The following is a 72,089-nucleotide window of genomic DNA, read 5'->3' as shown; positions in this document are numbered from 1 at the left end:
CAAGAATAGAAGCAGGAAAAAAGCAAAGAAACAAAACAAAACAAAAAGCAGCTCTTTCTTTCATGGGCTTCCTTTAGTTTCCCTGTCTTGAGAGCTTCAGAAGTTGCCAACCTAATTCCTAGAGTCAGCATTCCTCCAACACTAGAAGATGCTACAGAAAGCTTTCCCTGAGAAATGCTACACAGGAAAGCCTGGGTGGCTCAGTTGGTTAAGCATCTGCCTTCAGCTCAGGTCATGATCCCATTGTGCTGGGATCAATCTTGCATCAGGCTCCCTGCTCAGTGGGGAGCCTGCTTCTCTCTCTGCCTGCAGCTCTCTGTGCTTGTGAGCTCTCTCTCTCTTTCTCTCTCTCTCTCTCATTCTCTGACAAATAAATAAATAAAACCTTAAAGAAGGAGAAGAAGAAGGAGGGAAAGGAGGAAGTAGAGGAGGAAGAGAAGGAGGCAGAGGAGCAGATGAAGAAGTGCTACATAAGTGCTACACTCAGAAGTTGTCATCATCTTCTCTTTGGCTTCCAGGCTGACTAGGGTTAAATCCCTGGAAAACTCAGACATAGATTTTCAGGGAAGGAGGAAACTATATACCAAAGGAACTGCAATGATTACATAAAGATTCCTCATAGGAGCTAAAAGAGTATCCCTGAGACTTATCTAGAGCATACTGGATTACCTAACCTAGGATGTAAAACTTGATAAGCAAGAAATTATTGATTTGGAGGCACTATCTCAGGTTACCAGACTTCATACTGAAATAAGAACCCCACACCTTGGGGCCAACTCTCTGTTGTAAAGGCTCTTGAAGTGTGGGAAAAGTGATGGTCAACACTGATTGAAGTATAAACCCTTGACCTTCGGCAGGTGGTAGAGTAATAAAAAGCTGAGAGTAGTAGACATGCTGGGATGGAAATATATGTGAGTCCAGAAGATTCACAGAAGACAACACTCCACAGGTAAGCCTATAGGACATAGTAATTATTCAGTAAGACTATGAGAATGCACTGATTAATGGAGCGCTGGCATCACAAAGAAGTTCAATGGTGACTCTTCTTTGCAGGTTAACCCTGAGTTTGGTGATATTGATGAGCCTGGTTTGATGATATTGTTAGGGGTAATATAGACTTAGAATAATAGAAACCAAGTGGCAAAAGTGACAGTGCTAAACAATCGAAAGCCAGGATACTCTATCTACTCTAACTATGGCAGAGTGGAGGGACATTCAAAGTGCTTGACACACAGTAAGTTGTGAAAATAATATAGAGAGTGTGGTGGCAGGTGGGGTGAAATGGATGGGTGGTGTTTGACATCTACAACTGGGAAAAGATGAAAATAGATCAGGGGGATGAAGGTAGCTTTCTCGATGAAAAGTCATAATCCCTTACTCAATACTTTGACCAAACCTAACTTTTGCATCCAGAACTCTGACTGGAGAAGTATCTGAGTCCCTTGGAAGAAAGGTCCTGCAACACAACCGCAATGTGTACTATGATAATTTCTCTAGTCTACTGCAAAGTGACGCATGGTCATTTGGACAGGTGTTTACAGTGGGAACAAGAGAATATCCAGGCATTACAAACACTGAGTGAAAAAAGGATTGATGTTAGTAACATCTCAAGACCCAAAGAATCAAATCAACCTCCTTTTAGAATAGCATGCCAGTTACATTTTTGCTCACAGGAAAAAAAACCAGTAATTTTTGAGAACCTGATTTGTTAGGCACCAATAACATCATTTAGTAACATTCATATATCTGTTTATTACATTACCATCATTATTAGAAGCACAGTTGGCAGACATCATGGTATGATATAAAAAGCATGGCCTTTTAGGCCCACTGCATGCATGGACTCACCCAGTGGTTATTTCTCCATTCTCTGGTGTGAATGGGAATTGATATTCCTTGGCAGTTGGAATAATTGCCACATTTGGTTCTTGGTCTATGGGGTAAAAGCTTTTGTGGTGGGAAAATCCCAAATGGGCATCTCCAAAACTACTCCTCTCACACACTGGCCAAAATATAAATCTAAATCAGTGAAGTGCCCTGGAAGGAGAAAGAGAAAATAGTAGATTTTAGTGCTATGATTAAAGATGGCAATGATGCAGAAATACTAATGCCTACCATATATGCATTTATTTTGCCATTTGGTATCTGTAGAAGATGGGAGGATCTGGAGAATAAATGTGGACTACTGCAATTTGTAGTATCTATAAAGAGCTGAAGGAAAGGAAAATGAGCAAAGTTGGTTTATAGATGGTTTAACTTTCCATGTGGTACAAGCTGAAAAAAAAGGTAGTTCCCTTGAAAGACAATGGAGAATTACCATCTTCTCAATAGTTATAATTGTAAGCATTCCATTACTCATTTACTTTATGTAGAAAGGGAAATGGTCCAAGGAGAGTGCATGATAGAGACACAGAGACAGAGACAGAGACTCTTAGGCAGTGGCCAATGGCTTGGTTATCTGATCAGGGTCTGGATGGGTCCATCAGTGGATGGACAGTAGGAATGGGCACAGAGAGTGAAAATTTTTGTATCATACATTAATGGCCATGAGTAACTACCCGGAAAACAATAGACATTGAACAACAATTTGGGCAAAATAACTTGGTCAATCAATACTAGTGAGTCATTACACTTGTATACTCTGGACTCGCATAATGGGCACATGAACAAAATGAACGTGGTGTCAGAAAATAAGGCTATAATGGAACACATTCTTTACTAGAAATACCAACAGTAAATACACAGAGGAATAGATAACTATTTTGTATATTGAATATCTTTCCTGCCCACAGATCCATAATCAGCAGCATTATTTGAAGTCTTAGGGAATTTGTATTCCATGAGGATGTAATGCACAAAACATAGTATCTAGTCATCTAATCTACTTTACAGTGAAGGAGATATGTGAGAGCAAACACGACCATGGGATCATAAAATGTGATATATATATCATAAAATATTGTGTCATCTAGAAGTAGTTGGCCTTATAGAGAACTGAAATGGCACAACTGAAGTGCCAATTCAGAGGCAACCCTCTGAAAGAATAAGATGACATCCTTAGGATACCGTATGTTGCATTAAATTAGAGACCTTTATATAAGGATGTATTCACAATGGACAAATATATGGGTCCACCAGGCAAGGAGTAGAAGCAGAACTAGCTTCATTTACCATCAGTCCTAATGAACCATGGAGTGGTTTCTGCTTCTTACCCACAGAGTTTACATGATTGAAAGTCCTGGCCCCCAAAGAAGTTTACTTTTGCCAGGGGACCAAGCAAGTGCTCCAGTATATTACAACCTATGGCTGTTGCTAAAGCACATTAGAGTCCTTGTGTCCAGGGACCAGCTGGTAAGAAGAGTTGATGTCATCACAAGGATAATAGACCTTGATCATAAGGAGGAGGTGTGACTGCTTTTATACAATGGGGACAGGGAAGAATAAGTATGAAACCCATGTGATATCTGCTGTTGCCTCCTGGTGTTCACTTATACTAAAAGGACATGCATAGCAAGTCTGGTTTGAGAATGCATGATTCTCATGGACTCAAACACTTTAGTAATGAAGGCTTGGGCCACAGGACTATATAAGCCATCAGAACCTGCCAAGGTGATACCTGAGGGTTAGAGTGAGAAGGATTTAGAATGGATAATAGAGGAAGGATAAATGAATACCAGTTGGGACCCTGCACACAATTGTAGCAAAGAGAGATTGTCTGTCCTATAAGACTTCTCCTTCACATTTTCCCCTTAGAAAGAGAAGTTCATGTGAAACATAGAGGGAAAAAAACAAAAGACAAACAAACAAACAAACAAAAACCTCCATCAACTTGTGAAGCAAATTATATCTACATTGCACAAGGCGGAGGGATAATGGCAGCCATGAAAATATGCAGTTCAAGCCCTCTTGTGGGTAACATGCTTGACTGATGTTCAAGCTACTGACTCTCTGGATTCACCATGTGTTTGTGCTGAGACCACATTTCTCATAGGCTTCTTGCACATATTGGCTTTTGAGTACTGTAGGGTATGGTACTGCAAGCTTACTCCTTTAACACATGGAATCCTTCACTGAGAAACTTTGGCTCCAGAACTACCACTACCCTGACTGACTATCCTCCAACTTTCTTGGAGTTGCACTGCAGTTAGATTCTTTCTGTTCAAATCTCTTGTCTTCCCTGTTCTTGCATATGTGTTAGACATCATCACAGTCTGAAGTCTCTCTCTGACTTCTTTTAATTTCACTCCCCTTATATCCTTAACCAATGTTTTCCTTCATAAATTTCTTGCAAATCATATTCCATGGTGGTGTCTATTTTCTGGAGATCTCTAACACAGTTTAGAATGGGCTGGACACATAAGACGTTCTCTGTCATGTTAGCAATAGTTTTATAATGTAAATGTCATCATCACCATCATGTCCATAAGAGATTGGTGCTCCAGAGGTCAACATATTTGTCCAGAAAAAGAGTCAGAAAACTATGGAGCAGTCTGCCTCAATCTAAGGCCAGTTCATTTTCCATGACACCTAGGAGTGATTTCTTCAACTTGAGCCCCAAGTTCAATTATTACCTAGTTCTTTGGGATCTAGTCATTTTCCTGTGGCAACCATTTCAATTTGGCCTAGGTTCCCAAATCCCTTTTGCTTTCTACCCTTCATCCACAGTGGTTTCTTCCAACTTTATAACATGCATGATATTTCCTTCTGCAATAGGGTCAAATAAAATCTCTCTCCCACCTTCTTTCTCTGGTTAGTTTCTCTTTACAAATTAGATCACATCAAATATTATTTCTTCTGCAAAGTATCTCTAGCTTCCATTCAACTAAAGTTAATATTGTGTGGTCATTTGATTAATTTTGACCCTTCCCTCACTCATATAATCCATATGAAACAGAAGTAACATCTGATTTCACCTTTGTTTTGCCAGAATCTCTCTCATCTGTTTTGCTAGAATCTACCACAGTGCACACTCACTAATATATTGTTGAAAGACTGAAGAAAAGATGAAATGAATACACCATGCTGCTTAACACTTGGCTTTTAGACCATACATTGTATTTGTTTCGAAATTCATTCTAGTTGCAAAAGATGATTAGAAATGGTTGACATAAATTTTGTGCTTTACTTGTCATCCTTGCCAATAAATTTCAGTCACCATGTAGTAACTACTAAATCATAAGTCAAGAGACTGAGAGCTCATCAAATGAGGGTGCTAAAATGGTGGCACCAATACATTTGTCAAACAGAAAATTATCACTGGAATGACTTTGAAAAGCACAAACTGTTCACTTTTTTTTTCTCTTTTTTTCTTCTAATAAGATCTCACAAATCCAATTGTAGAAAATGAGAAATGTATCATTTGTCAATGAGGAGAATAAAATTAATGATACTGACCATTATTCACTTTTCCTCCATATACAGAGAGGATCCAACCTTTCCAATCTTTTGAATTTGGATATAGCTTTCAAGTAAGTTATGGCCATAAAATGGATGTGAGGCATACTCAACTTCCCAGGTTTCCCTTCCCCTTCCCTATGGATATTTGAAGGATGAAATACCTGAAGGATTGAAATATGGATATTGGGATGTCAGAGCATTTCCACCAGGATCCAGGAGTGTCTAGTGCAGAATTCTGAGTCATGTGGCAAGAACAAGAAGAAAATATTTATTAAAAGCCACTGATACTTGCATGTTACTTTTCCACACATTAAAACATACTCTATCTTGACTCTTAAAATATGTTTAGGTATATTCCTGAAAACATGCAGGAGGGCATGTCTGCCTGAATATGTATTTTCAAATCCTTTGCTAGCTGAAATAGAGGACAAAGAACTATGAATGGAACAATGACTGAGCACACAATCTCCATAGCTATTTGGGTCTTAGATGCCACATTTTATTATATGTGAGTGATAACTACTAATTTAATGGTCACCAGGTCATGAATTACATTTATTAAGAAATATTTTTTAAAAATTTACTACATAATTTTTTTTCTTTTTTTGAAAACCTGAAAAGGTTATGGTTTGAAATGGTTATGAAAATTACCTGAGAAGTAATTAATAGAAGTCTTAGAACAAAGATGTTCTCCAAAATATGAAGCAAAAAATATGAGTTATTAACATTTTATGTTGTAAGCAATAGTCCACTAGAATATTTCAAAAACATGAAGCCTTTTGAAATATTTTTGTTTGGTTGGGTTATTTTTTATGTGTTTGTTTTTACTTTTCAGTAAAATAGGTAATAATATTTTCCAGTTGGAAAATGTACTATGCTTTGTATGTGCTATCTTATTCCTTTAAAGTATGGTTTTAATCTTAATGCTTTTTTTGCACAAAAAAGCAAAGTTTGTCAAAAAATTCAGTAAGATTTTAGAATATACCTGAAATATATATTTAGACATATATAATGTCCCATAATATAAGCATCATTAAATATCTTAGGACTTTAATTTGTTTTTTCAACTTCTCTTGAGTTCAAAGTGCAAAAGCAAGAAAATGTATTTCTATATTTTTATTTCATCTCTCTCATCTTGTTTTGATGGATTAGGTACTGTAAGGAGTGCTGCCTTCCAGCAATTGATAAGTAGATACCCTCACAGAGTGAGAAAAGAAAGTTTAAAAATGTTACTTCTTATAGTTTGTAAACTCTCTCACAACAGTTCTTAAGGAGAGAAAATCTTTTCAGTCTTTTTCTTGATTCTTGAGAAAATAATACATGATCTCTTATCCACAAAAATGCAGAGTTAATGTTTTTTAGTTGGCTTCCTAGTCACATAGTAGAACACTCAAGCCCATTAATAAATAACTGAATTAGCCATAATTTACTATGTATAATCACCATTGTTAGAATTAATTGTCTTAACATTGAAGTCTTTAAATTATTTATTTTACCAAAATCCAATTTAAACTTCACTGCACAAATACTTGTACAAGATAATTAAATGATCATAGCAGCATTTATCATAATAGCAAAAACAAAACAAAACAAAAAAATCCCACAATAATCCAAATGGTGAATGGATAAACACAATGTCATATGTCTATACAAGGAAATGTTACTTGCAGTAAAAATGAATAGAATATCGATTACATTTTGCTGTATGGAATAACCTCTGAGGTATTACAGCAAGTTAAAAAAGACACAAAATAGCACATACTGTATAATTCAATATATATGAAATGTTCAGAAAGGGCAATTTATAGAGACAAAGTAATTTAGTAGTTGCCTGGCTGTTCTAAAACCAAATGTTGGTGACTTGGTAAACTTACCAAAATAATTGTGCAATTGAAATGAATGAATTTATGCTATGTACTTATTATATCAATAAAATTATTTGAAATACCTGATTCAATATTATGAGAAAATTACATATGAAAAGCTGCTAAGGAAAACCAATCCTAATTACAATAAAAATTCTTAATGTTAAGAAGGAATATCTCTAAAAATATTTATAATTATGGTCCATACCTATTGAAATAGGTGATTTGAATTTTATTTCTGACATTTTTGACTGCATTTTATGCAATGACATTCTAAAGTAAAATAATTAAGATAAAAATTAATTCACATATAGCATTTTCATCATGTCTGAATTATATGTATGATTAGCAATTTGAAACCAGTAACAGGTACTCAAAACTTTCAAAACATAATGCTATTATAAAATTTATGTTCTCATGATTAGTGACAAAACAGAAAAAGAAATTGAAAATCCAACTCTGTAAATAATACTAACAAATAATAATAATAAAAAAGAAACAACTGAAATCTCAAAAAATAAAAAGTATCAACTGATAAAGACAGAGGACAAAACGTCATAAACCAGATTTGAGAATTTTTTTTTTTTAATTAAAAGAGAAAATCTTACTGGGTGCCTGGGTGGCTCAGTGGGTGGCTCAGTGGGTTAAAAGAGAAAATCTTAAGGTGAAAAAGCCAGTCTGAAAGTCTATCTGTTTTGGTTTTTTTTTTTTTTTTTTTTTTTTTAATTTTTTTATTTGAGAGAGAGCATGAGAGAGGAGAAAGTCAGGGGAGAAGCAGACTCCCTGTGCTGGGAGCCTGATGCAGGACTCTATCCCAGGAATCCAGGATCATGACCTGAGCCAAAGGCAGTTGCTTAACCAACTGAGCCACCCAAGTGCCCAAAGTCTATCTGTTTTGATTCCAACTATATGAAATTTCTGGAAAAGACAAAGCTATAGAGAGAGAGTAAAAGATAAGTGGTTGGTAGAGGTTAGAGGGAGGCGAAAGAAGTGAAGCACAGGGAGTTTTTAGGGCAGTGTAACTATTCTGTATCATAAGGTAATGGTGGATACGTGTCGTTATACATTTGCCAAACAAACAGAAGGAATGAATCGTAACATAAACTATCAACTTAATAATAATGCATCCATATTGGTTCATCAGATGTAAAAAGTATACACCAAGATGTTAAAAATAAGGGTAGTTCTCTTGCCCTGTTGGTGGGAATGCAAATTGGTGCAGCCACTGTGGAAATGGTAAGGAGTTTCATCAAAACTTTTAAAATGCAACTATTCTGCCTACCACCCAGCAATAGTACTACTGGATATTTACCCAAAGCATGCAAAAACACGAACTCAAAGGGATACACATACCCCTATGTTTATGGCAGCATTATTTACAATGGCCAAGACATTGAAGCAGACCAAGAATCCATCAATTGGTGAATGGAGAAAGAAGATGATACTAATACAATGAAATCATATGTAATGAAATATTATTCAGCCATAAAAAGAATGAAATCTGGTCACTTGTAATGGCATGGCATTTCCAGTAACTTCCCCAAGATCAGACAACTAAAAGCAGAGCCACTTCCAATTATATAACTTGGGTGGTAAATGTACAATGAACTCATTTTGTAAACTTATTTGAGATATCCAGGCTTTACATCATACAGTGAAAAAGTAAAGTTTTTTCAGTAATATTTTGAGAAAATAAAGGTCTGTCAATAAGATACACTAAGAGGTTACATTTTAAGCCATTCTATGGTAATTTTTTAACCTTTAGTTTGCAGAGATTTTACAACAGAATGATGTGGCCCACACTATCTAATGTGATATTGACAGCTAATTCTTTGAGATAGTAAGAGTAGGAAACTTTCTGACAGGTAAAAACAGAAAAAACACTGAACTTGGGGTTGTTAAATCTCTAGCAATAGAGAGGATGGAATCAGAGCCTTTCCCATTAACATCTGCACCCTGGCCATTCTGCTTTTCCTAGTATCTCCTAGATTTACCTTTTACTCTATGTGCTCCATTGGGTTTCCTTATCTGAGCAATATCATGTTTAATTTCCTCAGAGACTTAAGATTTCTGAATTCTGCCCTAAGAATTTTTCAGGTGGGAGAAGAACAAGAATTTAAGAGCATAAGAAGCTTACTTTTATCTTTCATCACACAAAACTCTGTGTAATTCAGGAGTAAAAGATGGACAGAATTGTTTAACTTCAAACTCAAGGATGAATATAATCTTTCCTTTCTCTTTAGAAATGTATTTCATTAGAACAACTTGACTTTTTTGTTATCCAGTACATATGAAGATTCCTTCCTTCCTAGTCTTGTATTTTCCCAATGGTAACCACAAGCTAGTGTTTAAAAAGAGAAAGTGTACTCATTTAGTCATGCTGACCAACTCTTTGTCAACTTATCAACAGCTTAGTCAACATGCTGACCAACAACTTAGTTAACTCTTAGTCAACTTACTTAGTCAACTTAGTTAATCAAGTCAACTTGATTTCCTTTAAAATAAGCAGTGACATCTTTGAAATCACTTTCATTTTTATAATGAAATAGTGATTTTACAAATCATATACTCTGTTACTTCTCTAGATGATCAATTTTATTGCTTGTTAGCTACACCAAACTTTTTAATATAAGTATTATTTTGTAAGTAACTAATTGAATAAATTGCATTTTTACATATTAATTTTAAAATTAATAAATAATAATTGGTACTTTTTAGTTTTGTGAGGTTTTGAAGCTTATTCAATATTTGGGTGCTCTTTAAAAACAATGCAATTTTTATTTTATTTTTTTTAAGATTTTATTTATTTATTTGACAGAGAGAAAGAGATCAAAAGTAGGCAGAGAGGCAGGCAGGGAGAGCGGGGGAAGCAGGCTCCCTGCCAAGCAGAGAACCTGATGTGGGTCTCAATCCCAGGACCCTGAGATCATGACCTGAGCCGAAGGCAGAGGCTTAACCCACTGAGCCACCCAGGTGTCCCATAGTGCAACATTTTAATTATAATTCAGGTATAGGAGTGACTCGGTAGGAGAAGATGGCGACCATGTGGGATGAGGCTGAGCAAGATGGAATCGGGGAGGAGGTGCTCAAGATGTCCACAGAAGAGATTATTCAGTGCACACGGCTGCTGGACAGTGAGATCAAGATCATGAAGAGTGAAGTATTACGAATTACCCATGAACTCCAAGCCATGAAGGACAAGATCAAAGAGAACAGTGAGAAAATCAAAGTGAACAAGACCCTGCCATACCTGGTGTCCAACGTTATCGAGCTTCTAGATGTTGATCCCAATGACCAAGAAGAGGACGGTGCCAATGTTGACCTGGATTCCCAGAGGAAGGGTAAATGCGCAGTGATCAAAACCTCTACACGGCAGACATACTTCTTGCCTGTGATTGGGTTGGTGGATGCTGAAAAGCTAAAGCCAGGAGACTTGGTGGGTGTGAACAAAGACTCCTATCTGATCCTGGAGACCCTGCCCACAGAGTATGACTCTCGGGTTAAGGCCATGGAGGTGGATGAGAGAACAATATAGTGACATTGGGGGCCTGGACAAGCAGATTCAGGAGCTGGTAGAGGCCATTGTCCTGTCAATGAACCACAAGGAGAAGTTTGAGAACTTGGGGATCCAGCCTCCAAAAGGGATGTTGATGTATGGCCCCCCAGGTACCGGGAAGACCCTGCTGGCCCCGGGCCTGTGCTGCACAGACCAAGGCTACATTCCTGAAGTTGGCTGGCCCCCAGCTGGTGCAGATGTTCATTGGGGATGGTGCCAAGCTGGTCTGGGATGCCTTTGCCCTGGCCAAGGAGAAAGCTCCGTCCATTATCTTCATCGATGAGCTGGATGCCATCGGCACTAAGCGCTTTAACAGTGAGAAGGCTGGAGACCAGGAGGTGCAGAGGAAGATGTTGGAACTTCTGAACCAGCTGGATGGGTTCCAACCCAACACTCAAGTAAAGGTGATTGCAGCCACCAACAGGGTGGATATCCTGGACCCCTCACTGCTCCGCTCAGGCCGTCTGGACCGGAAGATTGAATTCCTGATGCCCAATGAGGAGGCCTGGGCCAGAATCATGCAGATCCACTCCCGCAAGATGAACGTCAGTCCCGATGTGAACTATGAGGAACTGGCCCGCTGTATGGATGACTTCAATGGTGCCCAGTGCAAGGCCGTGTGCGTGGAGGCGGGCATGATCGCACTGCGCAGGGGCGCCACGGAACTCACGCATGAGGACTACATGAAGGGCATCCTGGAGGTGCAGGCCAAGAAGAAAGCCAATCTGCAGTACTATGCCTAGGAGGTTGCCCACCACACCTGCTCCCTGGTCTGGTGCTGGTTAAAATTCATAATAAAAGATGGTTTCAGGTCCCTGCCAAAAAAAAAAAAAAAAAAAAAAAAAAAAATTCAGGTATAGGACATTTGAAGGAACCACAGCAAATAAAGATCCCACAGCTTAAGTTATATTAACTTCTTGGTAAATCAGCTTTTGCTAACATACAGTGAATGCTTTCCCAATAGGCTTTATTGAAAATGTTTTCATGCATTATTTCCTTTTTTCCCCTTATAATGTCCATGTGAGGTAGATATCTTTATTAACCACAACTGATGAGAAAGGACAACGAGGCAGAGAAAAATTAAGAAGATAATAAATGGTGGAGCTGGAATCAAACCTAGCACCCTATTCCTGGATTTCTAAATTCATATATATATATATATATATATATATATATATATATATATATAGCTAAAAACAGAACAGACCTTTACCATTTTGCCCAGCACCTTTATTTTAGACAAAGAACATCAGGCAAGCTAAATGACTTAACAAAGCTTATATATATATATAGCTGGGCTATTTGTCATTAAGTTAAAAATGAAACTTTAAAGGACATTTGACTTTCATCTCAGTTACTTTTCCTTTTAACATATCTACCAGGAGCAAATTTTAAGAGATGATAGCAAATCACCATGACACTCAGCCTTGTTAACTGATTTTGTTTCAAATTATTGGCTTTACAGCAATTTCAAGCTTAGTCACTTTATTTTTTTTTCACTGAGACTTGGTACTATCTTTTGATAGCTCCAGCTACAGATAGCTAGGCCACAGAAAGTTGTAATGTCAGATTCTATTTGTTCTTCTGCCCATTGCAATTTTGTTCCTGCAAAGCTTTCAATTCTGCTTATTTTTATCTGAACTTTGGAGTGGGTTACTTGCTTCACTCTCTGTTTAATTTAGCTACTTTCTCCCTTGTCCCACTGTTAATTCAGTGACATATCATTCTAAATTGATCTGTCAGTCTCATGGATTTGCATGCAACATTATTCATGTTGTGCTTAGTTTTATAGAGACCTTTATGCGTATCTTTCTCAGGAGAAAATCTCACTGAGTTGTGGAATGTTGCTCTATCTGGACAAGCATGTAAGCATAATCATTATTCCCATGACTCTCTCCTAAGTTTAAGTCTGCTCTTTCTATCGAAAACAAATTTCTGTGTTATCTGATGGATGGCAATGAGGCATATAGTTGAATATTTGTCATTTATTACTTATTACTTTAAAAACATTTTCCAGAAGAATAAAACACAGTATGAATTTTATTGGGAAGTGGAGTAAGTTGTCTATATACCATGAAATGTGTGATTCCCCTAGTGATCAGAGGGAAAAAAATGAGGTAGGAGATATACTAAAATATAGACATCACATAACCAGACCTTTACTTCGTCAATATGATATTGCCTGAAACACAAGAAATATCAGCATCGTCCCAGGAATTAAGGATTATTGACTTAACTGGTTAGGTTTTTTCCAAAAGGTATCAATAAAGAAATGGTAGAAAACAGCAAAAAGAATAAGAAAAAAATAAGAATAGACTATGGAAACTTGGTGACAAAAATAAAAAAGAAAACACTATAGTATTTTTTTTAAAGATTTTATTTATTTGACAGACCGCGATCACAAGTAGTCAGAGAGGCAGACAGAGAGGGGGGGAAAGTAGGCTTTCTGTCAAGCAGAGAGCCCGATGCGGGGCTCGATCCCAGGACCCTGGGATCATGACCTGAGCCGAAGGCAGAGGCCTTAACCCACTGAGTCACCCAGGTGTCTCCACTATAGTATTTTTAATGGAAAGATTTAATATGTGCTAATTTTGGATATATCATATTTTATGACATATAAGCTTTGAAAATTAGGTTGCAGTACATGTATTACTTAAACTGAACATTAAAAAGTTAGATCAGATCAGTGGTTTAAAAAACATTAACAAAAAATCCCTTTTAAAGATAAAATCTGACTAGTATGTCTGATGTTCAAAGCAGATACGCTGAAGCTGTTCAATTTCAAACGTGATTGGACATCTGAGAGCCCAGCTCATTCCACCTGCTGGTACTCCCCTCCACAGCCTCAAAGGGATTGGTTGGGCTCTAGAGGTTCTGTAGAGAATAGTATGAAAAGTTCTGGCTTCAAATGTGTTTTTAAATTTATAGACCTGTAAAAGTCTTTATATGTTCTTATCTTTTCAATTCCTATCTCTTACACTTGTGGAAAATGTTCTCTGGTAAAACAAAGTAAATTCAGCATACACTTTTCATTAATGGGTCATTGACATTCCTCTATGAATGGAAAGATGGTTTTTCCTGAGCAGTCAGCTAAATTTCTCTGTGAAGCTTGTGCTAACTGTTGAGGTCAAAATCCATGACATGCATGACAACACAATTATGAAAGTTTTCACATATATTTACTTGTGATGAGATAAAGTTTGAAGGCAAAGTAGTGGGAGATCAAGAAGCTTTTACACTTGTTTGGTATGGGACAAACCTATCTAGACTTTCTGCCCTCTTCATGGTAGAGCCAAAGTGATTTGGAAACCCCGAAATAATACAAAGATTATCAATATCAACATAAACTTAAATTTGCATGGATGATAGTGAACACAGTATCATCATTCAAATTTCTCAACTGGTTTCTTCGAGGAAAAAAAAAAAAAGAAAAATGTTTGAAGAAAAATCCCATAAAAGAATCATGGTGAATAATATGAAAATTCACTCAGGTGGTGGCCCCAATTTTAGTCATTTTGCTAAATGTAGTATTGTTGATACAACTATACAAGCTTGGCACCTGGCATGGGACTATTTATACATGGACAATATTCTTCTTGATCCATCAGAGATTATTGAAAAAGTTTACAGATCCATAGCAAGAAAAGCAATATAACAAAAATCTAAGTTAACTGTCCTGCAGTCTTTAACTATATAATCCTGAATACTATGCTAGCCTATTATATTCATGAATAATACTAACTGGACTTGTTGAGAAGAAACTGGAAAATTCTATTGACATCATAGAAAGACATAGTTTTGATAGTAGATGCAAGGAAAAAAAAAATCCAGAAACAAACAAACAAACAAAAATCCCATAAGGGTTTGTCCACTTCTTTAGGAAGTTAGCGTTTTGGGATATACTATGCTATCCCTTTAAGGTACAAGATGAATAGTTGAACTTTGCATCTCTTGCCACTAAGATAGAGGCACACCACTTGAGATTTTATTATACTCTTCCACATAATTTATTGGGTGGCTTTTACAGCTGTCAGTTTTAAGTGAGACCCAGAATTAGACTCCACCTAAGAACGTTCAGGCAGTGGGGAAAGCTGCTCTTTCACTTGGGACGTAAGATTCATTAGTTTAATCTTGCTAAAGCTATCTGTCTGTGATGAATAACAATGACATGTGGAGTCAGGAATGTCACTGAATAGCCTCCTCAGGTCCTGAAACAGATGATATCCTCCTGAGAAGAGAACTGCTGGTACTCATGGAGAGAATGAGCCTCTGATACTGATACACTAATTGAGTAGGTAACCTTGGCTAGTCATCCTGAGTTCTATGTCATCCAGTTCCTCAGTGCATAAGGTTATGCAGACACAGCAGCAATGTGTTACGTGATGGTAGTGATACAATCCAAATCTGGCCTGAGCATTTGCAGAAGAAATGAAGACACAGTTGGCTTATAACTATGAACAGTTGTCTTATACGCTCATATCACCAATTGCTTTCACAACAGTGCCACAAACATAGTTTCATGGGATGATCTCAATGATCAAGTGAAGGAAGAAGAAAGGATGTGAGACTTTACAGAAAAATGGGCACGTAATGTGACAGAAAGCTGGACAAATTTGCTGCTACAGTACTGCTCCTAGATAAATGGGTCCCGATGACAGAGGTGAAAGGAAATACAATCCATGGCACTGCTAGCAGAATATTTGGTTGTTCATATACTGTGAAAGGAAAGGAAGTTAAGATATGGATTTGCTTTGATGCCTGGGACATGGAGGATAACTTGACTGGTGCCTGGGACTTGGACAAGAATTATGTGAATGAACCTAAGGAGCTGTACACGTGGATCTTTGTTTCTCACATAACGCCAGAGATCATCTGACACAGATGAGGCTCTCAAAAACCAGAGGAACAGGATAACTCAACCTGTGGAGATCACAGCTTTTCTTTTCAGCTTACCCTAGACTGAGAACGGACCCAAAGTAGAGTGGAAATGGTGTCAGGGATGGAACTCTGAGTGTTGCCAACAATGCAGGTTCTCTATCTCACCACATCTGGTCTAGATCCTGACATTGTCAACCTGCTAGTAATATCAACTGAAGCTGAACTCTTGGGATACCATTATACCTTGGAGAGACCTGCCATGGACTAGGTGGTAGTGTGTTAAAATTTTATGATTTCCGTACTCAAAGAGAATTCACCTTTAACAGAATAGATATATAACCGGATATTGAAGTATCTTTTCTGGTACAATGGCTTACCAGTGCCTTTTGTCAGTGGTGTTCAGAGTACCTGATGTAGGGTTACCTGAGTAGCTCATTCAGGTAAGTGTCTGCCTTTGGCCCAGGTCGTGATCCCAGAGTCCTGGGATCAAGCTCCACCTCAGGCTCCCTGCTGAGTAGGGAGCCTGCTTCTTCCTCTCTCCCCTGTTCATGCTCTCTGTCATTATCTCTGTCTCTCAAATAAATAAATAAAATCTCAAAAGAAGAATACTTGATCTGCCATGATGGTATCCCACACATTGCCCTGAACTAAGAGACATTTATAGCAAAGGAGTGGATTAGTGTGCTCAGAACTATAGAATTATGTCATATATATCACACAGTTCTTCACCCTGAAACAGCTGATTTATAAAAACATCAGAAGGGCCTACTGAAAGCTTACCTCAGCTAACTCTGTGGCTTGGACAAATCACTTCAAAGGGTTAGGATAATGTCCAAACGGACGATATAGTATGGTATCTTCGCCACAATGAGAAATTACAAGTGTAGGAATCAAAGGATAAAATAGGATGGCCTTTTTCCATTTTCACTCTCATTCACCTACTTGTGGAATTTGTACTTTTCATCTCAGCACGTGTGTACTCTGCTAGATATGAAGCCCATGTTCCAAAGAACTCAACACTTCTATTAGAGTGTATTGTAAGGTTTCACTGAATTGGAATCTGTGCTTATTACCTGGTCACTTTAGACTTCTCTTGTCAACAGTTCAGGTAGCAGAATAATAGTTTCTCTATAGGCTGATGTAATAACTCTGCTAACTGAGAAGATAGGGTTGTGAATATGTAATGGAAGAAAAGAGGTATGTTTGCAGCACAGGAGTTCATTACTTTATTTCCTGGAATTATCTGCCCAGCGACAGCTGTAAATTGGCAACTATAGTAATATGCACCTCATGATGAAGGTCTGAATCATTCTAGTAAAATCCATAATGGGTGGTGAAGGAGACTGTTGATGAATAGAAAGTATTGCCCTAGGACCAGTGGCAGAAGCAGTGACTGTATCTTTTGCCAAAGCTGTTTGCTTTTTTTTTTTCTTTTTTAGGAAATTATAAGTGGCTGTATCTTGAATATTTAGATTCCTTCAGAGGTAAAAGTAGGCCTGGACAGATGATATCCGTTGTAGTAGGAACCACACCAACTTCAGGTCAGATACCAGAGGCTCCAGCTTTCCCAGATGTAAGTCACACCCTGATTACAAGATTGAGTAAATGCCCCGTTGGGCGCTCTTTGATCAAAGAAAATGAGGAGGAGGAGGAAGAGGGGGACCACCAATGTATTTGTTAAGTCGTTTTAACAACTTAACAAATACATTGGTTTCCTTTCCTTCCCTGCATGGACTGTTTTGAGATGCAGGAAATCCATTACATCATCTGAAGATGTCCAGTATGATTCAGTGATCAGCCACATTTTTAATGGGATCCTAAGTTTGGTTGAGACACCAACTGCAATTTTCTTTTTCCTTTCTCTGCCTCACTTGCCTTCTTCTCTCATTCTGTATCTTTTGAGAGTGCACACCCTAAATAAGTAGAATGTGTCAGCTTTGTTTCAGCACATGTCTTCAAAGAACCAGGACTCAATGTGAAGCCGCCTTCAAAGAGGAAAAGTCTCCTTTGACAGAGCTCTTTACTTTGCAGGGGGAATGGCTACTCCAGGGAAAGACAGGGGTACGAAACTGTAGCTCTCCATCCCAGCCCTGAGTATCTGATGTTGAGTCTAACTTACCTGGCAAGATTTGTTCTTCTCCTAAAGTGATTTTCCCTCAAAAATTTCTCTTTACTATCTTAGAATCTGTTATCCATCAAGTCTGTTGTTAATACAGACTGTTATCCAACAAGAAGTCTGTTGTTAATACACATACATGTCTGAAGTTAAGTTATTGACCTGGTCCAAGTCTTCCCAATTTTGCACATGGGACCAAACATATGAGAAACCTGTTTAGTGTCTTAGGACATGACTTTTAAGGAAACACTAATGTTTTAGCATGAGAAACAATCTTTACTGTAAATCTTGAGGCTTGTTTCAACACTTTAGTGCATACATTCATGGACTAAACTAAGTGGTTTCCTTGAGAAAGATTTCCAACTACTACTTTAACTCTTCATTCTTTCTAATAGATCCAGATCTTAAAATGTTAATTAAAACTTTCCTCTAAAATTTCAAGTAAATTACCCCTTATTATTCCTAATTCAGTTCAAGTTCTCCAAGGAAGGGAAAGAATGTGATGATATGTAAAAGAAAATGACAAGGTGTCTGGAGGTCCCACTGCTGATGCTGAATCCATGAGAGTGAAATCTTTGTTCTCTCAGACCTGGTCACTATGGTAACTGACAGGAGAAGGACTAGTTCACTGGCAGACTACCTCATCCTCTTGAAACTGGGAGGTGTTGCTTTAAAATACACAGGACTATTTAGAGATATATACCTAACTCAATCCTCCAATTGTAGTCAAATTTTACGTAGTCCAATGTTAATTGTCCAGTATTCTGGGATGCAAGATATGAAAGTTCTTTCAAACAGAAATACATATTTACAAAAGGTTTAATTAAACTCAGTACATTTTTATCTGGCAAAATCTAATGCTTTTAAATGTGTGTGTGTGTGTGAGGGTTGATACATAAAACTAAATATAAATACATATGTGTAATATATAGTTAAGTAAATATTTCAATATACAAGTAAATGCTTGAGTATATACATACACACACACACACACACACACATATATATATATATATATATGTTAGTATATGTGGATACTCATGTGTGTGTAAGGAGTAAGTGAATGAATGTCAAACAAAGAATATTAATGTTGCAACAAATTGCAGAGATTCTCCCATATTTTCCAAGAATGCACACTATACACAGACATAGATATACATACACATACATAGACATGAACCCAAATGGACATTGACTGGTTATAAATTTGTGAGATGATATGACTTCCCTGAATAATGGTTTTAATTCTCAGAAATAATTATCAAGGTGATATCTTAACAGATATTGTACAAGACAAACCCTCTTTTGTTTTTATATACTTCTTCATTTTAACTTTCTATGCCTATGTTAGTTTGTGAACCAGCCAATGATTACCAAGATATCTGGCAAATAGTAGACATTCACAATAAAAACAATATTGAAAGTGAGGTTCTACCCAACACAAAGATCTTCTATTTTGCCTAATGCCTAACACACAGTTAATAGCTGACTTTGTTGTTATCACCCTGCTTCCTACAGTGGGAGCTGAAACAACTGTTTTATTTTCTAGGACTAACATATAGATATGCAAGTAGTGTCTTTCATAATGTCTATCTTTCATTTTATCAAGATGTTAAAACTGATCCAAACAAAGAGACAGCCGCTGTCATAGCTGGAAACCATAGATTTGACCATCAGTTTCCCATGAGAATTGCACCATTTCATTCCCCTTCCTTGTTGCACCCTGGACACCTGACATGAGGGGTGAGGGAAGTAGGCAATAACAGCAGAAAAGGACATTCTTCAGCCAGTGTCTGTCTGATTAAAGCTCAGCTCCAAGTCATATTTCCTAGCCACAAGTGGTGCCTAAGGGCAGTAATGCAAACTACCTCTCATGAGGATCAGTGAAACAGTATTGCTGGGTTTACTTACTCATAAAACCTACAGCCAATCCGAAGGGGGCAGCAAGGTGAGATAGACACTAATCATGTCTACTAAGATCAGATCAACTCAGTTTTCCACATTTCATACATACATAAAACCTTAAACTCTCATACTGATGGGTGGTGGGGAAGCAGAACCAACATCTTCACTAGCCATGTCTAGGACTCTCATGTTAGGTTTTGCTTAGAATAAAAATTTTACTCTTAGCTTTCACAGCTTTGTGGTGCTTTTTTGCTCTCCTAAACCTGGAAGTAGTCTCTGGCTGAAGGTTTTGGAACCTGCTCTGATGAGAGCTAGCCTATTAGATCTAACCTACATACAAATGCCTGATGGAAGAACAAACCCAGATGTTAAGATATCCTGACCTGTTTACCCCTACTCTGATGTGGGTGTGTTATGTACTAATATGAATATTTGTTTTATATGGGTTTGGTTTTCTTCCAATTTTTTTTTTGTTGTTGTTGCATTGAATAATTCCGTTATTACTGTGAGTAATTAGAAAAAGTGGTCTCTCATTAGTTTTCACAACACCATGTCAAAATACTAGGGTGACAACAATCTTTGATTAAGGCCCTGCATTCAAAGAAGTCACCTTAATCTGGGCTTTTGTTTGTTTGCATGTTGCAGATATTATTTTTGTTTTAATGATTATTCCTTCAATTAAAAATGATTAATTCTGGGGCACCTGAGTGGCTCAGTTCATTGAGTGACTGCCTTTGGCTTAGATCATGATCCCAGGGTACTGGGGTTGAGCTGTGCAGTTGAGCCCTGCACTTGGGTCTCCCTCCTCCGTGAAGAATCTGCTTCTCCCTCTCCCTCTGCCCTGCTCCTTGCTCATGCTCACACACGCTCTCTTTCTCAGATAGATAATACCTATAATTTTTTTTTTTTAAATGGTTAATTCCTCCTTGTTTCTTTGGCTGGTGAACTCCTAAGTAGGGAAATATACCTACAAGACTTAATAAGGGAATAGTTTGAATATCAAGGATAATCAGAGTCTTTTAAAAAATAATCAGAGTCTCTTAATTTCAGATGTTCATAATTTGAATAGAGACCCTTCAGAAAAATATTACCAGACAGATACAATTTCCTGGGGGTATTAGCTTCAGATGCTTTGCTTTAGTTTAAAAAAAAAAAAAAAAAAAAAAAAAAGACTTGTTTATAGCATCTATATTTGTATTGCTCTTTAAATTAAAGAGACACAAAATAAAAATAAATATACGATCTATAAAAACATTCTACCTGGATTTTTAACTGTAAAAACTTTGTATAACTTCATTTAGATTTTATTTGTAAAGATTTAAGTAATCTCTACACCCAATGTGGGGCTCAAATTCACAACCCTGAGCTCAAGAATCCCATGCTCTACTGACAGAGCCAGCTAGGAACTCCTAGACTTATTCTTAAGTTGATAATGATGTCACATTATTGACAAGATTAAAGTAATGAATAGCTAACTTTTATCTATCATTTACCATGTATGCAGAGTGTGCCTTCCATGTGTTGTTGGCAATTCTCTTCAAATTATATATTATTGTTCAAATTTTAAGAAAGAGAATTTAGAGGCTCAGAAAAGACGAAATGCTTTACACATATTCACATAGCTAGGAAGTGATAAAGTCAAGATCCAAACCTGGAGGTTTCCCACGCCAAATTCCGTGCCTGCTGTAATTCTATTCTAACCTAACCATTGCTATAAGACTTATTCTAACTTCATAAAGAATATTTTGTAAAGTTTGGCAAATGTGAGCCTCTGCATGGGAAAACCAGCACAGACTTTTTAAAAATAATTACTTCATGCTAAAGAGATGAAAGTATACATCATAAACATAATTTGACTGGGAGTATATTATTTTGTGTAACTATATCAGAGATAAATCTGTTTGAGATCAGATAACAGGCATATATTGAACTCTAATATTGGTTAAATTTTGTTTTCCTACATGAGAAGAACAGCTGAGGCAGTAGTAGTCACCAATTCCTCAAAATGGGTAATCAGTGGAGATGATCCCAGGAAAAGGAAGCTGCTCTATAGGATCTGGGCTAGGACAAGTGATGAGCTGCCTCTGCTTTTGTAGATCATGGAAGAGAGAGAACAACATCAAAGGACTGAGAAACAGCTTGGTACATCCTTTCTCTGATACACTATTTTTTTTATCTTGCACCATTTGAGCAGAACTTTGGGTGTGATCAATGTTCCCATATTTCAAAGGGAATCGCTAATAATGTAAGGAGCTGTTAACCACTTCTGTATCCACAGGTAGTACCTAAAGACTGCGTTGGTGTCCTGGACAGTAAACAAGAGTGGAAAATGGGGCACCTGGGTGATTCGTGGGTTAAGCCTCTGCCTTCGGCTCAAGTCATGATCTCGGGGTCCTGAGATCGAGCCCTGCATCAGGCTCTCTGCTTGGCAGGGAGCCTGCTTCCCTCTCTCTCTGCCTGCCTCTCTGCCTGCCTGTGCTCTCTCTCTCTGTCAAATAAATAAAATCTTAAAAAAAAAAAGTAGAAAAAATGAATACTTAACATATTTCTTTGTCTACTTTAAGACACAATTAATAAATCTATCTTCTTTAGGGGAGTGTTTGATTTGAATGCTCAATTTATAGATAAATTTTCTTAAACTCAGAAATATGTTCTTTTTTTTTTTTAATTTTTTATTTTTTATAAACATATATTTTTATCCCCAGGGGTACAGGTCTGTGAATCACCAGGTTTACACACTTCACAGCACTCACCAAATCACATACCCTCCCCAATGTCCATAATCCCACCCCCTTCTCCCAAACCCCCTCCCCCCGGCAACCCTCAGTTTGTTTTGTGAGATTAAGAGTCACTTATGGTTTGTCTCCCTCCCAATCCCATCTTGTTTCATTGATTCTTCTTCTACCCACTTAAGCCTCCATGTTGCATCACCACTTCCTCATATCAGGGAGATCATATGATAGTTGTCTTTCTCTGCTTGACTTATTTCGCTAAGCATGATACGCTCTAGTTCCATCCATGTTGTTGCAAATGGCAAGATTTCATTTCTTTTGATGGCTGCATAGTATTCCATTGTGTATATATACCACATCTTCTTGATCCATTCATCTGTTGATGGACATCTAGGTTCTTTCCATAGTTTGGCTGTTGTGGACATTGCTGCTATAAACATTCGGGTGCACGTGCCCCTTTGGATCACCACGTTTGTATTTTTAGGGTAAATACCCAATAGTGCAATTGCTGGGTCATAGGGCAGTTCTATTTTCAACATTTTGAGGAACCTCCATGCTGTTTTCCAGAGTGGCTGCACCAGCTTGCATTCCCACCAACAGTGTAGGAGGGTTCCCCTTTCTCTACATCCTCGCCAGCATCTGTCATTTCCTGACTTGTTGATTTTAGCCATTCTGACTGGTGTGAGGTGATATCTCATTGTGGTTTTGATTTGTATTTCCCTGATGCCGAGTGATATGGAGCACTTTTTCATGTGTCTGTTGGCCATCTGGATGTCTTCTTTGCAGAAATGTCTGTTCATGTCCTCTGCCCATTTCTTGATTGGATTATTTGTTCTTTGGGTGTTGAGTTTGCTAAGTTCTTTATAGATTCTGGACACTAGTCCTTTATCTGATATGTCGTTTGCAAATATCTTCTCCCATTCTGTCAGTTGTCTTTTGATTTTGTTAACTGTTTCCTTTGCTGTGCAAAAGCTTTTGATCTTGATGAAATCCCAGTAGTTCATTTTTTCCCTTGCTTCCCTTGCCTTTTGCGTTGTTCCTAGGAAGATGTTGCTGCAGCAGAGGTCGAAGAGGTTGCTGCCCGTGTTCTCCTCAAGGATTTTGATGGATTCCTTTCGTACATTGAGGTCCTTCATCCATTTTCAGTCTATTTTCGTGTGTGGTGTAAGGAAATGGTCCAATTTCATTTTTCTGCATGTGGCTGTCCAATTTTCCCAGCACCATTTATTGAAAAGGCTGTCTTTTTTCCATTGGACATTCTTTCCTGCTTTGTCGAAGATTAGTTGACCATAGAGTTGAGGGTCTATTTCTGGGGTCTCTATTCTGTTCCATTGATCTATGTGTCTGTTTTTGTGCCAGTACCATGCTGTCTTGATGATGACAGCTTTGTAATAGAGCTTGAAATCCGGAATTGTGATGCCACCAACGTTGGCTTTCTTTTTCAATATCCCTTTGGCTATTCGAGGTCTTTTCTGGTTCCATATAAATTTTAGCATTATTTGTTCCATTTCTTTGAAAAAGATGGATGATACTTTGATAGGAATTGCATTAAATGTGTAGATTGCTTTAGGTAGCATAGACATTTTCACAATATTTATTCTTCCAATCCAGGAGCACGGAACATTTTTCCATTTCTTTGTGTCTTCCTCAATTTCTTTCATGAGTACTTTATAGTTTTCTGAGTACAGATTCTGTGTCTCTTTGGTTAGGCTTATTCCTAGGTATCTTATGGTTTTGGATGCAATTGTAAATGGGATTGACTCCTTAATATCTCTTTCTTCTGTCTTGCTGTTGGTGTAGAGAAATGCAACTGATTTCTGTGCATTGATTTTATATCCTGACACTTTACTGAATTCCTGTATAAGTTCTAGCAGTTTTGGAGTGGAGTCTTTTGGGTTTTCCACATATAGTATCATATCATCTGCGAAGAGTGATAATTTGACTTCTTCTTTGCCGATTTGGATGCCTTTAATTTCCTTTTGTTGTCTGATTGCTGAGGCTAGGACCTCTAGTACGATGTTGAATAGCAGTGGTGATAATGGACATCCCTGCCGTGTTCCTGACCTTAGCGGAAAAGCTTTCAGTTTTTCTCCATTGAGAATGATATTTGCGGTGGGTTTTTCATAGATGGCTTTGATGATATTGAGGTATGTGCCCTCTATCCCTACACTTTGAAGAGTTTTGATCAGGAAGGGATGTTGTACTTTGTCAAATGCTTTTTCAGCATCTATTGAGAGTATCATATGGTACTTGTTCTTTCTTTTATTGATGTGTTGTATCACATTGACTGATTTGCGGATGTTGAACGAACCTTGCCGCCCTGGAATAAATCCCACTTGGTCGTGGTGAATAATTTTTTTAATGTACTGTTGAATCCTATTGGCTAGTATTTTGTTGAGTATTTTCGCATCTGTGTTCATCAAGGATATCGGTCTGTAGCACTCTTTTTTGGTGGGATCCTTGTCTGGTTTTGGGATCAAGGTGATGCTGGCCTCATAAAATGAGTTTGGAAGTTTTCCTTCCATTTCTATTTTTTGGAACAGTTTCAGGAGAATAGGAATTAGTTCTTCTTTAAATGTTTGGTAGAATTCCCCCGGGAAGCCGTCTGGCCCTGGGCTTTTGTTTGTTTGGAGATTTTTAATGACTGTTTCAATCTCCTTACTGGTTATGGGTCTGTTCAGGCTTTCTATTTCTTCCTGGTTCAGTTGTGGTAGTTTATATGTTTCTAGGAATGCATCCATTTCTTCCAGATTGTCAAATTTATTGCCGTAGAGTTGCTCATAGTATGTTCTTATAATAGTTTGTATTTCTTTGGTGTTAGTTGTGATCTCTCCTCTTTCATTCATGATTTTATTTATTTGGGTCCTTTCTCTTTTCTTTTTGATAAGTTGGGCCAGGGGTTTATCAATTTTATTAATTCTTTCAAAGAACCAGCTCCTAGTTTCGTTGATTTGTTCTATTGTTTTTTGGGTTTCTATTTCATTGATTTCTGCTCTGATCTTTATGATTTCTCTTCTCCTGCTGGGCTTAGGGTTTCTTTCTTGTTCTTTCTCCAGCTCCTTTAGGTGTAGGGTTAGGTTGTGTACCTGAGACCTTTCTTGTTTCTTGAGAAAGGCTTGTACCGCTATATATTTTCCTCTCAGGACTGCCTTTGTTGTGTCCCACAGATTTTGAACCGTTGTATTTTCATTATCATTTGTTTCCATGATTTTTTTCAATTCTTCTTTAATTTCCTGGTTGACCCATTCATTCTTTAGAAGGATACTGTTTAGTCTCCATGTGTTTGGGTTCTTTCCAAACTTTCTTTTGTGGTTGAGTTCTAGCTTTAGAGCATTGTGGTCTGAAAATATGCAGGGAATGATCCCAATCTTTTGATACCGTTTGAGTCCTGATTTAGGACCGAGGATGTGATCTATTCTGGAGAATGTTCCATGTGCACTAGAGAAGAATGTGTATTCTGTTGCTTGGGGATGAAATATTCTGAATATATCTGTGATGTCCATCTGGTCCAGTGTGTCGTTTAAGGCCTTTATTTCCTTGCTGATCTTTTGCTTGGATGACCTGTCCATTTCAGTGAGGGGAGTGTTAAAGTCCCCTACTATTATTGTATTATTGTTGATGTGTTTCTTTTATTTTGTTATTAATTGGTTTATATAGTTGGCTGCTCCCACGTTGGGGGCATAGATATTTAAAATTGTTAAATCTTTTGTTGGACAGACCCTTTGAGTATGATATAGTGTCCTTCCTCATCTCTTATTATAGTCTTTGGCTTAAAATCTAATTGATCTGATATAAGGATTGCCACTCCTGCTTTCTTCTGATGTCCATTAGCATGGTAAATTCTTTTCCACCCCCTCACTTTAAATCTGGAGGTGTCTTCGGGCTTAAAATGTGTTTCTTGGAGGCAACATATAGATGGGTTTTGTTTTTTTATCCATTCTGATACCCTGTGTCTTTTTACAGGGGCATTTAGCCCATTCACATTCAGGGTAACTATTGAGAGATATGAATTTAGTGCCATTGTATTGCCTGTAAGGTGACTGTTACTGTATATGGTCTCTGTTCCTTTCTGATCTACCACTTGTAGGCTCTCTCTTTGCTTAGAGGACCCCTTTCAATATTTCCTGTAGAGCTGGTTTGGTATTTGCAAATTCTTTCAGTTGTTGTTTGTCCTGGAAGCTTTTAATCTCTCCTTCTATTTTCAATGATAGCCTAGCTGGATATAGTATTCTTGGCTGCATGTTTTTCTCGTTTAGTGCTCTGAAAATATCATGCCAGCTCTTTCTGGCCTGCCAGGTCTCTGTGGATAAGTCAGCTGCCAATCTAATATTTTTACCATTGTATGTTACAGACTTCTTTTCCCGGGCTGCTTTCAGGATTTTCTTTTTGTCAGTGAGACTTGTAAATTTTACTATTAGGTGACGGGGTGTGGGCCTATTCTTATTGATTTTGAGGGGCGTTCTCTGAACCTCCTGAATTTTGATGCTCGTTCCCTTTGCCATATTGGGGAAATTCTCCCCAATAATTCTCTCCAGTATACCTTCTGCTCCCCTCTCACTTTCTTCTTCTTCTGGAATCCCAATTATTCTAATGTTGTTTCGTCTTAGGGTGTCACTTATCTCTCGAATTCTCCCCTCGTGGTCCAGTAGCTGTTTGTCCCTCTTTTGCTCAGCTTCTTTATTCTCTGTCATTTGGTCTTCTATATCACTAATTCTTTCTTCTGCCTCATTTATCCTAGCAGTTAGAGCCTCCATTTTTGATTGCACCTCATTAATAGCTTTTTTGATTTCACCTTGGTTAGATTTTAGTTCTTTTATTTCTCCAGAAAGGGCTTTTATATCTCTCGAGAGGGTTTCTCTAATATCTTCCATGCCTTTTTCGAGCCCGGCTAGAACCTTGAGAATTGTCATTCTGAACTCTAGATCTGACATATTACCGATGTCTGTATTGATTAGGTCCCTAGCCTTCGGTACTGCCTCTTGTTCTTTTTTTTGTGTTGAATTTTTCCGTCTTGTCATTTTGTCCAGATAAGAGTAAATGAAGGGGCAAGTAAAATACTAAAAGGGTGGCAACAACCCCAGGAAAATATGCTTTAACCAAATTAGAAGAGATCCAAAATCGTGAGTGGGGAGAAAGGGTATAAAAAGAGGTTCAAAAAGGAAGAAAGAAGAAAAAACAAAAAGAAAAGAAAAAGAAAAGAAAAGAAAAGAATTTTTAAAAAAAGAAAATTCCTAAGAAAAATGTAAAAAAGAAAAATTATATATATTAGATAAACTAGTAAAAAATCGTTAAAAAAGAAAAAGGTAACAGTTAAAAAAAAATTTTACCCGAAGGCGAGAAAAAAAAAAAATGAAAAAGAAAAAATTAAATTAACTGCAAGACTAAAAAAAATCACAGGAAAAAAGCCATGAGTTCCGTGCTTGGCTTTCTCCTCCTCTGGAATTCTGCTGCTCTCCTTGGTATTGAAACCGCACTCCTTTGTAGGTGAACTTGGTCTCGGCTGGATTTCTTGTTGATCTTCTGGGGGAGGGGCCTGTTGTAGTGATTCTCAAGTGTCTTTGCCCCAGGCGGAATTACACCGCCCTTACCCGGGGCCGGGGTGAGTAATCCGCTCGGGTTTGCTTTCAGGAGCTTTTGTTCCCTGAGCGCTTTCCGCTTTCCGTAGAGTTCCGGAGGACGGGAATACAAATGGCGGCCTCCTGGTCTCCGGCCTGGAGGAGCCGAGAGCCCAGGGCCCCACTCCTCAGTGCGCCCTCAGAGAACCGCGCCCAGTTACTCCCGTCTGCCTGACCTCCGGCCGCGCTCCGAGCTCACCGAGCCTGTGACCGGTTCAAGGTAACACGGAGCTGCGAGCTTACTGTCGGCTCTGTCTCTGTAGCCGGCTTTCCCGTTCCAATAGCCGCAAGCTCTGCGACACTCAGACACCCCCGATCCTTCTGTGACCCTGCGGGACCTGAGGCCACGCTGACCCCGCGTGGGCTTCGCCCCGGTTTAGCCTCTGGAGCGATGTCCCTCAGCGGAACAGACTTTTAAAAGTCCTGATTTTGTGCGCGGTTGCTCCGCCGCTTGCCGGGAGCCGGCCCCTCCCCCCGGGGTCTATCTTCCCGTCGCTTTGGATTCACGTCTCCGCAGGTCCTACCTTTAAAAAAGTGGTTGTTTTTCTGTTTCCAGAATTGCTGTTCTTCTTCTCTTCGATCTGCCGATGGATTTTCAGGTGTTTGCAATCTTTAGATAAGCTATCTAGCTGATCTCCGGCTAGCTGAAGCAGTCTCAGCTTGCTACTTCTCCGCCATCTTGCCAGAAATATGTTCTTAAATTTCTTTATTTTTTTAAAGATTTTATTTATTTATTTGACAGAGAGAGAGAGATCACAAGTAGGCAGAGAAGCAGGCAGAGAGAGAGGAGAAGCAGGCCTCCTGATGAGCAGAGAGCCTGATGCAGGGCCAGATCCCAGGACCCTGGGATCATGACCTGAGCTGAGGGCAGGGACTTTACCCACTGACCCACCCAGGCACCCCTGTCTTTAAATCTCTTAAATTAAATTAGAAGTTATTCTGGAATATGCGGTGCATCTATCATTTTGTGGTCTGCTATTTTCGTAAATTTTCTATGTTACTACCGTGTTCACTATCATAATTTTCATGGCTCCACACAATCAAGGTTATATTTGTCTGGTTACCTTAATAACAAACATCTAATTGTGCTTATTTACTTTCTTAGGCACCACAAATACTCTTTTTATGGAAATCTTTGGATTGGACATTCACACTTTTTAAAAGTATCAGTTGATATCTTTAAAGAGTTTCAGAAAAATGGAGATATTGTCTATGTGCATACTATTTAAAAATGTTTAAAAGCGTCTACGGCCATACCAACCTGAACGTGCCTGATCTCTTCTGATATCAGAAGCTAAGCAGGTCAGGCCTGGTTAGTACTTGGATGGGAGAATGCTGAGAAATAACAGGTGCTATACGCTTAAAAAAAAAAAAAAAAAAAAGATAATGTGCCACAAGAGGGAGGCATTTTGTGCCCTTGATGGACAGTTTTCTACATATAACATAATTTCAGAAATATATACCTCATTCCAGCATATCGTTTGGGGGATTTGGCATGAATTTGAGTGTGATAATGATTTTTTTTTCTAAAAAAAATAGAATTAAAAACATTTTGCTCTGATTTAGCAAGCTACAAAGACAGTCCATCAGGATTACCCACACAAAAATTTGGGGCTATATATTTGCTTAGATTTATATAGTCATTTCTTAAGCTACTCTTCAATATTGAGCTATAGAAATTTTACAGATAGTAATATTCAGATGGCAAATCAGAAATTCAACTTTTTCAGGTTTTTTTGACGAAATTTATTTCTGATGTATTATTCATATGATTGTTTTTATTCTTGCCCAAGCTAATGTATGCTGGGATCATAATTGAAGTTGGATTCATTGAAAATTTTATTTATTTTGTTGGTTATATATTAAGTAGGACTTCAAATGATGCTTGAACTCAAATCTATATAGTGCTTAGTGTTAACACACAAAGCAGGAATCATTGATTTCATATATTTTTACATTTGTAATTACCTAACCCAGATTACTTTGAGTCAGACAAAGAGCTCAATTAACAATTTATATAACCAAAAGTAATTTTGCTTTCTTAAATATTAAAAGGGACATCAAACCATTTCATATTTGCTCCTTAAAAATGTATTTCAATGTTTAGTTATTTTACTTTATGTACCTCTTTCCCCCAACTTTATTGGGATATAACTGACATAGACCATTGTGTAAGCTTAAGATGCACGGTGTGGTGATTTGATACATGTATATACTGCAAAATGATTACCACAATAACATTAGTTAAGCCATTGATCGCCTTTCAAAGTGACTTTTTTTAATGAAGAGAGTATTTCAGATTTATTCTCCTAGCAACTTTAAGGTATATGATACTGTATTATTACTGTGGTCACCATGCTGAATGTTACATCTCTAAAATTTTATAACCCTTTGACCAAGATTGCCCCATTGCATCTATCCTCCAGCCCTTGGTAAACACCATTCTATCCTGTTTCCATTAGTTTGGCTTTTTCATGAATTCCACAAATAAGTGAGATCATACAGTGTTTGTCTTTCTCTGTCTGAGATTTTACTTACAATAATTGTTTGGCTATATTTATTTACACAATATGCTGTAGTACAAATCAAAAATCAATGGAGCCCTGGGTGTGGTGCATAAACAATGAATTTTAGAACACTGAAAAAAGTAAAATTAAATTAAATAAAAAAAATCAATGTAGTAGCAACTAAAAATTGATCACTTTTATATAGATACCTTTTTTCAGGTCAAAAGTAAGAATAAGTTATGTTACCAATGGATACAGGACAGTTGATCTATTATTTTGCATATGGGATTTAGATGACTATCATATCCAAATCATATTTGTGAAAATTAATATAGTGGTTGACTTACAGAACCACTGACAACTCACAAAATTTTGACTGATAGCAAGGATTATCATATACTCTATTTCTTGCTTTCCAATTCAATTCAGAGACTGTAGGTGATCTATGACACCAATTAAGGTGTCATATGTTTGTATTTGAATCTACACATGTTAATGTTTTGTATTTATGAAAGATTTTCCTGAATTACATTACTGATTACTAAATTTAAATATGTATTTAAAAAAGGTTTTTCAGATTTATGTAATGCTTGTGTCTATGTGCAGTGACAGACCTGGAGTGATATGAGACAGGAAACGGTAAGGGATGATGTTGGTCAGTGTCATGTTCACGATGCCTGGTGGCATCTCCCACAAATCAAAATTTCAAGATTACATGTCATTCTTGATACACTGAGACCTTATGGTAGTCAAAGTTCCATGAAATTTAAAAGAAGTCATCCATGTAATGACACTATCCTGGTGTTATTAATATTATACATTTTCATATGAAATTTTCCACTCAAGCATTGTGAACAGGAGTCCACCTGGTCCCACGGTGACCTCTATCAGACATGTCTGGAGCCAAGTGTGTATAAGCTTGTAAGATTGTTCACTTGTTTATTTTCCCCATAAGATGAAAAGACAGTGAATTCTCCTAACCCTTACCAAGAAGCCTTTCTCCATAGCTTTTCTCCTAAGAAGTTGAAGCTTTCAGGTGGATGATAAAATGGGGCAAAAAAATATGAATTTCTTGGTGCTGCAATATTAAAAGCAGATTGCTCCATGTTTGTATATAATCTGGCTTTGATTAGAAGCCCAAGAAATCTTGCCCCAAAGAACAATAGAGTGAACATTTGTTAAAATTTGTCTGGAAGTTTTGTGGAATTCTATGTGTTGTCTAGCATAATTATGAATAGGGTCGCTGGATGTTAAGTTATATAATCAAACTACTTAGATGACCATCTTGAATTATTTTTTCTCTCTATTCCATAGTTGAAACTACAAAGGCCACCAGTTCCCTCCCAAAGAGACTTCTATTTTGTGTTCTTTCATGAGTACTCTGGGAATTTAAGACAGAGGTTAAAGTTTTAGGAACTTCTCATTTTAGGAGGAATCCAGTTTTAACATCTCAATTACATGATATAGTAGAAAGGGGCTTGACCACTAGAGTGAGAGAAAACCTAGGTTTACATTTCAGCTTTTATACTTAGTAGGTACTGTACTTTATAAAAGGTTTTAACTTTCTAACCAATTGGATAATTCATTATTTATAACTTTCTCTTCTCATTCCTCTGTAGTTTTCAAGAAGGCAGGGGGTTTAAAATTTTATTATTATTATTTAGTTTTAGCACTGTATATCTTGGTTCTAGGAAAAATGTTTTCATATACGAGGTACTCAATAAATATTTGTTAAATGAAGAAAGTTAGGAATGACTTTGGGTCATCAGTTTTCATAGGGATGAGAAGTAAACATAAACACGTGTATGTTTTTGGAATATAGTAAGCCTTCCTTCTTCCTCCTAAAGCACTTGGTAGTAGTGTTCAATATTTTTTAGTTGAAATTATCTCTTCTTTTTTATTATATCATTCACTCATTATTTAACTAAAGTTGTTTAAAAATGTTTAATTTAAAGCCATTAAAATATGGAGACCAGATAGTTCATTTTATGCTTTAAAGAAGAGCAGATGCCATCAGGTCCTTATGACATTTCTAAATAAATATTCAAAATCTTGCCTTCTAAACAAAGTTTGCAGTCTTACCTTGAACTTACACCTAAAAAATAAATCAGAAATTCAAATTACCATACAAATTTTCTTCCTACAACATTGACAAAGTCAGTTGTAAAAAGTAGGTTAAGTACTATAATTTACAAAGTGATTTTTAATCTCCAAGGCCATGAATACATGAATACATTTATATTATTCATTATACTCTCCTCTTGCATTGCCTAAATCTCCCAACTGGTCTACTGAACACCACCACAGAAGAATGGTGTATAAAATATTTCCTAGGGAGTTTTCAATTGGTAAAAACTTTCTGAATGATAAATAATAACAAAACCAAATGAAAAGACAAATAATAAACTAGGAAAAATAATGCTTGAACACACAAAATAAATTACCAATTTTCTTAGCTTTTAAAAAGAATGCTACTCATTCAAACAGGAAAAAGTGTAAGAAAAATAAACACAAAATACCCAAAAGAGCAAAAAGATAGTATATGAAGAGGTAATTTATTTTCTTTAAGATTTTATTTATTTTTTTATTTGAGAGAGAGAGAGAGAGAGACTGAGAGAATGAATGGGAGGAAGGGCAGAGAGAGAAGCAGACTCCCCGTGGAGCAGGGAACCTAAGTGGGACTAGATCCCAGGCCCCTGGGATCATGACCTGAACTGAAGGCAGATACTTAACCTACTGAGCCACTAAGGTGCCCTATGAAAAGATCATTTACAACCTTAAGAAAAAAAGTAACAATGAGACTATCTAGTGACATATGTACAGATGGCCAATTCTGTCCATAACTGAAGAAATGTAAATGAAAACAAGAAATAATTTTCACCAATATGGTTGATACAAAGTATCATTTAGAGTGTGGGGAAATGTGTCTAAATTAAATACACTACTATACATCTGATGATAGTATAATTTTGCACAAATTTTTAATGATTTGCAGTGATTTAAAATGGGGGAACATTTTACTTAGTATTTCAATCTTTATCACCTGTCTTAAAGACTAACACATTTCACAAGGCAGCTTGTGAAAAATTCTCATTGCAACGTTGTTTATATTGTCAAAATATTTAAATACTGGAAACATATTAAGCATTAATAACTCTGTACTTGATAAAATAAAATGAAACTCCAAATATTCGTCTAAAAGAATAGGATAGTTGGGGCGCCTGGGTGGCTCAGTGGGTTAAGCCTCTGTCTTTGGCTCAGGTCATGATCTCAGGGTCCTGGGATGGAGCCCCGCATTGGGCTCTCTGCTCAGTGGGGAGCCTGCTTTCTCCTCTCTGCATACTTGTGATCTCTGTCAAATAAATAAATAAAACTTAAAAAAAGAGAATAGGATAGTTGTATACGCATTGATATGGAAACATCTCCAATCTATATTATTATTATTATTAAAGACCTTATTTATTTATTTGACACAGAGAGAGAGAAAGAGAGAGAGATCACAAGTAGACAGAGCAGAAGGCAGGCAGAGAGAGGGGGAAGCAGGCTCCCTACTGAGCAGAGAGCCTGATGTAGGGCTGGATCCCAGGACCCTGAGATCATGACTTGAGCTGAAGGCAGAGGCTTAACCCACTGAGCCACCCAGGTGGACCTCCAATCGATATTATTAAAGGAAAGGCATGATACTTGCTACATTCCAGAGTCTTCTGCAGGAATTCACTAATATATCCCTACAGTATCCCTATGGGTTAGTACTAGTTTGTTTTTGTATTGTTTGTTTTGTTTTAATTTTAGGAATAGAAGAGAAAAAAATGGTGTTGGGGAGGACTCACTCAAGATCAAGAAGTAAACATTGAATAGCAACCAGTTTGATTCCAAATGATGTATATTCAGTCATTATAATGTACTTCCCTAAGTATGTTTCTGCATCCCAGTCTATTCTATAAACTTAACTCTGTGTTTAGGTGCTGACACCACACTGCCATTGTTATCATACAAAGAATTTTGATACTTGGTTCACAAGACATTTAATGTTCAATTATTTTTATTCTTAGAATAAAAATCAATTGAAATTTTAATGGACTTGCTATAAATGTATAGATTAGAGTTAAGAGTTGTTATCTATATACTTTTGAATCCTTCTTATTGGACCATCGTCTGGTTCTATTTCTCATTATTGATGCTTTTTTTTCTTTTGTCTTAATAGGGATCTTGCACATTTACAGTAAGGTTGATGTCTTATTATTTTATTTTTATGATTTTATTTTATTAAAATGTCCTTTCTGCTATTGAAAATATATTTATTTTTAATTTTATTGCTGTTTTTATTTATTTGAGGGCACATGCAGTAATTATAAAGGTTAACCTGTGGTCATTGATCACTCCCATCTTTCTAGCTCTCTTTTTCACTATAAATTCTTTAGCTGCAGATTTTCCTACCATGAAGATTTTCAGAGCCCAAACTCCCCAGGTTGAAAGACACTGATTATCCTCTCATTACTGTATACTTTTTCTGAAAGGAGCTATTTTTTGTTTGATTTGCTTTATTTTATTTTTTATGACTTTAATTAATGTGTAATTGACAAAGTTGTACATTTTAAGATGCACAGCTTGAAATAATCAAGCTAATTAACATATCTATCACCTCATAACATTAATCATTTTCTTTCCTTTGTTTTTCTGTGCATGCATGTGTGGGTGTGTCTGTGTGTGTGTGTGATGAGAACACTTAAGATCCCTTGGCAAATCCCAAGTATACAATACAGTATTGCTAATTATTGTCACTTGCTGTAACTTAGATCTCAAGAGCTTATTCATCTTGTAAGTCTTGGACTTTGTATTCCTTCACGAACATCTCCCAATATCCCTCTCCCCACAACCCCTGGTAACCACCATTCTATTCTCTTGTTTCTATGGTTTTGAAAATTTCAGATTCCACTTATAAGTGAGATCATGCAGTACTTATCTTTCTATGTCTGGCTTATTTCACCTAGCATATTGTCCTCCAGGTTCATCTATATTGTCACAAATTACAGAATTTTCTTCCTTTTTACGGCTTTTTAGAATCCTAGGGCAGACTACCCCCAGATGGGCCACTTTGGCATGAAGACTATTCTGAGCTGAAGGTAATCAAGACTCTACAATCTTGGGAGAAATTTTTGCCCCTTCCTTAACTACATAGAAAAATCTAAATTTGGGGTCTTTCCCAGAATAAGTGTCATTAGCAGATATAAATTTTATCTGAGTGACACAACTATATGATGGGGGCAAACATCTAATTACTAAACATCTGCTCTTCTTCTAATTGCCCTGTGAGTTGTTTTCCTTTCCTGTGAAATCCCAGACCTCTGCCCTCTTCTCCTTAGTTCAGGATGACATATATACCTCATTTTGCTTACCTGTCTTTGAAATGTTCATGTCTGTGTGGATTCTCCACATGTCTGCTATTACATTTTATTTTCTTCTTTTAATCTGTCTCCTGTCAATTTGATTCTTAGTCCAGCTAGAAGGGCCCTTAAAGGGGTCAGAAAATTTTGCTCTTGAATAGCTCAATAACATTACACTGTTTATGTAACACACATTTTACATCCATTCATCTGTTGGTGGACATTTTGGTGGTTTTCATATCTTGGCTAGTGTGGACAATGCTGCCATGAACATGGGAGTGAAGGTATCTCTTTAAGATTCTGATTTTGTTTCCTTTGGATATATACCCAGAAGTGGGATTGATGGATCACAAGGTGGTTCTATTTTTAATTTTTGATGTATCTCCACGTTTTTTATAATGGTTTTACCAATTAAAATTCCATTTAAGAGTGTATAAGGATTCTCTTTTCTCCGCATCCTCAACAATATTTATTGTCTTTTGACCAGAAAGAAAGAAAGAGAGAGAGAGATGTAGAGAGAGAGGGAGGGAAGAAGAAAGGAGGAAGGGAAATGGAGAGAAAGATCTCTCTTGTCTTTTTGATAGTAGACATTCTACTGGGTGATAGTTAATACCTCATTGTAATTTTCACTTGCATTTCCCTGATGATTAATGACATTGGATACTTTTTCATATATTTGTTGACCATTTTGAAAAATGTCTGCTCAGGTTCTTTGCCCATTTTTCAAATAAGATTACTTGGTCATTGTTGTGTGGTTTTTTTTGTTTGTTTGTTTGTTTTGTTTTTTTGTTTTTTGTTTTGTTTTTGTTTTGTTTTGTTTGCTTTTGAGATGTATGAGATCCTTATATATTTTGGATATTAATCCCCTATCAGATATATGGTTTGCAAATATTTTATCCCATTTTGTAGGTTGCCTTTTCCCCATATGTACCATTTCCTTTGCTGTGAAGTTTTTTTTTTTTTTTTTTTTTTTTTTTTTAGTTTGATGGTATAACAGCATGTGATCTATCATGTAGAATACACATGTGTGCTTCAGAAGAATGTGTATTTGTCTGCTGTTTGTTAACTGGATATCTCTATATATGTCTCTTAGGTTCATTTGGTCTATGTTGTTCAGTTGGTGTTTCTTTATTGATTTTCCATTTGATTCACATTTTCTCTCTCTGCCTACAATTTTCTCTCTTACTTATTTCCTCCCTTATTCTCCCCCAAATTCCTCTTGACTAAAGACTACTGATCTTTCAAAAAGCAGTCCTTGCTATATTTATATAAGGCAGCTTTTCTAGTCTCTCCTCGGTAGTTCTTTTTGTCATAACTTTTATCAACTGCATGCATTTCTCATAAAACTCCTGAACTTCATTTTGCCATTTTCTCACTTACTTTCTTTCCTTTTTTTTGTGTGTGGGTATATATGTAACTTTTCACTTTCTTTTTTTAAAAATTATTTTTATTAACATATTATGTATTACTTGCCCCAGGGGTACAGGTCTGTGAATCATCAGACTTACACATTTCACAGCACTCATCAGCTACTTACCTTCTTAAGAAGCTATGCCTTATTCTCTTGGTGTCTCTGTTGTTTACATTGTTGTTTAGATTGTTTCAGACAAATTTAAGGTGCTGAGCAAATGTTACTTAACCTGATTAAGAGGAAAACATTCATGAACTGGTAAATTTTGCTTATTTACTTAACCTAATTAAGAGGAAAAGGTTCATGAACTGGTAAAGTTTTGACTTTATGGAAATAATAATACAGTAGGGAGTATATTGACTTATTTTTTGTTTCTATTCAATACTTTCACCACCCAAAAAAGAAATCTAACTGAAATATATTCAGGGGTATGAGATAATCTCTGAAGTATGGTAATTTACGGCATCATGGCAGAGCAGCTAAAATGGTACATGGAATTATGATTAAATATGGAACATTATTTTTAATAGACAGGTATTTAAGGTTCATTCAAGTCTCCATGTGAGTCCACAAAGCAGATCATGCCCATCTGTTGTCTTCTTACGTTATTCAGTTGCTTTCAATGGATGCCAAGGAGGAGTTACTACTTCTGTGTGAATCTTACCACAAAGGCTTTAGATAATTAAAAATGATAGAATTGGGACAGACTGCTAAACATAAACAGAAGGATAAAAAGACATCTGGCATAATTAACAGTGAATAAACCAGGTTTAAGTAGCCTGAGTATAAAGCACATTGGAACATCATGAAAAACTGAAAAACTTCTGTTGAGAGATAATTCTGCTGATATATAACTTAAAATATTTCTTTTAAATTGAATTTTTATTAATTGGGACATTTCCATAAAGTGGGGTATTTGGTTTTTAGATTTCATCTGCTCCTGCTGTTTATTTCTCAGTTGAAGTCATAATCTTTTGTTTGTGGCATTGAAATTGGCTTATGTAGAGATGATTATGATGTACATTCAGACAATTGTGACTTCAGGTGAGAAATAAGCAGCAGGAACAGATGAACTCTTAGCAATAGAGAAACTATTTTCATGCAAATATCTCCACAGTGACAGAAAGATGAGAAAAAGAATTATAGAACACAGAAGGCTTACAAAAACATTATTTCATGATATTGAATGATTTTCTGGATTTGTGTGTGTGTGTATGTAGAAGAATCAATCAGAACGTTTTTAGAAACATATTCGTATGTTACTATAAATACCATTAAACTAGTTCTCCAAGAGAAATCGTATCCACTTGTTTCTATTACTAAATCAAATACAGTATCAGCAGGCATGCCTGTTCTGCTAGCTTCTGAAAACCAAAACTAGCTGCAGTGCTACAGTTTAAGCATTTAAAATCCAGGAAGCAAATTTATTCAGTAAAATAAGAATTTGATATACAGTTTGATGAGATGTGTTTCTGTTGAGATGTTTTGTATAGCAATCTGCTTTTTAAAAAAGGGAAAAAAAAAAAAGAGAAATGGAAGGCAGAGTCATCTAGCCTAGATATAGATGCATACACTATACAAATTACAACAAATTGAGACAATAAACAGTCTATGCAGACAAGCCCTAATAGCATCCTTAAATCTCCTTTAACACTTTCCATTTGCCAGTTCTTGGGTAGAGATATAAGATGGAAGTCAGATCACAGTAATATCCACCACATGCTATTTCCTATGATTTATGAATGAAGAATCAAGAAGGTAAGAGATTATGTTGTAGAAGAAAAGAACATAAAACTACGATTTTCACTCCTGTAATACTTAATTTGTAAATTGGTTCTTCATAGGTATGTCGTTGACCTATATAATAATTTGAAGCTACAATTTATCAATAAAAGTGGGATAACATCCCTCGCTCTTGGCCATACCCAATCCCTTTCAATTAAACCTAAAGATGGGATTCAGGTATTAATTACAGATAAAATGACACACTGATGGAGGAGAGTAAAGAGCTAAAATCTAGAGAGAGAATGCCAAAAGTCAAATTCAGTCTCTGCCATTGGATGAAGAAAGCTGCATTGCCAGACCTATCAAATATACTGACACACAGGAGTAAGGAAACAGGAAATCATCTTTCCTTCCTTGTCTCTTTCTGTCTTGTTCTCTCTGCGTGTTTATTTCTGTCTCTTATTTATAGAAAAACCCCTTATTTGATATAGATTCTATATATTTCTAATGTCCACCCCAATTAACTACAAAATATCCTCGTATCATCAGGGTCATAGATGTACTGCTATTGATCAATGTTAGAAAAGGTTTATTTAGAATTCATTCCTATAGATAATCTAGAGCATCTCTTCAGTCATTAACAGTATGAGACATGTGTCCTTAATTTACTATATCCAAAAAATGTAAAAACATTTTCAGTGTTTTTCATTTCCTCTCATTATAAATCACTGTAACTGTGTACTAATCTTTAATTTTCTTTTTATTTTGTTTGGGAGCTTATGTTCCTGTTTCGCTTTGTAGCTTGTTTGAAGTCTATTGAGTACCTACAGTTGGTGAGACACTAGATCAGACTCTACACATTCAGTGGTGAACAATTGAGGCATACTGCCTATTTTCACGATCCTTACAGGTCAGTGGGGGAGCCAGTTAAACAAGCAAATACACATGTAACCATCCTAAAAACTATTGTGTGCCATTAAGGAAAAGTGAAGAGACAATGATAAAGAATAATGGAAATATATCTTATTAGCAAGGAAATGTCTCTCTGTGAAAGTGATATTTTAGCTGATGGAGAAGTCAGATGTGTATGTCAGAAGTCAGAAGTCAGATGCAGAAGAGCATTTCATGAAAAGAAAATAGGCAGATTAAAACAAATCCTAGATTAAGGAGCATCTGGGTGGCTCAGTCAGTTAAGCATCTGAATGTTGGTTTCAGGTCAGGTCATTATCCCAGGGTTGTGAGATTGAACCCCATGTAGGGCTGCGCTGTGAGCTCAGAGTCTGTTTGAGATTCTTTTTTTTTTTTTTAAGATTTTTATTTTATTTATTTGACAGGCAGAGATCACAAGTAGGCAGAGAGGCAGGCAGGCAGAGAGAGAAGATAAAGCAGGCTCCCTGGTGAGCAGAGAGCCCGATGTGGGGCTTGATCCCAGAACCCTGGGATCATGACCTGAGCCGAAGGCAGAGGCCTTAACCCACTGAGCCACCCAGGCGCCACCTGTTTGAGATTCTTTACCTCTTCCTTTGCCCTTTCCCCTGTCTGTACTTTCTCTTTCTCTAAAACGAACGAATGAATGAATAAATAAATAAATAAATCTTTCAAAAAATCCTAAATTGATCCTGACTATTTATCTCCCTTTGTTTATTTACATTTATAAAATGAGATCAGTGTTTTTTTGCATACTTATAGTGATCAAGAAATATGTGGAAAAATATGACATTAAAGTTTATGCAGGATTCAGATTAAATCGAACATCATAATCTATGCTCTGTATGGTGCAGGTGAAAGCCAAGTAAATGGATTAGGAGAATAATGAGGCAACAGGATTTTATCTGGGTTCGGGTGAAGGGAAGAAAGAGTAAGAAGGTGTTCTTTTGGGGAGGTGTCTTTTATGCTGGATTCAATGTTAACCAGCGATTTCTTTGAGAAATCACGTCATCTTAGCTAGGCACAGTATTGCTTTATTGTTATTATAGCCTTGATGTCACTGCTATAACTTTAAGCAATAACATAGTGACTCATAGCAAAAATAATTTTGGTCCTGGTAATACTTAAAAATCACTGAACACACCCAAACAGTCATGTAGCCTACATGTAGTCATGCAATCATGTAGTCCTATAGCTACAGTTCCTCTTCCCCCTCCTCAGGAAAAACCTTCATCTCCATTTACCTTGCTAGCTGTAGCAATGAGGTCCTTTGTTAAATCTACTCTGCATTCTAGCAATTTAAAAAAAAAAAGAGTCTTATACATAAAACAGCATAAACCCAGAGAAGAAACATTCCTCACATTTATAGGTCCATTTTTTTTCTGCAAAAATTTGAATATCAATTTATAAACTCAGTTTTATTTCTGCACAGCTTAAAAGTCATACGAATTCACATAGAATTGAATAGGTATTTTAGTAGCTAGGAAATAAACTAAGTGGCTCTGATAAAGAGATGCTAAAATATAGAGACTAAAAAAGACGGAAGTCATTTTTTCCCCTTCTTATATCAAAACTCAGAGGGAACTATTCAAGGCTAAGAGTCAGCCCTGTTCTATAAGTTTATCCAGGGGCTCAGGTTTCCTTCTACCTTGCTTCACCATCTGTAGGGTTTTTCCCTCATTCATAGAGTCAGAACAGGCACACTACAGCTGTACTCACATTATAGCCCTTTAGAAGAGGGAAAGAGGGAACACCCAACCACCCTAAGGCAAGACTCAGAAGCTGCACACCATAGTTGCGTTCACATACTAGTGACAGAATCAGTTTGATGGCCACAGGAAGCTACAGAGGAGGTTGGGAAATGTGGCCATCATAAGCCCATCTAATATGCTGGTAAAGCAGCATGGTCCAAGTCACTAAAAGAGAGAAGGAATGAATCAATATTAAGAAAATCAGGGGGTTGGGGTAAATTGGAAGGGGAGGTGAATCATGAGAGACTATGGACTCTGAAAAACAATCTGAGGGGTTTGAAGTGGCAGGGGGGTGGAAAGTCGGGGTACCAGGTGGTGGGTATTATAGAGGGCATGGATTGCATGGAGCACTGGGTGTGGTGAAAAAATAATGATACTGTTATGCTGAAAATAAATAAATTTAAAAAAAAAGAAAATCAGTCTCTGACACAAGGAGTATTTTTTAAACCACATGATCACTATCATAGTCTGTCCCATAATTGACATTCAGAACGTTACCTATCCTTCAATTATGACAGATATAATCTTGATATTTAATATAGATGCTATGCCTCTACCTAAAAAATTCTTGGTATTTTTTTGAACCGACATTTATCAACTTCTCTAGGAAATCATTTCTGGAGAACTTTATTCATCTCCGATGGTTCCTCCACACAACACAAAACCAGATAAGCACAGTTCATACCTCTATTCATTCATTTACTTTTTATTTCAAAAATATTTACTAGGCACTTATACACTGATTGTATAGCAAATTCCAAATGTACAGTGATGTTCAAAATGCACATGGTCTCTCTGCTCATGAAGTCTGTAGACCGGAGGAGGAAATAGGGATTCAACACATTCAAATAAATGGAAACTTTTAAGTGTCATACGTAACATGAGGGAGGTAAATAGTGCTACGGAATGGATAATAGGAAGGTTTTGTCCAGTCAAGGAGTTGTGGGGAGGATTTTCTCAAGAACTGATGATTACAGGGAGATGGGCTAGACAGAGGGCAGCCTTAGAGAAGGAGAAGGGTGGTGTATGATAGTGCCCCAACAGAGGGAACAGCAGACTCCAGGGCCCTCTGTGGGAGTGTGTTCAATACTGGCTGGGGAGAATTAGTGGAAGATGAGTGAGAATAAAGCACAGAAGGCAAAGAGGTGACTGAGCTCAAGAATCAGGTAAGAAGGAGATTACCTAGGGTTTTGAGATCTTAAGAGTTTTGTTGTCTATCATCAGAGCAGTGAATTGTGATTGAGGAGCACAAGCAGGGAGAGAAGTGGTCAGATTTCCAGATCATAATGATCCTTCTGACAACAGTGCAGACAGTAGTCACCCAAGGATAAAATGGTGTGGAGGTTGTTCTTTTCCAGTAGCCCAGGTAAGCGTTAACTATGAATGGATTGGATTAATCATTCTCTAAGTATGATTTTAGATCTCTGGACATTTTGTGTCCTTTTTGGAAGAAGAAGAATAGCTATGCATTTTAAAGCCAACAATTTTAAAAACAATCTAAACCAGCAGAGCATGTAGTATGGTATTTCCTACACTTTTATATATTTTAAGTGTCTACAAGCTTAGACATTAGACATTTACAATAATGTTCTAATGTTTCCATGAAGTAAGGCATATAATAGATTTGAATTTGAAAATAAGTATTTAACTAAACAAAGATATTTTTCTTTTAATCAATGATATTATTTAAATTGGAAACGAACATTCAAATGGAAATTATGTATCAACATTTGCAGGTATAGATGAATATGAGACTTAAAAGGAATTTGAATACATTGTTAATCTGAGTGTATGCAAGAGGCCTCAGCTATGATTAAACTTTTAGATATGGATAAAATAAAACAAGAGTGAAACTTTTTTTTAAAAGGTTTTATTAATTTATTTAACAGAGAAATAGAGTGAGAGAGAATGCAGGCAGGGGAGCTTTAGGCAGAGGGAGGGGGAGAAGGAGAAGCAGACTCCCCGCTGAGCAAGGAGCATTACCTGGGGCTGGATCCCAGGACCATGGGATCATGATCTGAGCTGAGGGCAGATGTTTAACCGACTGAGCCACCTAGGCACCCCATAAAAGCAAAATATTAAAGAGCTTAAAGTTGTTTCATCCAAAAGCCTCCCACCACACCTCATAAATTCAAATATATTTAGGCTCTACATAAAAAGATGAGATGTGGGGTGCCTGGGTGGCTCAGTGGGTTAAAATCTCTGCCTTTGGCTCAGGTCATGATCCCAGGGTCCTGGGATCAAGCCCCACGTCAGGCTCTTTGCTCAGCGGGGAGCTTGTTTCCCTTCCTCTCTCTCTGCCTGCCTGTTTGCCTACTTGTGATCTCTCTCTGTCAAACAAATAAATAAAATCTTAAAAAAAAAAAAATGAGATGTGTAAAAGCTCCAATCAAGAAAAGATAGTTCCTATGTTTACTTGTATTTATCTGAAATAACTCTGTAGCTATCCGAAATAGCTACATTTTTTTGTTGTTTTTGTTTTCTACATGGATTGTGAAAGGGAGACTTTATTTGGATATATTTAAATTGACTATTAAACATTTAAGTACTGTCCTTTAGCAGAAATTCACAGATGAAAGTTAAGTTAATTTTTTAACATCAAACACAGGAAAGTTCAGGGGAGCAGAATTTAAGGAGTAGCTTAGCAAGAAAGGTGGGCTTGGTGGAGAATTTGTTATGTCAAAATATTTGAATGAATATGGGAGAGTCAGGATGAGTATTATTTTCCTAGTTGGTCACTGCCTTCCTCCCACAGGACACATTTTTTCCCTCCCCTTAAAGTGCACATTTCATAATTTCTTGTTTTTTATTCTAATAAAACCAGTTTCTCTGAATGTAGTTGAAATTAATTAGGCCTTATCTAAAAACTTTAAAATGCTAATAAAAGTAAATGAAGAAAGAACAGTAGATTTAACAGTCTGGCTTCAATATTAATGAACATTTGATCTATTTATTGCAATCAAAATATAACTTTGGCACTGATTATAATCACTTTGACTTGGGTAGTCTTGGTAGCAAATAACACTCATTAAGTATCAAAAGACAAACCAAAACGGCTATCACATTGAGGTTCTAATTTAGCTTAGAATAATAAATAACACCATGTAAAATGAGAAGAAAAAATTAAATATCTGTTATTTTATGCATTCAATCAATAGTATCTCTATTCCTCTATATTCAAAGTATTGTGCCTGTCAGCAAGTTAAAATGGGAAAGCTTGAGACTTTCTGGAGAGACAGACCTGGTTCTGAAATCATGTTCTGTGTGATGGTTAATTTTATGTGTCAACTTTATTAGTCGATGTCCCTCAAATATTTGGTCAAAAACTAAAAACTAATTGCTTCTCTGAAGGTTTTTTTATTTGTTTGTCTGTTTGGATGAGATGAGCATTTAAATCAGTACCACTTGAGTAAAGCAGATTGCTCCCCACAATGTGCCTTACTTTAAGAGGAATAAAACTGGGGGCACCTGGGTTTCTCAGTGGGTTAAAGTCTCTGCCTTCGGCTCGGGTCATAATCCCAGGGTCTTGGGACAGAGCCCCGAGCCCCTCGTAGGATTCTCTGCTCCACGGGGAGCCTGCTTTCTCCTCTCTCTCTGCCTGCCTCTCTGCCTGCTTGTGATCTCTGTCTGTCAAATAAATAAATTAATTAAAAAAAAAATTCACTAAGCATAATACCCTCTAGTTCCATCCAGCAGTGTGGGGGGGTTTGGGGGGTAGGAAAAAAATAAATGAAGTGAGATGGGATCAGGAGGGAGACAAACCATAAGTGACTCTTAATCTCACAAAACAAACTGAGGGTTGCTGGGGGTAGGGGTGTCAGGAGAGGGTAGTGGTATTATGGACATTGGGGAGGGTATGTGTTATGGTGACTGCTGTGACATGTGTAAACCTGGCGATTCATAGACCTGTAGCCCTGGGCATAAAAATATATTATATGTTTATTAAAAAAAATTAAATTAATTAAAAAAAAGAAAAAAAAAACTGAAGTCACTCAAGGAAAAGATAATTCTACTTCCAGATTATTTTCAGGCTCCAGCTGTGACACCAACTGTCCCCTGAGTTTCTAGCCTATTGGCTTCCAATTTTGAACTTTCTAGCTTCTATGATCATGTGAGCTAATTCTTTAAAATATTCCTCTCTCTCTCTCTCTCTCCCCTCCCTTATTACTCCATCTCTTCTCCTTCATATATATATATATATATATATATATATATATATATATGAATAAAAAATATAAGCAGGAAAAATGTTTATGCCATGTGGTCCATGATGGGTGGTCTAAAATATGTGATGATGATGGCGATGATGATGATGATGGTATATATTTAGAATGATGTGGCTGAAGTAAGTGTGCATAGTTCTTTTTTAAAATTTTTAATTAATTAATTAATTAACTTAGTTATTTTTTGAGAGATCGAGCACATGAGCAGGGAGTGGGGGAGTGCAGAGGGATAGTAAGGGAGAGAAACTTATGCAGGCTCCATGCTCAGGAAAGAGCCTGATGTAGGGCTCACTCTCACATCCCTGACATCATGACCTGAGCCAAAATCAAGAACTGGATGCTTAGCCCACTAAGACACCCAGGTACCCCTGTATGTAGTTATTCTTATTCGAAAATTCTTCTACTGATTTCATTCAACAGGTTCATATAAATGTATAGTCAAGGAGGTTTACATTCATCGGCTGGGTGCCTGGGTGGCTCAGTCATTAAGCATCTGTGTTCAGCTCAAGTCATGATCCAAGAGCCCTGGGAATGAGCCCTGCATTGTGTTCCCTGCTCAGTGGGGAACGTGCTTCTCCCTCTCCCATTTCCCCTTCTTGTGTTCCCTCTCTCATGTCTCTCTCTGTCAATAAATAAATAAATCTTTTTTTTTAAATGAGGTTTACAATCCTTCAAAAAATTCTTGATCACTTTAGCATTAAAAAATCATTTTGTTTTGAGAAACAAGGAAAATGTATCATCTGTAAGTGTCTTTTGTTGCTTCTATGGTGCTGTGAGAAATAAGTCGCTTGATTACCCATCCTCAGTGATGGAGATACCGTTAGGTCTAGAGGCTTTGTCATGACTCAGGATGGAGATGGAGAAAGATTTTAGGAAAACCGTTCTACTAAAAGTGAAAGACCATTTTCATCATTCATCATTTAATAGATTTTAGGTGATTTCTATATCCAATGTAATATTATTGAGCATTAAAAACAAAAGAAATCCTGTCATATGGAACATCAAAAAACCTGTAGGACTTATGCTGAGTGAAATATGTCCATCAGAGAAGAGAAAATACTGCATGTGTCCATTTATATGAGAGATCTAAAATAATCAAACTCTTAGAAACAGAGAGTAGAATAGTGATTTCAGGCGCTGATGGGGAGAAGAAATGGAGAGTTGTTAGTCTATAGTTATAGGGTTTCAGTTACATGAGATAAATAAGTTCTAGAGATCTGCTGTACAAATAGTGCTTATAATTAACAATTCAGTATTATTCACTTAAAAACTTAATAAAAAGTGTTTAGTGTTCTTACAACAAAAACAAAAAGAGGCAAGAGGAAACTTTTGGAGATGGTGGATATGTTTTTCATATTGAGTGTGGTTGACAGTTTCACCGGGTATAAGCTTATCTCCAAATTCCTCAGCTTGTGCATGTTAAATATGTCCATTTCTTTGGTGTATCAAATATACCTCATAGAATGGTTTAAGAAATGAAGGCACAAACAGGCTTCTTGAGGAAGAGACTCACAGGCCACCATGCAGGAATTCATAATGGGGTAGAAAAGCTGAACGGGGAGACCACAGTCAGTCAACATTACCACAAGGGGAAAGCGAATGTTATGGCAGCCCAAGCAAACTAACATAGTCTGCCACTTACTAGTAGCTTGACCTGAAAAAGTCACTCACTTCTGCCCTACTCATCCACCTCATTTATGTCATCTACAAAGGAAGATCATACCAACCTTACAAAGCGGTTGTAGCTATTAAATATTAATGATACTATAAATATAAGGTCTCTGTCTGTATTATTCATCTCCATATTCTAAGAGAATAGAAGGATGCTTGGAACTGTAAGTCTCAACAGGATTTATTATTAATTAATGAATATCAAAGGTCTAGTATACTAAATTCCTCATGGTAGGTGACAAGCTTGTGGTAGCTGCTAGCTTTATTCAGTGTATTAAAGGTGAGGAGAGTAAAAAAAAAAGATTTTTGTAGGAGATAGGTTACCCTGGGAACAATTCCAGATGGTACACATTATAAAATAACGAAACCAATAGTTCACACACTAAGGTGTGGCACAGAAAAAAAGAGATGAATGGGATTTAGAATGGATGGAAAGGACATTACGCAAAAGGTGAAGCTTCTTTAGGTCTTTAAGAGTGAACATCATTTGGAGGGAAGCAGCTATTCAATGCAACATTTTAATGTTAACAGTAAGGGAAGCCTTTTAAATGCATTCTCTTCTAATGGGAAAACTATAATAATTTTTAAATACCCTGTTAAGTAAGCTCACCTCAAGCAGCCTTCACTGAATTCTCATTGTTGAACACCGGTGTCACCAATGAAATTGCTTTATAGGAAAATGACTGCTACCAGCAGCAAGAGAAAAAAAAAATTAAATTGGTTAAATCCTCATTCTCAACCACTTGTAGTTATGAAAGACTGAAAAAGAGATTTACTAAATGTGTCAGGTTCACAGTAATTTTACTGATTGCCTGGAGGCTGTCACACTTAAATACTAGGAGGTATTTACTTTAGTAATAGGAGACAACTGTTTTGAATTATATAAACACTGAATATGTTGTCTGTAGGATATCTCTGCTTTCCTTCTTTCAAATTAGCTGAGTTTCATTCCCTCAAATTGCTTTAAAGTTTGGAGTTTTGAAGTGCCATCATTCTTACTAGTATGTCTTTACAAGGAATGTAGTAAAGGATTATATGATTTATTTCCATAAATATGAAAGAATATCAATCTAAACCAAAATTTATTAGCATGCAAGTGATTGCACTCAGTTTTCAAAGAATTTTGCTTTAATCTATTAATGCCTTTGTCTAATCCTTTAACTTCTCTCATAACAAGGTAGTTGAAAGTATTGAGATAGATCCTAAAGTAAATTTCTAGTCAGAATTTTTTCAGGACAAGATTTTATCAGTCTCCTTCTGATTTGCATTTTCAAACACTTTTGATATTAGTGAGGCCAAATATGGAATATTACATGATCATTTGCAAATATTCTCTCTTTTCTGAAGTACTTTAATTCTTCTCCACCTGATTGTTAATTCTGGTCTTGCTTTAACTCATGAAATGTCATAGAAAATTGTTAAGTATCAGTACTCTTTTCCTCTACCTTATCAGTTAGCAATTTTCCCAGACATAAGTCCTTCTATCTGCCTAATTGCAGAAGGTAGTCAATGCAAAAGAGATCCACAGGTCCACATGACAGTTATGTAGCATACATAAGAAATGAGATTTTCTTGTTGGAAATTGCTGAGATTTGAGGATCTTTTATCACTGCAACAACTCATGTTTTATTATGACACATTAACCCAGATGCTTCATCATGGATTTATTCATTTGTATCACTAATACTTTGAATACTACACCATATCAGGCACTGTACTAGATACGAAGGTTCTAATGGTAGAAAAGGCAGATTATCTTCCTGCAACTATGGAACTCATTCTGGAATGACCATATGTCGTGATGATGCTTTGCTACTACTCTCTCTCTCTTTTGAAAAGTCTATCCAATCTGCTGACTCTCACTGCCTCAGACATAGATTTCTCTGTCAGATTGTAGAATTAGCAGTGTCTGACCACTAAGGATAAAAGGAATTTGAAAAATGGGAGAGCAGAAAAAAGATAAGCCCAGAAAGAAGGTGATATTTTAGTCCAAAAAGAAGTCCTCAGATGTTATTATATGTATCTCTGTGAGGATTGATCAAAGCAGATGAAGTTGGAGCCCTGTTTATCTTCTCTTTGTCTTCCTCTCTACAGGAAGTTTCAAATTGTCCTTTGAGTTATTTTATTTTAGGTTGTACCTGAGGCTCAGCATTGAACTTCGTTATTCCTAAATTTAGAATTAATATTTTCTAACTGTCAATAGCTTTAAAACAAATCCCTATAAATACAGAGCTTAAATCATGCAGCAAATTATGGTCCTGGGAATCTCCAAAGTATTATAATAGTAAATCTCATTATAACTGCAAATACCTTGCTCCTAGCTCAAGTCATAAATTTATATAGATGATTTGCTAAGTTATATATAATCGGTTATTTACTGCATCTATATAATATCTGTAGAGCTTCTCAATTCACGGAAGACTTATCTTCTAATAAACCCATTCTAAGCTGAAAATATCACAAGTCCAACTGCATTTCATACACCTCACCTAACTACCTTACGTGTACTCAGGACACTTACATTAGACTACCATTGGGCAGAATCATCCAACACAAAGCTTATTTTAAAATAAAGTGTTGAATAAATCCCACTTGGTCGTGGTGAATGATCTTTTTAATGTACTGTTGAATCCTATTGGCTATTATTTTGTTGAGTATTTTCGCATCTGTGTTCATCAAGGATATCGGTCTATAGCTCTCTTTTTTGGTGGGATCCTTGTCTTGTTTTGGGATCAAGGTGATGCTGGCCTCATAAAATGAGTTTGGAAGTTTTCCTTCCATTTCTATTTTTTGGAACAGTTTCAGGAGAATAGGAATTAGTTCTTCTTTAAATGTTTGGTAGAATTCCCCCGGGAAGCCATCTGGCCCTGGGCTTTTGTTTGTTTGGAGATTTTTAATGACTGTTTCAATCTCCTTACTGGTTATGGGTCTGTTCAGGCTTTCTATTTCTTCCTGGTTCAGTTGTGGTAGTTTATATGTTTCTAGGAATGCATCCATTTCTTCCAGATTGTCAAATTTATTGCCGTAGAGTTGCTCATAGTATGTTCTTATAATAGTTTGTATTTCTTTGGTGTTAGTTGTGATCTCTCCTCTTTCATTCATGATTTTATTTATTTGGGTCCTTTCTCTTTTCTTTTTGATATGTCGGGCCAGGGGTTTATCAATTTTATTAATTCTTTCAAAGAACCAGCTCCTAGTTTCGTTGATTTGTTCTATTGTTTTTTGGGTTTCTATTTCATTGATTTCTGCTCTGATCTTTATGATTTCTCTTCTCCTGCTGGGCTTAGGGTTTCTTTCTTGTTCTTTCTCCAGCTCCTTTAGGTGTAGGGTTAGGTTGTGTACCTGAGACCTTTCTTGTTTCTTGAGAAAGGCTTGTACCGCTATATATTTTCCTCTCAGGACTGCCTTTGTTGTATCCCACAGATTTTGAACCGTTGTATTTTCATTATCATTTGTTTCCATGATTTTTTTCAATTCTTCTTTAATTTCCCGGTTGACCCATTCATTCTTTAGAAGGATACTATTCCAGGGCTGCAAGGTTGGTTCAACATCCGCAAATCAGTCAATGTGATACAACACATCAATAAAAGAAAGAACAAGAACCATATGATACTCTCAATAGATGCTGAAAAAGCATTTGACAAAGTACAGCATCCCTTCCTGATCAAAACTCTTCAAAGTGTAGGGATAGAGGGCACATACCTCAATATCATCAAAGCCATCTATGAAAAACCCACCGCAAATATCATTCTCAATGGAGAAAAACTGAAAGCTTTTCCGCTAAGGTCAGGAACACGGCAGGGATGTCCATTATCACCACTGCTATTCAACATTGTACTAGAGGTCCTAGCCTCAGCAATCAGACAACAAAAGGAAATTAAAGGCATCCAAATCGGCAAAGAAGAAGTCAAATTATCACTCTTCGCAGATGATATGATACTGTATGTGGAAAACCCAAAAGACTCCACTCCAAAACTGCTAGAACTTATACAGGAATTCAGTAAAGTGTCAGGATATAAAATCAATGCACAGAAATCAGTTGCATTTCTCTACACCAACAGCAAGACAGAAGAAAGAGATATTAAGGAGTCAATCCCATTTACAATTGCATCCAAAACCATAAGATATCTAGGAATAAACCTAACCAAAGAGGCACAGAATCTATACTCAGAAAACTATAAAGTACTCATGAAAGAAATTGAGGAAGACACAAAGAAATGGAAAAATGTTCCGTGCTCCTGGATTGGAAGAATAAATATTGTGAAAATGTCTATGCTACCTAAAGCAATCTACACATTTAATGCAATTCCTATCAAAGTATCATCCATCTTTTTCAAAGAAATGGAACAAATAATGCTAAAATTTATATGGAACCAGAAAAGACCTCGAATAGCCAAAGGGATATTGAAAAAGAAAGCCAACGTTGGTGGCATCACAATTCCGGATTTCAAGCTCTATAACAAAGCTGTCATCATCAAGACAGCATGGTACTGGCACAAAAACAGACCCATAGATCAATGGAACAGAATAGAGAGCCCAGAAATAGACCCTCAAATCTATGGTCAACTAATCTTCGACAAAGCAGGAAAGAATGTCCAATGGAAAAAAGACAGCCTCTTCAATAAATGGTGCTGGGAAAATTGGACAGCCACATGCAGAAAAATGAAATTGGACCATTTCCTTACACCACACACAAAAATAGACTCAAAATGGATGAAGGACCTCAATGTGCGAAAGGAATCCATCAAAATCCTTGAGGAGAACACGGGCAGCAACCTCTTCGACCTCTGCTGCAGCAACATCTTCCTAGGAACAACGCAAAAGGCAAGGGAAGCAAAGGAAAAAATGAACTATTGGGATTTCATCAAGATCAAAAGCTTTTACACAGCAAAGGAAACAGTTAACAAAATCAAAAGACAACTGACAGAATGGGAGAAGATATTTGCAAACGACATATCAGATAAAGGACTAGTGTCCAGAATCTATAAAGAACTTAGCAAACTCAACACCCAAAGAATAAATAATCCAATCAAGAAATGGGCAGAGGACATGAACAGACATTTCTGCAAAGAAGACATCCAGATGGCCAACAGACACATGAAAAAGTGCTCCATATCACTCGGCATCAGGGAAATACAAATCAAAACCACAATGAGATATCACCTCACACCAGTCAGAATGGCTAAAATCAACAAGTCAGGAAATGACAGATGCTGGCGAGGATGCGGAGAAAGGGGAACCCTCCTACACTGTTGGTGGGAATGCAAGCTGGTGCAACCACTCTGGAAAACAGCATGGAGGTTCCTCAAAATGTTGAAAATAGAACTGCCCTATGACCCAGCAATTGCACTATTGGATATTTACCCTAAAGATACAAATGTAGTGATCCAAAGGGGCACATGCACCCGAATGTTTATAGCAGCAATGTCTACAATAGCCAAACTATGGAAAGAACCTAGATGTCCATCAACAGATGAATGGATCAAGAAGATGTGGTATATATACGCAATGGAATACTATGCAACCATCAAAAGAAATGAAATCTTGCCATTTGCGACAACATGGATGGAACTAGAGCGTATCATGCTTAGCGAAATAAGTCAAGCAGAGAAAGACAACTATCATATTGATCTCCCTGATATGAGGAAGTGGTGATGCAACATGGGGGCTTAAGTGGGTAGGAGAAGACTAAATGAAACAAGTTGGGATTGGGAGGGAGACAAACCATAAGTGACTCTTAATCTCACAAAACAAACTGAGGGTTGCTGGGGGGAGGGGGTTAGGGAGAAGGGGGTGGGATTATGGACATTGGGGAGGGTATGTGCTTTGGTGAGTGCTGTGAAGTGTGTAAACCTGGTGATTCACAGACCTGTACCCCTGGGGATAAAAATATATGTTTATAAAAAATAAAAAATTAAAAAAAAAAAAACTGCTACTGAACCGAAAAATAAAAATAAAATAAAATAAAATAAAGTGTTGACTATCTGATGTAATGTATTGACCACTGTCCTGAAAGTGCAAAAGAGAATTCTTGCACGGGTACAGAATGGTTGCCGGTGTGGAAGACCTTTACCCTTGTGATTGCCTGGCTGACTGGGAGCTGCAGTGCTGCCCCTACCCAGCATCACGAGAGAGTATCAGACCCCATATTGTTAGTCCAGAAAATGATCGAAATTTAAAATTCAAAGGACAGTTTCTACCATATGAATATCACTTTCTCACCATCATAAATTACAAGACAAACCTTTTAAGTTGGAGACTGTCTGTATATATCACACAGATATATGCTTGTATATTATATACCTGTTTATATCCTTATCTATATGCCATCTATCTGTTTTGATCTAAGTTTCCTAACAGATTTATTTCTAATTCTGTTTTTCTGAAGATTTTTTAAATGCCTTAAAAATGCATACTTCTGAAAGAGACAAAATGTGGCCTATTTTTTTCTGTATTTTCCAATATAATGAAGAAGTAAATATTAGCCCTACTGAGAATCAGATCCTTAGAATGTAAATGTAGTTTCCCACAAGCCATAGCCTAGGCCATGATGTAGCTTCACACGTGACTAATGCCCTCTTTCTGAAAAATCATTACTTTTGAACAACTCCACATCTTGCTCTTAGTCCTCCTTCCTCCTGGATAAAAATTATTAAATCATAAAATCAACACGTTTCTCCACTTTTGGACACTATCCAACCCAGAACAGGTCCCTATTTCTCTAATTTCTCCACAAACTTACCAAGTAGTACCCCAAACCCTAGAAGAAGTCCCCCCAATTCCCTTTTCTGAAATGTCTCCAACTTCCCCTGGTGCGTGTTTCACTTGCTGTAGAGAGCTAAACATAACTGACTTTGCTTAAGTGCAAGTGTCCCTTTTGACCTTTTGTGAATTTTAACAATAATGATATAGGGCTCAAAGGAACTCTTTTACTTAATGGTCACACACACGTTACCCTATATGTCAATAAGTCTGTATACCACAGGGAAAAATATTTGCATATTTTACATAAAAAAGAAAACTGTGAACTTTTCTGAAGAAGAAAATTTTAGTCTCATTCAGATTTTAAATGAATGGAAAATGTTCCTTTGTATATGTTTCAAAGTCTCTGAGGAGAATTCATTCTTTTGGCTTCCTTACAGAATTGGTCACATCAGGTGCTAAGCCATCTTCAGTAATGCTGGGAATACAACTCAGTGGGCACAGAGAGTCCTGAGATGATCAATCATACTGCATTTACGGCTAAAACCAATATTTCCCTTGTTTGTTCTTTCTTGTTATATCAACCCCATGCTTCCCTGGCGGAAACAATGAAACTGAATGGGATAGATTCTGAGAATTTTATTAGCAACAAATATGTGTCAAACATTATTCACCCCAAGTATATATTCCAATGAAAAATAAATAGAATTTATACATTTTCCCCAGGAAGAATGAAAATTTGTGAGTTAGTTTAGTTTCCCGGTCAGAATCCTGTGAATGCTTTCTGCTTTAGTCACAACTTGAGATTTGTAACTTTAAAGATATAAGGGAAGACTATAAAAAAGATTCATAACCTCAAATTACATTAACTGTACATTAAGGAAGATGCACAAATCCCGAGAAATAATGAAATGTCAGGGTTAGAACCATCCCTTTTCAGGTCTAGTGCTCAATCTCCTATGATCTTGCATAAAATGCTATTGCTGTTCACCTTGCTATTAGGAAGTACAATTGATTTGCTTGCAATATTTATTAGTGCATTAGTCATGTACATTAGCACCAAACTGGAAACAAATAATGCTTTACTTTCCTAAGTCTGTGGCAAGCCAATGAAAGTAAAAATGTAGGTACTGATATAAATATAAGTGTGACTCACGCTACTGAAATATCCTTCCTTTACCCAGATTTACCAGATAAAATTAGAGATAAACATACTCCAACCATTTCAATCTTTGGTGAGTTAGAACAGTTCGCGTTAATCAGGTTCATTTTTGTTCTTCCAGCATGGTGTCCTTTTGACAAATTATCAAAAAGAGGTCACAAAACAAATCAAAACTGAAAGGACAGTTTATCTGATATTCATACCTAGGATAGATGAAACCCTGAGGCTATCATTTTGCCAAATATTTATATCAGCTCAGGTGTCATTCCAAATTCTGTGTAAAACTTGGTTGTTGGTTTTAAAAATGATGGATAAATGCATCTTCAATCAAATATAAGTAAGTCTGAAGACCTGATGGTACTCAAAATAATTGGCCGCACTGGCACTTCCACCCCCACTGTTACCATGTGTATCTACACTGATTTCCAGCCAATGTTAGACTGCTAACTCCATAACCACCGTTTCCAATTTCTGTCTCTGGTTACTGGAATATGGAATTTTTCTGTCATAAAAAACTAAAATTGGTTCTTCCCAAACGACTTTGGATTTCCTGATTCCTGGGTTCTCATCATTCTGAGTTTTCTCCTATAGAAATCTGGTCCTGTGCAACCACACCTATCTCCTGACCCTTCATACAATTCCACAAGTGGGGTAGCTTTGGGATGGGCCACTCCTCTGCTTTACTGGGGAGACTGGAGCAACAACAAATAAGAGTTGACAGTGTTAATGCATGGCATTAGTAAAAATAGTTTTATAAAATTTGTGGTGGGTTTATGTATTTTGTACTAGAATCCTGTCATTTTAACTTTCTCTTTATTTTATATCAATACATTACATCAGATAGTCAACACTTAATTTGAATAGTTTTATAAAATTTGTGGTGAGTTTATGTATTTTGTACTAGAATCCTATCATTTTAACCTTCTCTTTATTTTGATTTAGCACTATGATCAAATCACAATACTTTCTAAATAATCTTAACTTCAGTTTTACTACCTGAGAATTGGTGATAATCCCAACTGAGCTGTCCATGCTAATAAACCATCATCATTTAATGAATGCTCAGTATGTGCCAGGTCCTGGTACATCTTCTGAACTTCACAAAGCCCTTGCAAGGTAGGCTTCATTATCTCACGTGATATATTTCTTAAAAATGTCCAGAACCATATTATCCATTGGAAGTGCTTTTTGCAACACGACGTTGCCATTCTTTATCAAATTGTCCTAAACATTCTCTACTCTTCAGTCTGGTCAGGCTCTGTGTCCTCGAATAAAGAACACAGTGGGGGTGGCACTGTGCCTTTTCATATAGTCCTTGACTGGCCTAGCCACTTCTACTTCCTGTCTCTTCCTGTCTCCAGGAAACCAGTCACTATGTAGGATTTGCAATATCCCGAAGTCCACTATACTGTGAAAAGCTCAAGAAACTTAGAAAGATCCTGAAAGATGATATACTACATGGGGAAAGAGAAGCCAAAGAGCATTAAAATAGCAGGGCAGTGATGAAGAAACCAATAAAACCCAGCTGGGTGCCAGAGCACAGGCACCAGATACTCTCAGATACTGTGAATCAGAGACCAAATGGCAGAAGTAAATAGACCAAACCCCACTATTCTGAAGAGCACGCAAAGGCTCAGGGAAGGTGAGAAATTTGCCCAAGTCCACACGAATATGAGGTTGCTGAACCAGGATTTGAACCACATTCTCTTCGGTCTCAACCACTACATAATGCAGAATTTCACTATGTATCTAGAAATGTTTTTCCAAAGAGACTCAAATTGCAAGTAGTACTATAGGGAACATGTTACTTAAGAGAATAATCTCAGTTTATGGGCTAAAACATATGTGTCTTTATAACCAAGCAGATGCTCTTAATTACAAATTTATTTTATCTATTTGTTGAAACAAGCTGACATAGTCTCTACTTAGAGACACTTTAATTTAAATTATGTATTTTAAACCAATAGAACCATATAATTTTTCATCCTTTTTAAAATACATTTATCTGGATTTTTGCTATTTCACACTAAATTTCCAAAAGTTTTCAGTAATATTTCAGACCAAATTCACCTAAATTGTGCTTTCCTATTAATTATTTCTTTAGTGCTCAGCTAAGAAAACAAGTCAAATAAAAGAGAGGTGTTAGATAACCCTTTCTGACTAAGATCTAGGAAAACTGACCAGAAGAAAAGTCTGTGAACTGAGGAGAATCAAACTGCAGGCTTTCCCTATCATTTACGTATGCTTGGTTCACACATAAATTTCAGGTTTGAAATCTAGACCCATGTTCACATTTTACCAATCCACTGCAACAACTACAGCAAACCTCTCTCTCTCTCTCTTTTTGAAAGGTTTTATTTATATATTTATTTGTTTACTTATTTATTTATTTACTTGGCAGAGAAGAAAAAGAGAGAGAGCACAAGCAGGAGTAATGGTAGGCAGAGGGAAAGAGAGAAGTAGGCTTCCAACCGAGCAGCAAGCCCAATGTGAGACTTAGTCCCAGGACCTCATGACCTGAGCCAAAGGCAGACATTTAGCTGTCTGAGCCACCCAGGCACTCCTATAGCAAAACTTGACCAAGTGTTCATCAGTCTTGACTGAGGATTCAAGGAACACAAGGCAAAATTACTTTGTACTCAATTCTTGTTCCTCAAAATTTCTTCATGTACCCTGGGACTTCTCTGAATTTTAGGTCATATAGCACCTAGTTTTACAAAGAAATCTGTTTTCAATATTTTTCCTTTTTTTCCCCTTTTTTGTCTTTCCTTTCGTGAGCATACCAAAACAGTGATCCCCCAATTCTATTTTATTTAATTTTTTGTCTGTTTTTTTTCAAAAATGTGGAATGCTTCATGAATTTGGGTGTCATCCTTGGGCAGGGGCCATGCTAATCTTCTTTGTATCCTTCTAGTACTGTCCAAGTGGGCACTCAATTTTATTTCTTTTAATGAAAAGCATTATTATTTAAATTTTTTGTTTTTCTTTTGCAGTTTGAGCTCCTGCCTCCACCTACTCCCAGAAGCCCTGGTCTTCTACCCCAATTGACTCCACAGGAACATTTTCCTTAACCAGAACATTCTTCCTCACAAGGAAGTTTGGTGCTAGCTGTGAATACAATATTGCACTCACCATTTGTTTCTTTCTTTCTTTCTTTTATTAAATTGCTTTATTTATTTTCAGAAAAACAGTATTCATTATTTTTTCACCATACCCAGTGCACCATTTGTTTCTTGATTCTGACCTCTCTAACTCTGAAACCTTTGGGGAAGTTACTTAATTCAGATTTAGCTTTCATGAAATAAATATTGAATAACAGCAACCTCAAAACGTTCCTGAGAAAATGAAGTGGAATAAGGAAGATTAAGTCTAATAGAATGAATGAACTTCATCAGCAGTCATTTCCTTCCTGCTGATCTCCTGCAACCTTTCCTATGCCTTTCTCCCAGCTATTAAAATCAATCTAGAGTGCTTCTTCCTCTTTAAAATAAATGTTACTCAGTACCAACAAAGCTTCCTGTTATTTAAAAATAACTTTTTCTTATCATCTTATTGCCTATTAGCTTCTACCCCAGTCTGTGGATATGGCTGATTTCATATATAATGTAACCTATTCTCTAGGTATAAAAACAGGAAAGTAAGGAGATTTTGTTCATTCTATTTCTATCCTGTTCTAAAGTCTTGAAAAAGAATCATACCCTCAGAGAACAATTTTAAGGTACTCTGTTAAATTGACCATGTACAACAATCATGCTACAGTGTTTGTGAAGACCGTGAGATCTTATTTTTTTTCACAAACAAAAATTATACTTTATAAAAGTGTAAGAAAATGTCTTTGAAACAGTTAAAGTTAAAATAAAGCTATCTTATCAGGCACAAGATATTTCTTGGTTTGATTTTGGGTTTTAGAAAAATTTGTACAGATTATTGTAATTAACACAATTATAATTATAATCAAAATAATTGCTATGTTTGTTCTCCATAAATTTCAATGAAGTGATGGAATTTTTAAATCTTTATGCTTTGATTAAATATATTTACCTTTTTTTTGTACTCCCTACATCTATATTACTTTGAACTATTCAAAGTAATCTACAAGTTAAAAAGTCATGTGAATTAAAGATGTATATAGCAAGAAATCAAAAAAAGAAAATATGAAAGATAGATTGTCAATAACATTCCATGCCTATTTTTATCTCATGTATTCGTAATTATAGAAGTAGGAATATCTGCCAGGTGAGGACAAGACCCGTTATTAGTGTTCCACACCACTGACCTCAGAGGAGGGAGATCGGCAAGAGATGGGGAAATGATAAAATGATAAAAGAATACATGTGGATAATGTTCCTCACTTCTCTGGGGAAAAAAGAAAAGAAAGATAAAAGTATTGGTATGGCCTAGAGTTATAAAAAGGATGAAAAGTGGGTAGAAATTTTCTTTGAATATTTAGCCTTGTGAATGCATGCAGTAAAGTTTATTTACCTTTGACCTTTAAGATATTAAACTAATAAAAAGGTCATACTCCAGGGGCGCCTGGGTGGCTCAGTGGGTTAAGCCGCTGCCTTCGGCTCAGGTCATGATCTCAGAGTCCTGGGATCGAGTCCCACATCGGGCTCTCTGCTTAGCAGGGAGCCTGCTTCCTTCTCTCTCTCTCTCTCTGCCTGCCTCTCTGCCTACTTGTGATCTCTCTCTGTCAAATAAATAAAATCTTTAAAAAAAAAAAAAAAAAAAAAAAAAAAGGTCATACTCCAACTTCAGACGCAATTTTGCATCTCCAGATATGACTTTGGTTCTTACCAATCAGAGAAAGTGCAATGATAGGTAAATATAAATATAAAACTGCAGCAGATCTACATTTATTTATTTATTTATTTATTTATTTATTTATATGTGTGTTTTTGTTTTTGTTTTTGTTTTTTTTTTCTGATGCTAACACTCACTTGCTTCTATTTGCCTCAGGTGATTCTATACCTGCCTCCAAGCTCCACGGGCATATATGATTCAGAAATGGCTAATCAAAATGCCTAATTCCCCAGCCTGTTTTTAATTTTTTTAAATCAGAGATGTGACTGTGACCTAATTTGTTCCAATGAAATAGACTCTCTGAAGCTACTGGGCAAACTTTTATTTATTTATGTTTGTTCCTTTAGTATTGCTGAAAGGAATAATGTTCTCAAATGAGAGTTACTTGTGCAAAAAGGGAGCATGGCTTCCTTTCCAAAAGTGAGGGAACAATGTTATGATTTTTGTTTCCCTAGTTTTCTTCAGAGTCCATATTGCACCTCTTTCTGCCACAAACTCTCAAGGACGATTGAATCTGCAAAGCCTTAAAAGCCAATAGGAAGGTTTACTTGCACTGTAGCGTGCAACACATATGATTACCTTGCATGGCTTTCTCAAAACTGGCAAGTGAATTACAAACGTATCAGAGATGGGATCTTAGTAAAACCACATAGAAGATACACACAGTTTCCCTTAATTTGAGAGAATATGCAAAAATGTCCCTAGAATACTAACATAGGATTTTATTAATGCAGCAAGTTTTTGCAATTTTAAATAATTTAACTTTAACCCTCCTTGCATATGTGTGGCTACCAAGACATTCAGGGTACCTATCCGTTTCTATGTTCTAGTTTTTATCAGCTCAGTATTGTGAAAATAGTGTAACAGTATAATACTCTTTGAATTGGTTATATAGCCAAAGTCTATGTGAATAAATTTTGGACAACGCAAGGCATTATTTCAGATGAAAGCAAACTCCTTCTGAAGTTGATTGTTATCATAAAAAAAAAAATACATTTTTATTTATTTATTTATTTATTTAAAAAAGATTTTATTTATTTATTTGACAGAGAGAAATCACAAGTAGATGGAGAGGCAGGCAGAGAGAGAGAGAGAGAGGGAAGCAGACTCCCTGCCAAGCAGATGCGGGACTCGATCCCAGGACCCTGAGATCATGACCTGAGCCGAAGGCAGCGGCTTAACCCACTGAGCCACCCAGGCACCCCCCAAAAATTCCATTTTTAGAAGAATAGATGTGTATCACATGCTAAGAACTAGATCATTTTGCTTTGGAGTAATTGAACACTAACTGTTAGTGTCTGGAATAATTAGTAGAATATATGAATTCTGACACTATTATTACTTTTGATAATTATTCTTCAATACCTTCGGTGTTGCACTTATGCTACTGGAAAATTAAATGAAAAATGCTGTAGGAATTGTTATCACTACCTCTTTCACATTTTTGATGTGGTTTAATTTTTGGAGTTTCCAGAGAAGCTATATTCTATTTTGTTTTGAGAAAAAGAAAAAATTTACACAAGATGAAATGCACAGCTGTTATGCAGGCAACTGATGAGTTTTTGTAAATGTATATATCCAAGCAATCATCACTTCAAATAAGATATAAAACTTTTCCATTTCCCAAGCAATTTCATGCCATAGGGAAACTTCTCTAGTTCTGGGAAACCAAGGCTATTTTTTTTTTTTTTAAATGAATGCCAGAGTGTTGTGTCTCTTATCCCAAATCTCCTTCATCTTCCCCTCCAATCCTACCTATCTCACCTTCACTTAGGAAAACTCTATTCTGATTTACCACCTGAAATTAGTGTTGCCTACACTTAAAGAGGCAAATATTGTGACGGTGCATAGCTTTCAGGAAGTATGTCGTTTTAAAGAACAGACGTGTCCTGTTCCAGTCTTTGCTCTGGAACCTGTGGTTGTTCAGATAGATGAGCTGGATGCTATTGCAACCTATTGATCAGAATAAGCTTCATAGTTGTCAAGCGATAAATGAAATTTGACCCTAGTTTATCTCAGGGTAAGGCCAACAGGATCGTAAAGAAAGCTGTTGGTAATATTTCTGTCTCTGAATACATATTTGAAATAAATGTGATAGTTCACTCAGGCTGGGTACAATAAAAAAAGAATAGATACTATGTGGGTAATATTTCTAAAAGAAGAGATGACCATCATGCAGAAACCATATGTACCTATTCATCATCTTCCTTCTATCAAATTATTCAGACATTTATTTGGTGCTGAAACATTAAAACATGTATTTCAGTTAATTCAAGATTTGAGGAACAAAAATTTGCAAGGAGGATGCATTTGGAGGAAATCTGTGTAGAATGTTGAAATAACAATGCAAATAAAAATTGATAAAAAATGAATATACATGGAATGTCATTTATTCAATTCAATGTCAAGGTTATTTATTCAACAAATATGTATTGAGTTTCTACTTATACACGTAGTTCTCTGTTTAATGATAGTCTCACGTGTGGTGACACCTAAAAAATGTCATTGATGTCTTTATTAGGCTACAATAGGCGATGTAGATAGATACTGATTACATGGAATAATTCTTTTATTTCCTGTATGGTGGTCCTAACTGCACCAAACAGTCTATCTATTTCTTACACATTTTCCAGATCCCATGTAACTGAGTAGGGCCAAATTACTACTCTAGTTAACAGGCTGTCGGTGGGAGTGACTTGTTTCACTTTTAGCCAAAGCATGTAAGAGGCAACGTATAATGCTCCAGTTTTTTCCACTCTCAATGATGCAACCCATTTCCTAGGAGATGTATGATCTGTAATATATATGATCTATGATATATGACCTACACATGTCCATTCAACTCTGTACATTAAGTTGTGCTTGTTTATTTCACACAAGCTATCGAGAACACTTCTCAGAAAAAAAAAAAAATTCTATATGAAAATCTCCATCATAGAGAAAAATTCCTAGAGAACCAGACTAGAAAAAGGCATCTCTGTTCGCTGCCCACTCATCCAACTTTACTTGACGCCACTATTCCTGAGTCACAATACCCAGTGACATTGGTCTTTGATCAGTTTCAATCTCTGGGGTTTCCCAAATGTTTTCTGGCTTTGTTCTTGTGCTTTTTGCCCTAAACGCTTTCTCTTTTCTTCACATAGCTGAAGCATTTTCAACTTTCGGGGTTCCTTGTGCTCTGCCCAAATAACCTTCCTGACCGTCTTGTACTGGCTTACAATCCTAGCACTGCAGGATGCACCTCTTTCCCATTTCCTCTTATCTAGGACACTATTTACTTCTGCTTTCTTATTTGGATTGTATGTTTGCAGTAAGAGAATTGATACTCTATCTATTAAATAGCTTTTTTAATGAAACAATCTATATTGTTCATTAGAGGCACTTTAAGAGTGAAAGGAAGGCAAAGTTCATAAAAATGTTATACTTTTTGGAAGAGTTATAGAATAACTAACAAATTTGTAATTTATTCAAGCACTATTTTAAGAAAAAATTATTTTTCTTTTTAACATGAAATTATTGTTAATTTTATTAAGTTTATCATAATGGCATTATGGGTTTTTGTTTCTGTTTCAAATGAGGTTTTATTTTTTTATTCTTTAGAATGTAATAAAAACAACATATGTGCATTAAAATAAAACATGCATTTATTAATCAAACATTAGAAGTAATATAGGGAGTATAATAATTATGGTGCATAGCCACCAAATTTCTTAGCTGTGTCTATCCCTAATACTATGTCACTAATACCATATTGTTTCTCTGAAGGGTACATTTTTCAAGATATCCATATTTTTTCATATAATTCCCTGAAATCTCACTTAAAGGTGAATTTTATGGTTACTAAATGTGGTATTATGCACACAATTAACTAAGTTTTCTCTGCTGACATTAATAGTTTTAACTGATAAATACTGTGCAGATGCTGAGGTACTTGGTAAGCTCAGAGCATATTCTCTGAAATCAAATATATTATTAATTATAATATTTTATATTTAAATGTGTAAATATTTCAATCTTATTTATTTTAATAGAAATTTACTGTTGGCCTCCATTCAAATTACCTTTCTCCAAAAATTGTTCTTATAAAAAAAAATCCATTTTCTCTAGGACTATTTATATTTTGCTCAATTTAATGCAGCAAAAAATGTCTTCTCATTTTTATTCAATTCTACCACAGAATATAAATTTATTCATTTAGAAATATGGATTCCTTTAAAATATTTTCTGTACCTGAAGTTAAGACATTCCAAATTGCAACTTGGTAATTTCAAGTTAAATCCCAGGATATCCTTTGAGATCTCTATTACATTTGTTAGCTCCCTTGCTTTTTACAGAGATACATTACAATGTCTGCCTGTTTGCAAGATTGTCAATAATTACATTTCCCTGAAAGCTTTGGAAGCTGAATTGTTCTTGAGTTTCATTTGCTGAATACTTTGATTAAAGATTTCTAAATCTTTTCATAAAAAAAAATACAAGCAATGTTTAGAAGATTCATCTATAAAAATTCAATACCACTGTTGAACACTTATGTTGTTTTATAACATAACTCTTTAAGTTGCAAAGAATGTCTTTTATGAAGTAATTCAGTCATTGTGTCTCCTTAATCTTCTCCAGTCTACGATTGTTCCCAGTCATTCCCTGTCTTTTGTGATCCTTAAATTTTTGAAGATGACCAATAAATTATTTGTGGAATGTTGCTAAACTTGGATTTGTCTGATATTTTCTGATTTGGCTCAAGTTCTGGACTTTGACAAGAATACAGCAGAAGTGATATGTCCTTTTTAATGCATGGTATCAGGTGGTCCATGAACTTAGCATGTTTATTACAGATGATGTTAACCTTGATAGCTATCTGAAGTTGTCTGCTAGTTTTCTTCAGGGTAAAGTTTCCATTAATTCCTTTTTTTTTTTTTTTTTTTTAAGATTTTAGTTATTTGACAGGGAGAGAGAGAGCACAGGAACAGGGGGAGCAGCAGGCAGAGGGAGAAGCTGGCTCCCCAGAAGGAGAAGCTGGCTCCCTGCTGAATAAGGATCCCAATGTGGGGCTCCTTCCCAAGTCTCTGGGATCATGACTTGAGGGAAAGGCTGATGCTTAACAGACTAAGCCACCCAGGTGTCCCTGTATTATTCCTTTTATAATTAAAAATATATTGGAAAAGATACTTTTAGATCATGAAGATACCCAATTTTCAAACTTTGGTCACTGATTTATCATCCATGTGTGGAGTTTGCCTACAGTAACAACAACAACAACAACAATAATAAATTAATTTAATTTTTTTAGTGTTCCAAAATTCATTGTTTATTATTTTTTAAGATTGTGTTTATTTATTTGAGAGAGAGAGAGAGCATGAGTGAAATTGGGGGGACAGAAGGAGAGGGAGAAGCAGACTTCCCATGGAGCAGGGAGCTTGAAGCAGGGCTTGATCCCAGGACCAGGAGATCATGACCCGATCCAAAGACAGACACTTACTTGGCTGGACCACCCAGGTGCCCCAGCCTGCAGTAATTATTAATCTAAAAATATTTTACTTATTTATTTGACAGAGAGAGATCACAAGTAGGCAGAGAGGCAGGCGGGGGGGTGGGGAGCAGGCTCCCTGCTGAGCAGAGAGCCCAATGTAGGACTTGATCCCAGGACCCTGAGATCATGACCTGAGCTGAAGGCAAAGGCTTAACACACTGAGCCACCCAGGCACCCCTTAATAGTGATTTTATATTTGCTTCATTCCTTCTCTATTTTAAAATTTGAATTCTCATATAATGAAGAACTGTCCCTTCTTTCCCACAGTTATTATTCAATTACTATTTTATATAACTATGAAACTCATGGATATTTATTTTATTCTATCAGTTATAATTCAATACTACAGTTTATTTTGTTGCTTACATGGTCCAGTTCGGCCTTTGGTAGTTTCTTCAAGTTGGCTCCTTTGTCCTTTTGAAATGACCTCACTCTTTTTGGAACACTGCCATGTTTCCAGTACACAAAATATTTTTTGCTTTACTTTGTATCTTCACTATAGCAGCTCTGGAATCAAGTACTTGTTTTAGTAGCTCTGGTTCTTTTCAATGGAAAATGGTATTTAGAAACCATGATCTAGACCATAGTTGTGTTCACTGCTACTAGGGTGTCATTGGTTTGAGGCCCTTTCAGTGGATTCAGCATAGAAATTGTGTGTGTGTGTTTGTGTGTGTGTGTGTGTATAACATGTATGTATATATATATGATTATGTATATGTTCATACACACAAAACGGCATACATATGCATTCATACTACTCTATCAATATATAATAGTTATAATATATGATATTATGTATCTAGATATAATATTTTATGTATCACTTAATATATTTGTATCATACTGATACTTCTGATTCTAATTTCGTATCACAAGGAATCATTCTAGTCTCCTTCTGTTACTTATAATATTATGAATAATGAAATATAAGTAATACTTATATTTATTATTTATTTCTCCAACAGTGACAAACCTAGTTCTCTTTATCTACAATACTCTTTTGTATTAACTTATCCTTATATACACAAGAAAAAGTTTCAGAATTACTACTGTATATCCTGGCAGAAAACCAATTTGCTAACTAGAGTATGTAACATACTTTCATGATTGTATTACATGTATATATTTAGGAAGACTATGAATTTGTAAACACATCTGTTACCAAGAATTTCTAATAACATATTATGTAACAGAACTTCAGAAGAAAGAGTATAGAGTAAGCTGATATAAAAAGTAGACAGCTTGATGAATTTCTAGATTCAAACACAAGCGTAAGGTATTATTTTAGAAGATGCCTGGTACCTTTTTGATTACTTTCCTAAGAATATACACAAGTCATCACTTGCCGAGCTATCAGGTTGGAAGCTATCATTAATGTTAAATCTACCGTGACTGAAAAAAAACCCACAACCATAGCACAGGAAATTAGTATCATTCAGTTTATACTTATTTGTTGAAGACTATATTTCCATTCATTTAAGTTTTGAGAAAAATAATAGTACTAAATTGCAATATTCCTGTATGATAATAGCAAAAAATAACTGGAAATCACTATTGTTTCTGTTGGCTTACTATCCTAACATTAAACATAGTGAAATATTTTGGGATTATACATGGGAGAGTAAGACACAATACTACCAACTTGAAGAGTGAATCAGTCCTCAAGCAGTTCAGATTCTTACAAATCCCTCCATTATAATTTTTAAAATCATTGCGATTCATGACATGGACACACAACCAGAGAAAGAAATTAACATTTATTTCAATTGTTTGGTCTAATATTATAGATGTATTACGTGTTTAAAATAATGAAGCTGGATTGTTGAAAACAATGTCAACCCACCTTTCATCCTTCAAGTTTACCTTGTCTTCCATGAAGCATTCTATAGTTTAACTATCTATTTTCCATTTCATTACAAATTCTCACAAGATGGAATTAGACACTAACACATCTTTGGAATTGTACGTTCACTGATGTGTTTTCTCATACGAGAAATAAACCCCATAATGCTGTTAACATGAAATATTGAAAAATCAAAACATATTTTATGTTCTTTGTGATGAGATTATGTTTCAAAATATTAGGATTGACATGCTGCACATACCTATGAATTATATTGTTAAAAGGCATCTGTCACATTTATCTTGATGAGCACTGAAAAGCAAATGAAATTACTAAATTGGTCTATTGTACACCTGAAACTAATACAACACTCTGTGCTAACTGCCTTGGCATTTAAAAAAGAGGCATCTTTCATTCTCTTTATTTTTCAGAAAATAAATTAAGATTTGAAAACCAGTGACTGAAAGCCAGAGAAAAGTTAAGATTCTTTGATTAAATAGCATTGCTTAAATATAAGGTATCCCCATTCCCTTATTTCTTGCATATCTAGGACAAGCCTTGGACAATACAATCCTTTGGAAAACAGCATCTATTTCTGGAGAAAGTGCTGCTCTGTCAAATGGTACTGGTGTAGAGGAGGGAGCCCTGTGCCATGGAAAGAGGGGAGGGGCATCTGGTAACCTACTAAATATAAATTATAGATAATAAAACTATGTGAACATCTGGAACAGATGAATAGCCTAAAAATATTACATTGAACTAGATATAATTCAAATACCACAAACCTCCAACTACTAAGAAGTCGATATTAGATAAAACATGCATGAAACTCCACTTAAAATTTATTTAAATACATTTATTAAAATAAATCTGTAGGCTTTATAATATTATATTTTGGTGAATATAACTACTTGTATCATTCTTGGGACTAACAAATTTAGATACTGTCATAATTCTGGAGACTTTAAAGACATAGCATCTAAAAATGGCATATAATCTTTTCTCTGAGCAATAGATAAACATTATTTAGTCTTCAGTTTAAAGTAATAGTTTAACTTAAAATATGCTCATACTTCTATCCTTCCCACATATTTTTGTGCTATTGGATTTTAATCACCCACAATGGTACTTCTTGGCATAGAATTTAAAAAAAAAAAATGAGGGACACCTGGGTGGCTCAGTTGGTTAAGCAGCTGCCTTCAGCTCAGGTCATGATCCCAGCGTCGTGGGATCCAGTCCCACATCAGGCTCCTTGCTCGGCGGGGAGCCTGCTTCTCCCTCTCCTTCTGCCTCTGCCTGCCATTCTGCCTGCCATTCTGTCTGCCTGTGCTCGCTCTCTCCCCCTCTCTCTCTCTGATAAATAAATAAAATCTTAAAAATAAATAAATAAATAAATAAATAATGAGTTGTGAAAATAATACTAACAAAGTTATATAAACTTTTGTTTAAAGGGCAAGAGAGTATTCATGTAGTAGATTGTTTCTGATCTATGATTGTTGGTGCACAAGCTTCTTCTTGAAATCTGTTTGCTGTCATGAATTGTAAGGAGAACTCTTAAATTGCTACTTAAATAACAGAGGGCTTTTTTTTTTTCTTGCTTTTCTTTTCTTTTTAATATATAGGTCTAATGAAGTACAAAGGATATTGCATATTGTTGAGTTTATCTAAAGCATACAATCTTCATCTCTCCTTCATGCCACAGTGAATTAAGTAGATAAACATGTCGTGAGAAATTAAGATGGATGATAAGCTTGCTGGCACCATCTTGAAGGCACAAGACATCATCACCTTCTCCACAGGTATTTGGCTAAAACACTCTATCCTCACATTGTCAAGTAGCACCTTGAAGAAATATCACACACATTGTTGAAAGCAGAGAGAAAGTCAAAGATAATATGACTCATAGTTTACATATTGCATACATAATGAAGTCTTGATATGAACTTGAAAGGACTGAATAAAATATGTATACTACTTAACACTCATTTACAGACTTGAGTTCAACCAATATGTAATGGAGTAGATAAGACTTTTTTCTTTATTTTATAGATAAGTTTACCAAAAAAATAAAAAGAAAAGAAAAATAAACTAATTATCCAGAGCCATTGCTTTCAGTTAAAGATCTTAGTCTAAGTGTATTTGGCTGCCTCTGTTTCTGTCAGACAAAGCACGGTCATTCAAAATATAAATATAAAACAAAGATGAAAAATATAGTTTTATCATTTTTACATGAAATCCAAACTATTTAGCAAAAGGGAGCTATCTAGTTTAGACAACTATTTTTTTTTTTTTACAACAAAACCATTTATACTTATTAACAGGAAACTGGATGTTAGAATGGTTCTCATGTCATTTCAAGGACTAGCTCCAGCTCAGACATTTTATTAGAAGGCACAAAAAGAAACAACTGAAATAAAGAAGGTCTGTTACCCTCTGCTGGAGATCTATTCAACCACCTTTTACCTTTTCCTTTCTTGCTGGATGCTTACACAATTGAAAGATTTATTCATCAGTCGCCTGTCCTCACCTTATTACAAATTTACATTTTTTTTTTGAAGATTTTATTTATTTATTTTAGAGAGAGGGAGAGAGCGCATGAGAGGGGAGAAGTCAGCAGGAGAAGCTGACTCCCTGCCCAGCAGGGAACCTGATGTGGGCCTGGATCCTGGCACTCCAGGATCACGACCTGAGCTGAAGACAATGAGTTTACCAACTGAGCCACCCAGGGACCCTACAAATGTACACTCAAGAAATACTTAGTATACATATGGTAGCCAGGAAGTGCTGAGTTTAACTGAAATAAACTAAACCAGAACATACATGGATATCACAAAACATATGTGTATATGTGTAACATATGCAGTATTGTTACATATACACATACACGCTTATATGTGTATTCTCATAACATAGAATATCTCTTATCTCACACATATACACATATAAATCCAAAGCAAACTACCCAGAATTGCTTGCTTTTTTGTTCTCTAATGTCCTGTTAATTCTCCCACTCCTTTTAACCTAAGTAGTGCATATTACCTTACTACCTCATACTACTATGAATGGATTGTCACATGTTTGTACCTTAAGTCTTCTGGTAAGTGGTGGATTTCAAAGGGTATATATTGTGCCATGAGCCTTATCTTCATAACTTACTGCACCATAACACTATACACATAACTTTGCACATGGAAGAAAATAAATATTGTTGGTGAGGTGATATTGTTTGTAAAGAATAAAACTGCTTATGGTATCTGATTATAATCACCCTTTCCCCTTCTCACTCTACATGATATCATGAAGATAGGCAACACAGAATGAATAACCACCCACAAGATAACGTTCAGTCTGAAAGCTGCTGTGAGAAATGGAGTCTACTGACTGATCTTGCTTTGCATAGGTTGTGTCATAGAATCTGAGATATTTAAAGTCTTTGATTTGGAATTTACCTTTGAAATTCCTATTATGCTAACTTTAGAAGTATGGTTGGCTCTCTTCAGATTTTGTATGAAAATTCTTCACCCTGGTTGAGTTTTGCAAATATGGACATAATTTTTTGAAGAAAAATGCTGCAGTCGCGTCCTATAAAAACAAACAAAAGTGCTGGCCCAAACCCGTTGCTTAGCAATGACATGTTCTTAGTCTAAAGCAACTTGCATTATTTTATTTTATAATATTTATAATGCTTTTAGAGATTTTACATGTTACAAAGAAACATTTATGGCTATCGGGTTTGGAGTTTTATAATGAATACTGATATGATATTTTCTCCCACAATCCTATAAAGAACTAAGAAGTGAAAACATTTGAATCCATAATATTTTTCAATTGAAGAAACATATATTATTATGCTCTTTAAAGAGAACCTCTGTTGGGGCACCTGGGTGGCTCAGTGGGTTAAGCCTCTGCCTTCAGCTGGGGTCATGGTCTCAGGGTCCTGGGATCGAGCCTAGCATTTGGCTTTCTTCTCAGCAGGGAACCTGCTTCTCCTTCTCTCTGCCTGCCTCTCTGCCTACTTGTGATCTCTCTCTCTCTCTCTCTGTCAAATAAATAAATAAAATCTTTTAAAAAATAAAGAGAGCCATTGTTTATTTCTTTCCAGCTTTGTCATAACCTACGATTTTTTTTCAGATTTACAGAGGTTTTGTAATGTTTCTAAAAAGTTTACATTTTGTAATGTTCCTAAAAACTAATTGTATAGGTCTGCAAGTGTAATGAGAAGGATAGCGTATGGAATTTGTAGTCAGAAGACATTGATTCAAGTCAGTCGTAACTTTTATTAACTCCATGACATATTTTTGTTAGTATGAGTGGTTTTGATTGTAAAACTGAAAGAATAATTAAATATACTACTACTAGGGGCGCCTGGGTGGCTCAGTGGGTTAAAGC

At 36.3% G+C, this 72,089-nt stretch overlaps 1 protein-coding gene and 1 pseudogene across 1 annotated transcript; one reads left to right on the top strand and one right to left on the bottom strand.

The window, feature by feature from the left end:
• The first annotated feature begins 10,284 nt into the window (after positions 1-10,284).
• On the top strand, positions 10,285-11,632 carry LOC131823718 (26S proteasome regulatory subunit 6A-like). The gene is given in 3 exon segments (XM_059160429.1): positions 10,285-10,784; positions 10,786-10,951; positions 10,953-11,632. Coding segments are annotated over 3 exon segments (1,263 nt in total). The 5' UTR covers positions 10,285-10,296; the 3' UTR covers positions 11,562-11,632.
• A 46,732-nt stretch (positions 11,633-58,364) lies between these two features.
• On the bottom strand, positions 58,365-58,462 carry LOC131822909 (U6 spliceosomal RNA; annotated as a pseudogene).
• Positions 58,463-72,089: the final 13,627 nt, after the last annotated feature.

The sequence above is a fragment of the Mustela lutreola genome, chromosome 1, assembly GCF_030435805.1.
Source record: "Mustela lutreola isolate mMusLut2 chromosome 1, mMusLut2.pri, whole genome shotgun sequence".
NCBI classification, from domain to species: Eukaryota; Metazoa; Chordata; class Mammalia; order Carnivora; family Mustelidae; genus Mustela; species Mustela lutreola.
The sequence above is the reverse complement of the archived record's forward strand: the minus strand, read 5'-3'. Positions and strand labels throughout refer to the sequence as shown.